We start from the raw sequence: 52,017 nt of genomic DNA, 5'->3' as shown, positions 1-52,017 counted from the left end.
ATAGAGGAAGGGACTTGGTTTTAGTAAGAAACTATTGATGGAAACTGGAGTCTCTGGCTTCCTCTTTGGTGTGATGTGTGTCACGGAGCCACACATTTCCCTTTTCAAGGTGCCGTGTCTTTTTTTCCATTTCTGTGTCTTGCCCAAAACTAAACAAAAAACAAAAAAAGGGAACTATAAAAAAGGACAGCCTACACCAAGTTTAATTTCTGCCTCGAACTTGTACGCTCAATTCCCTCATTGTCTTCTCTGTTTAATTTTCCACTTTGTTCATTTCATTCGCAATGGCATATCTGTTATTTGATTTCCAGATTCTGCAGAGAACCTAGCTGGGTGGGTGGGTGGGTTTAAAGGGGGGTTGTTGTTCTGTTTTTCTGTACATCATCGAGGGGACACGAGCCAGACTTTCAGGGCAATGCAAAGGAGACAACCTACCAGGAAGGAACAGTACAGTACGTTATGGAACTTGACTCCCCCACAGTGGCTCAATTGGAGATTTGACGCTGAAGACAGCTGCAGTCTCGAATGGTTCAATTCCCGCTTCGGAACACAATGGAGGAGCGCTGTGTTCGGTGCAGTAGTACACGACGATGCCAAACTCACACCACACGGAAGAACGATATCACATGAAACATGGCCTTGTTTTTACAGACGGATATTATTTTTTCTCCTCCCTGCGTATTTTTGCGCAGGGTCATGCTTAGCCTCTTAAACCCTATAAACTTAGTTGACGAGGGTCACCCAGGGGTCTATAATTGGGGGCCCCCCTTCCTTTTCCCCTCTACACCAAATCTCCTTGGCGAAAACAGCGGATCAAGCTCACGATGCGTCGCAAATGCGTCACATCGTGAGATTGCAGATCTGCAGTTTTCGCCGAATGTTTCGCCTATTATGACATGCCCAGAATAGGGATGCTAGGATTCGTGTGTTTAGTGGCTCATGGGTAAATAGTAATATTTGAAGGGCATCATTCCAAAAAAAACTTCATACTGTATACCCCCCCCCCCCCTCCACCCCAAAACAAGTGTTACATGATGTTCATTGCTCAATATTTCAGAACTACAATTGCTTACATCCTCCTGGGATATTACTAATACCTTCTTTTGTAAGCAAAAGACTCACGTGAGCTAATAACTATAATAACTACAATAATATAGTACGGTGAACTTTCATTTCACTTTGTAAGTACGGGACAGTGGGTGTCGTCGTATTTTTTTATGAATGGGAATCGCATTTTGGAATGAAACTCTTCTTTTCACTCGCTTTATAAATGCACACTCTAAAAACGCGAGGCGGAAGCATCAGTTCCGCGTTTGTGCCGCGTGCGGTCGTGAGGTTTCGGGGTCGGTTTACTTCAGGGTTTTGTGGTGGAACGGAACGGGGAGGTAGGATGGTAATGGGTATAGCTGCTGCCTATCTGGCCTGTGGTCGTCCAGCTTCCACTGCATCACATGGTTTGTGTCAGTTGGTGTGTGTCTGGGTGGGTGGGTGTGTGTGTGTGTATGTGTTTGTGTGTATGTACGTACAGGCATACACACACATGCATGTGCACAGATATATGCACATGCACACAAAAACACACTCCCTCTCGCTCGTTGCCTGTTGAAACGGTGTCTACCAAATACAAAATGACAGCTCGGCACTGCTGTGAAATGCAGACTGATGCCCAATCGTACGCTCCGTCGTACGACATTGCCGTGTGCCGAAAATAGTGGATCTACAAGTTCACAATGTGTCGCATCCACGACGCTACGGTAGTATGTGAGCTTGTAGATGTGCTATTTTCTGCACATGACACAGTCTTATGACTAAGTATAAACTGCAGGGCTGTGAATGCATTATTGATCAGTACCAAGAGCTTGGGGCCAGAGATTTGTTCGAAGCTTAATGCCAGTCAACAGTTTTTGGACTGGTTGAAGTGAGAGAGAGATATATTTACTGGTGTTGCATCACACATCATTTCAAACCATATATCTTGACTGCCTAGCAGTGGCTGGCTACTGTACATCTGCCTGGCCAATTTGACTTTGCATTGCGTTGCGGTGGTCAACACACATGACTGTTTTCCTTCTTATGTTTTTGTAGTTACATTTAATTTGTCAAAAAACAATCTGACAATGCCTCGTTGGCAGTGGTGGAAAAAGTACTCAAATTCTTTACTCAAGTAAAAGTACCGATGCTGCAATATAGAAATACTCTGTTGCAAGCAAAAGTCCGGAATTAAAAATGTACTTGAGTAAAAGTACAAAAGTATTGGTATCAAAATGTACTTAAAGTACCAAAAGTAAAAGTACAAAAATGTTTGAAAATAGCAGATCTGCAAGTTCACAACGCGTCGCGATGCGACGAGTCGTGAGCTTGTAGATCGACTATTTTCAAATAGCCTATGTATAAAATGGGGCTAAAGTAGTTAATGTATGTTGTATAATGTAATAATTTATATCTGCAAAGTAACTAGTAACTAAAGTTTCCAAATAATTGTAGTGGAGTAAAAGTACAATATTTGCTTCTGAGATGTAGTGGAGTAGGAGTAAAAGTACTTAAAATTGGAAATACTCCAGTAAAGTAAAAAAATACCTCAAAATTACAGTACTTACACAGTAGTTACATTCCACCACTGTCAGTAGTTTTCTGGATGTGAGTCCATCGGACACACTAGACTGCTAACTCCCCGGTCATTAACGTCCAAGTACAACTCCACGAAGACAAAGAGATAAAAAATCTTACCGTCATTCACATGCAATGTAAGCTCTACTTTTCTAATATGATACTCAGATGTACAGTTATATTCCGTTCCAGAGCATTGTGTGGTTTGGTGATCCTCCTAACAATAATGCTAATGGTAAAAGAATGGGAGGCATTTGTGCGAGAGCTGCCACATGTTTCAAAGTTTACATAAATCCTCCCGCTATGAAGTAGACAGTGCTGTTGTGGATTTACAGTGATTTAGGGGGATATTTCTCTGGTGTTTGTATGAGTATTGCCAGAGCTCTACCTGAGCCATGCCTTCCGGTTTTACATACGGTAGCTCTTAGTCTGGGATCACATCTAATCCATAAAGCCTTTATGTTGTGCAGAGTTAGATACGATCCCCTGGCTCCAGGCGTATTGAAATAGTGAGTAATTATTGATCATAATATTGGAACCTAACGTTTTTTCGTGCCACTTTGGTTTGGTTTGTTATGAACACTTTCATAGCGTATCCAAAAACAACATTACTGTTAAACCACATTCACGTTTAGTTCATGGGTGCATTATGTGGCACCTGTACAGCAACACCTCTTTAATCACTTACAGCGAGCCCTATTTTGGTGTTGCGTGAAAATAGCAGATCTACAGTACAAGCTCACAACGCGCTGCGATGCAACGTATTGTGAGCTTTATGATCTGATATTTTCGCTATATAAAAAAAATAGATCATTTTGCTAGGTACACCAGGTATGGATATTTACCGCAGGTTGAAAGTGGTTAATAACTCAATTCTTAGTAAAACAAACCTGAGTTACAACTCTACTTGGACAACTTTTTTCCGTCTCTACACCAAATCTCTTTGCCAAAAATAGCCGATCTACAAGCTCACGCGACGTGCTTGTAGATCTGCTATTTGGGTGCATGTTCCCCCCAAGAATAGGCATGCAATAGACTGCGGCCCGTTTGGTTTCAACAAGTGGTTCCAGTTTTCACAGGAAGTTGCTACATAAAGACTGTTAATTGTCCGTCTTTGCTCCAAAATAAATGTTGTTGTCTGGCTGTTAAAAAGAGATAACAGATAATCTGTCAGCCTGCTTTGGAGATTAGGACAAGGTGATGGAGAATATCGTCTCTGTCGGGTGGAAACGTCCAAAACTGTTCCTTTTCAGGATTCAAATTCAAAACTAGCAAAAGCAGCAGATCCACAAGCTCGAAACGCGGCGCGAAAGCTCGAAACGCGTCGCTTCGCGCCGCGTTTCGAGCTTGTGGATCTGCTGCTTTTGATGCTTTTGTGTGTGACGCTGTAGTATGATCAAGAAGGGCGTTCATTGACCAAAAAAACTCGATAAGTTTGAATATGGACATAAGAGGTTTCTGCCCGACGGCAACGATATAAAACACCCTACTAGCCCACAGCCTCTCCTTGGGTATTATTTATCATCACCCCTCTCCGATGGGAGGCTAGGGCGAGAGCGACCCCGTGACGGTACTTGGGAGCAGCCATATATAATGGTATATGTGGGTTAATGATTAGGCCACAGACCCCCACGGTATACTTTGGAAATGAAAAAGTTTGAAAATGACTGATGTTATCTAATCTTTAGCTGTACTGAAAAGCTCTCTGTCTGTACCTCCGTGGGCAACATGGCACACATCAAGCAAGCATGATTTGTTGGAGAGGAAAGCTGCCTCTAGACTCAAGAGAAGGCCATTTTGTTGGGGAGATTGTTCTGCATCTGTGTATTCATTCTGATGTACATACATATCTGTAATTTATTTATTTATTTAACTTAATTTGCATCGTATTTATTTAATCTATTTATTGACATGGCCATTTTTTGGTGTTTTTTTTAATTTTTTTTTGTCTAGTGGAAGCGGCCTGTATTTGACTACTTGAAAGTTGGACCAGTAAAGAACTTGTGGCATTGATGTTTCTATTTTGGGATTGGTTGTTTGGGGGAGCTTTCTACATAAAATGTTCCCAACATAAAGAACACAAAAGACTGATGAAGCCCTTTGCGTTTTCACAAAGAATCAGGTTCCTGGCATATACTGTAATTTGAAGCAATTAACCACTTAAGCCCTGTATACTTCCTTGTACAACAAATAGCGAAACTAATCTGCAATTTTCACTATTTTTGAAATTTTGGAAAAGATTTTAAATGCTTTTGCCTATAATGACATGCCCAAAAATAGGGCCGCCAGGATGAAAGTGGTTAAGTGTTGCAAGAGGAAAGTGGCTCCTGCTAAATTTGACCCTGTTTGACATGTCCAGCAGCAGCAATAGAGCCACTGTGAACACAAACATTGCAAAGACAGACCTAATAGGATCAGTATAAAACATAGCAAATAAAGGAATAGCATGGCTTAGAAGACGTAAGCAAGTTTGGCTATTGACCTCTGTGATGACCCTGTGACCCCTCGGCCCACGAATGGTTCTTTTCGACTACGAAGGCGGGTGACCCAGAACCTTCCATTATATGAAACTTTTCGTGAACCTCGTTTGTTCCTTACGTTTCTATCATAACCTGAATCACCCCTGAGGAGGGAGGTACATCATACAAAAAAAGCCCATATAAAACAGTGAAAATAGCTACTGTATTGTCACTATTTTTGCAAACTTTTGAACTGCTCTGTTATGAGTTATGGACTCCCAGAACTCTTGAGTTAGTACCACCTAGGGATGGGACGATAATTGTTATTATCGTTTATCGTGATAAAAAAACACTCACAATAATCGCATCCCAGAGATGTTTATTCATCGTGAAATTGTCCTCAGTCATACACTACGATGAATTCGCTTTTGTTGAGCTGCAAATTCAGTACCACTTAAACCCTCTATAACGGACCTGTAAAGAGCACATTTGGTACGCTCTTATTTCACTCTACACAAATCGATTCGCAAAATAGCAGCTTGCAATGCGTTGTGAGCTTGTAGATCTGCTATTTTTGGCGAACATTTCCCCCAGAATAGGGATGCTGGGGGTTCAAGTGGTTGACAAAAGTGCCATTTTAAGTTTTAAGCATATTTAACCGCAATTATTTTTGCCACAATAATCGTGACATGTCATTTTCATATCGTCCCATCCCTAGTGCCACCGCCTGAACAGTCAGAAACCCAAATTAGGTTCTGAGAACCTCATCTGAAACCGAGCCCATGGAAACAAATGTAGAACCCATGAAATACGTTGCACGGCACGGCGCGGCACGGCTCACTTTGTTCTTGTAGTCGAAAGGGGCCAAAAGATGTCCGACTTTAAGACGTTTGGTAAGGGGGAGGAGCCATTGTGTGATGTCACTGCACGAATGCCCCAGGTTAATTAGTATTGTCATGAATATTCATAACGGGTGTGTGCTCCAAAAGTTGACATTTCTTATGATGTCATTGGCTCTGCATTCAAGTCAGTTCTCAAGACTAAAACGCTGACGATCACAAATGAAGCAGAGAGGACGAAATGAGGGATATTTACAGCTAATACGTTTACATTATGTCATGGACTGGGACATGCACGGCCGTGTCCCTCTGGACTACAAATATGACAAGACTCATAATTCCTGTCAACTCTGTTCCTTTCTACCATCTTTGTCATCTTCATCTGAGGCTAATGTGATGTAAACACTCTTGTACAGCAAACTTTAAGTAAGTGGTCAAATAAATACTGAGATTTTACTGATCGCATTTGGCACAAGGAGAATTATGTGTGATGTCTTTGTTTCATTGGCGTAGAAAGTCCCAGCACTCCAAGGCATTGGTTCTCAAAGTGGGGTCCGGGGACCCCCAGGGGCCCTTAAGGGGGTTCCAGGGGATCCCTTGCTAAATTAGTTGAATATAGTATATATTTTCAAAAACATATATTTTTTAATATTTCTGAAACATTTTAACAACACAAATCTTGTAAAGGGGGTCCCTGACAGCTGGCACAAAATCTCTTCAGATGGGGGGTCTGCAGCCAAATACATGATTCATTTTGGTTAACCGTTTGAGAACCACTGATCCAAGGGCCTTTCGATGCTGATGCCCCTCAGCATGTGTAATGGTTGTGATTCCAGTTAGACACAAGGCTCCAGTGACCAGCAGCTTGTGGTGCTTTATGACCTTAGATGAGATTTCCCCATGCAGGGTTAAGGTGGTAAACACAGATTTTTGTATGAAATTGTGATGTTATGAAACATACTGTAAATATCAGTCTACATTTCCCAAAATAAAAGTTTTTAATTCAGTCTGACCAGAGGCAGGGATAAAACATATGCCCTCCGGGGCTTAAAAAAAGAGGGATCCCCCCTTAAGCTTAACCACATTCATTCATTCATTGACTCAAACTCTTTTGGTCAAGGATTGAAGTTGAAACTGAAGCCTGATTTGGGTACGGTTGTCGATCACATGCTCAGCTGAAACAACCGCGTCCCGTTCACTTCAGTGGTGGAAGAAGTAGACACTATTTATTTCTTTACTTAATTAAATGTAGCAATACCACAAATAGTTAAAATAATAGTAGTAAAAGTCCTGAATCCATTTCACAAGTTTTTTTAAGGTTTTCCAAATTTGTCAAAATCTTTTGAAAATACAGTAGCAGATCTACTAGCTCGAATAGACAAAGTGTAAAATAGGGCTTAATGTTCAAAGTAACTTGTAACTAAAGTACAATATTTGCCTCTGAGATGTAGTGAAGTATAAAGAATAGTAGAAAAATGGAAAATCAGCACTGTACTTCACTGTGTGAAGTTAATTTTGTTTCTTTAAAGTTATAGGTAATACTTGGTGGTTTAAAAGCTAAATGCTTCCTTATCTTCCAGAGAATGTAGGTTATAACTATAAGTAGTTTCCTGCAACTAACCATTACGTGTGACATTCAAGCACCATATTCTAAAGCAGGCGACTCACACTTGAATTTGTGATAATTAACATTCTTACATTAACCTATAGTTGATTATTGCAGGTATATTAGACATGATTTTAAGCCTTTCAGTACCATGTCTTATGATATTTGACATCATGATGGATATCTTCCCTTCATTAGTGAAAGTCAAGATTAATAAAAGATAAAAGAAGATCTGCACACTGTAGCTTACTTAAGTGCATTTTATTTGCACATCCAATAAACATGACATAATTATCAGACTTAACAGAACGTCTAGAGATGCCATTTTAAATTAGTCCATTCTGGTGACATGACCCATGACATATCACCTAATCTATGAGGACATTTACTAGTCTCGATGTATCAGAGTGGCTACGTTGTTTAGTTTTAGTAAAGTGGACAGCTTACTGGACTAGATGCATCATGAATATAAATGGCACTCATGCGGTCAGTGGTCCTGGTTGTAATGGCTCTCGTTTTTCTATATGCAAGGTCACAAGGACATTTCAACATCATTTTACATGATACTGTATGCATGATACTGATTGTCTTGCTTTGGTCCAGCACCTTCATAAAATGGTCTTTGGATGTGCGTGACTATTATGTTCTCTTTAAAGGTTAAGATTCACTTGAGAGCAATTAATCAATTCAGGACAATCTCACACACACTCCAGGTAGGTTTATATACATGGCCCAGGCTTCCAAATATGAGTATGCAGACTCTACATCTGTACCCCAAATTTGTTATGATTCTTAGTAACGGTTGGTACTTTGAATGTTTATCTTGGAAAGCCTGGTCCATGTACAAATATAAAACACAGCCTACTTCTAGAGTCAGGACCTCCTTGTGACTGGTGACAACAAAAACAACATCAGGTGTATTCGGGATGCTAGCAAAGACATCACAAGTATAATTAAATCATTCTGGTAACACTCTTAAATGTTTATACATTGCTGCACTGGATGGCATATGTTTTTGTGCTGCATCAGACACTATGTCAACAATACGGTCATGGCGAGCAATGTACATGTTTTTATATGCACTACATCCATTTGTGATGTGTGCAATGGATTCGAGATGTTGCTCAGAATCATGATGATTTTAAACAGAGTGGACTATGGATGTCACGTCAGGATACCAGATTGACAGATTTTACTTGGTTGGTAATACTTGCAGTCTTGCTTTGATGGTGAACTTTAAGACATCCTCCCCAATAACAGCGTTTTTGTACATACAATGTGAAACAGAATAATCAGCGGAATCAACACAGGCCAACTTTCCCTGCAGTCGAAGTCCATGCCAATGTTGTTTGGCCTCAGTCTGTTTCATATTAAGCAGAACCCTTCTAGCTGTGTCTTCCTGTAGTCTGGTGTGGGTGAGAGTAGCCTCCACTACCACACTGGGGTCTGTAATTAATCCATCAGAGATGGGCACTTATTTGTTATTTTTTGCCCATTTTAACTGGACTCCGCCCGATGGTAGAGGTCATCGAGATCTGGCCAATCTGCCAACTGCTTGAACTAAACCTCTTATGCAATGAACTAATGCTGAGATGTTTTGGGGGGTTAGACACATAGAGTTAAAAATAATAGAGAGGGCACCAGAAATCTCCTCCCATCCACTTGCATTGAGTTGCTCACCCAGCGCATGGGCCTAATTCCTGCCTAATTCACCCCTTCTTCCGGGTTGGAAATTTGGTGGGCGTGGCCTATTATGGCCCCAAACGCGTCACAGATGTGACGCGTTTTGCGTCACAGAAGCGCGCAGCCCCATGCGCAAGCCCATGCGCACGCTCGTGAGTCGAGCCCATTGGTCGAAACCGTTTTCGCTCGTTCATGTTGCAGTACTAAGCTGCAGTACCATGAATGGCCAGCATGTCCATTTGGCTTCAATGAAACCACTGGGTTCTGGGGGCTTGGTTAGACAATTCAACCGAACCAGTGTAATACATTTTGATCAACAGGACACAAGCTATTGACAATGTAATAAACAACAGACATTTGTTGCATGAAAGTGCCAGTGTATTTACAATTTGTTCAAAAGATACTTTTATAATGTGCACAAGTGACTATATTTGATAAGATTTCAATAAAAAATAAAGAAAAAATACAATACAATTAATACTATCAAAGATATAGAGCAGTATTTTAGTCTGCCAAAGGGGCAGAGGTTCAAGCCCCCCATGGGCCCTATCTCTGCACGTTTCTGCAAGGGAAAACCCGAAGTCAGGTCCATGATGTTAGGTTTCAGCTGATGAACCATGTCAGTCATTTCTAAACCCGCCTTGTTTCCCCTTTTCCGCACCATGTCAACCTGTGCTGTCGTCAACATTTCATGTATGGCGCACCCCATTTCTTCAGCATTATTTTCCATTGTCACGATTTGCTGAGTTGCAGCAGTACCTCGAGGTAGGGATTCAAGCCCCCCTATGGGCCCTATTTGAGCATGTGCCTGCCTGATGATAAAGTTATAATACCCTTCGACAGAAGTTCCCATAGAAATGTCAGATTGGTAGCCGGCCGGTGGCCCTGTAGCCACGGTTGAGTATGACCTTTTGGTCTTTCTGACCACTTTTTTTGATAAAATAGCCTTGAGCACACGTGCTTTACAATCTCGTGCCACTGCTAAGCCACTGCTCATAATGAACTCATTCCTCACAAAGTCCCACTGTGTATGTATTGTCATGTATTGTATCATTGTATTTGTCAGGTTTTGCAGAGTTGCAGGCGCATCTTGATCCGGCAGTTGTAAAGGTGTAAAGTTCACCGCCATGTCAACGGAGATCCTAAATTTAAGTGTGTCTGAACACACCTTGTCTCTGAAAATGTCCATCGCTAGCCGTGCCTTTTCTGGAGAGCGAATAAGAGTTGTGACTAACTCAAGTTCTTCATAACTTCTGCAAATATTGCTAGCTAGAAGTTGGCCCAGTATAAATTTCTGGAGATCTGGTAATTCACTTGACTCCATCTGCACAGACACCAGCTTCTCTTCTGACTCTCCTCGGGACTTGACAATTTGCTGAGTTGCAGTACCACCTTGAAGACAAAACAGGGATTCACTTTATTAGTATAATAAATAATATCAATATATCATAATATATGGTCGCTGTCGGGCGGAAAACTTGTATGTCCAAAACTGTTACTTTTCAGGAATTAGAAAATGGATCCAATGGATCCAATCATAATGTAGTTATTATTAAATAATAATAATAATGACAACATTTTTGTCAAACTCTTGTTAATACTTTTCATTGGTTAAATATTCATAAACCCCACACACACACACTTAGCCACTTTCATTTTCACTGTAAAAACGTTCAAAAATACCAAATGCACAAGCACACAACGCGTCGCAAAGCTTGTAGATCAGCTATTATTGCTAATGTAGCCTACTATGACAAAGAATGGCATTAACTTATGAAAAGAAAAACGCTGAAATATGCTGATATGTTGTTTCTGCTGGACATTTATTGTATTATCATAGCAAAAGAGTAAATATTAAATTCAGGTTGATGCTAAATTGATCATTCTTTCTAAATCACAATAAAACACATTTTATTTAATTGCATCCTTGCCTCACATATTTCATGAGCACTAATCTACTTCATTAAGTATGACTTACTCCCATAGTGTTCAAACTGCAATTGATCAAATGTATTCAACTAGAAAGATTGAAATGTTTTAAAAGGGACTGAGAAAGTCATACTTTGGATTCTGACCCTGTCACCTGGGGGAATGATAAGATATAATATGATAGGATAGGCTTATATGATATGACATGACAATTTAATGTAATTTAATTAAATGTAATTACCTTTGGCTCCTGTCCCAGCGTCTGGAAGTTTCTCCGCAAGCTCATTCTGATTGATTTTCTTCAGGATACGTTTTGTGTAGTGCACAGCTCCATCTTCTGTATATGTTTGCACCAGCAGATCTACTGTGGCCTCCCTAGTCAAACTTTTCCTAGTTTCTGAATCTTTCAGATGTTTTTTTTTTATTTTATCATTGGAATTATGGCGCATTGACCAATGGAATTGATCTAATTCGTCAGGATCAAGATCCTCAAGAATCCCTAACAGACGTTCGTGTGCCATCACTTATTAAGGAGGTGCAGTAAAGAGTCAGGATCTGAAAAAAAAAAAAAAAAACAGAAACAAATATTAGCATAGTCATACTAAAGTCTAAAACATTAGTATGACAAACCAATCACTTGAGATTATTACAAACAATGTAGAATGTACTATTTATTTCAGGATCACCACTATATCCATCATGTAAAATTATATAACATTTAGACATTTTAATGTAATCTAAATCTATTGGGAGTCCATGGCTTATATGAAATTCATTTTGGGTCTGCAATAATACTTACTGTACTTCATCTACAGCTTAGATGAAGCACTTAGCACTCATATGGATGTTTAACCCAATGTCACACTAGGCAATACATTATTGCATATAGTTCAACAAGGCTATATTCCTTGTGTACAGACTAGGCTATTTATTTTATTTTTTAACATATTGCAGCAGGCAATACGGGTTGTCATAGGCTATAGTATACCAAGAATATGGAAATACTTAAGTCTTGCACTAAACGTTCATTTTGCAGACTTAATTTGTTCCTAGACTTTAAGAGGCTTATCAATGTAGTTATTTACTGGCCTGGCTACAGTGGAGAGGGGATTTGTTAAATCTGACACTTTTCCATCCAAAATGACGCCACCATGGCCTAGCCGGGCCATGGTAGGAAAGGAAAAATCTGGTCAATAAAAAAATTCCATTAACCAGATCTGTAGAGGGCACTGTGGAGCAACCAAAAACATTTTTCCTTCCGGTGAAATATTTTCTTTTCTGGCCAAAAAGTGTATTATACAGAGAAGGTGGGGTGCTGAGAGGCTTCCCAACCCCGAGAACAGACTTTCAGCAACACAAAACAGCCTTTGTTTAGGTGTGTAGCGAAATGGTTTTGTTTATTTTCACTACAGTTGGAGCCGTCGCAGGGCAGTGGAATTCCTTGTACAAGCGCAGAGCCCAGGGTCTGGCAGGGCGTTAAGAGAACTCACTAACGCTCTGGACCAGGGCTAGAGAACTCACTAACGCTCTGGACCAGGGCTAGAGAACTCACTAAGCCCCCTTTCCATTGCAGCTTAAAGGGGAAATCCACCCATTTTCAATATTTAACTATGTCATTAATATAGCATAAAGGAGTTGTGTGGAAATAAGAAAAAATTTTAAAAAAAATTAACATTGCAAAAAAATGTAACATTGCAAAAAAATTAACATTGCAAATTACACCATGATGAGTCATCACAGTGTAATTTGCAATGTTAATTTTTTTGCAATGTTACATTTTTTTGCAATGTTAATTTTTTTTTTAATTTTTTCTTATTTCCACACAACTCCTTTATGCTATATTAATGACATAGTTAAATATTGAAAATGGGTGGATTTCCCCTTTAAGCGCCACACCACAACGCTCTGGACCAGGGCTAGGCCCGGCTATGACAATGCTCAGCTTGAAGATAGGATATAATATATAGGCTATATAGCCTTATAGGCCTCATTTGCGCACGTTAATAAAACTTTTATTACAAGTTTTGATAACGTTCAGACCAACAAATAAAAGCACAATAAATAAAATGTGTCGTCTTGTATTGCTTTGCCAACAAATAAAACATTTAGGCATAATATCTAGGTTTTATAGACAAATAGGCCTACTGCCTCGGAGAAACACGATCTGATTAAATTAGCCTATATGTAAATAAATCATCAAAGTGTTACATAGCCTATTAGCCTAGAATATGATATGATATGGTGAAATGAGACGTGGATGAGTCATGTAGAATTCTGCAAATAGTAGTTTTCCTACCTTTAGTAAAACATTATTATGTCGTCGACCGTCTCCCACGAGTCCCACCACCAAGTGAAAACGAAAGTTAGTAAAACATTATTATGTCGTCGACCGTCGGTCCGTCTCCCACCACCAAGTGAAAACGAAAGTACGGAATAACGGAAATAAATAATGCTACGCCTATGCAGTGGTGGAAAAAGTACTCACATTTTTTACTTAAGTAAAAGTATCAATACCACAATGTAGAAGTACTCTGTTACAAGTAAAAGTCCAGAATAAAATAATTACTTGAGTACAAGTACACAAGTATTGGTATCAAAATGTACTTAAAGTACCAAAAGTAGAAAGTATTTATTATGCAGAATGTCCCATTTCACAAGTTTTCAACTGTAGGCTATAACATGTATTAGCATCTTTTGAAAATTGCCTATTTTTGAATGGCTGAAAGTATATAGGGGCTGAAGTGGTTAATGCATGTTTTGTAATAATAATCAAAATCTACAAAGTAACTAGTAAGTAACTAAAGTTTTCAAATAATTGTAGTGGTGTAAAATAGTACAATATTTGTCTCTGAGATGAAGTGGAGTAGAGAAAGACATTTGGAAATACTCCAGTAAAGTAAAAAACAAATACCTCAAAATTGTACTTAAGTAGTCTACAGTACTTGAGTAAAGTACTTAGTTACTTTCCACCAGGACTAACCTTGCGTCACCAGGCTTGTCGGGCCAAGTAGCTACAACTAAAGACTGAACCATGTTTTGTATTGAACTGTGACAAGAATATGTCACGAAATATGAACCAGATGATTTCATCAAGTGCGCTGCGCACAGGACTATTAACTATACATATTTTAAAAGTCGTCCACAAAAGAGTCCACCACAACTATGAACACCACTATTAGGTTAATACTGGTAGGCGTGTGTGTGTGTGTGTGTGTGTGTGTGTGTGTGTGTGTGTGTGTGTGTGTGTGTGTGTGTGTGTGTGTGTGTGTGTGTGTGTGTGTGTGTGTGTGTGTGTGTGTGTGCGCGCGTGCGTGCGTGCGTCGCTGTTCATTCCCTGTGGTGCTGAAACATGTGCTGTTACCTTTTCCAATGTATAGGCAGGGTATTGCTTTGTTGGTAATTTTACTCAAGTAAAAGAAAAAAATCTGCAAGAGATTTTCATTTGGGTAGAGGACAATTGGCGGCTACTTTGCTTACTATTTTGTTAGACAAGAAGCAACTATCTCTACCCACCAACTTATTAGACTTAGACTATTTTATAGCCTAAGTCTAAGTATCACATTTTAATTGGTTTTATTGGTTGCTGTATGTTTTGTAATAGCCTAAATCTCTAATGTAACTTGTAACTAAAGTTGTGAAATAATTGTAGTGGAGTAAAAAGTATTTGCCTCTGAGATGTAGTGGAGTAGAAATATAAAGTATAATGAAAAAATGCAAATAACGAAAGTAAAAGTATGTACAATTAGTAGAATTCTTGAGTAAATGTACTTAGTTACTTTACACCACTGTACTTAACTGTACAGAACTTACAGGTCTGTAACTCTGAGAGTGTGCAAATGCCTAACTCTGAGAGTTAAGGGTCCATTTGGTTCCATTTGTACACTCTCAGAGTTACAGACCTGTAAGGGTCCATTTGGTTCCATTTGTTATAGACCTGTTGGTGTAGAAAGTTCTCAAAGTGGAGTGACCCCCAAGGGGTCCTTGTGAGGGTTCCAGGGGGTCCCCAGCAAAAGTAGTTAACATACTGTAGCAACTAGCAATCATTTTAACCACTTTATCCATTTATATGTTTTAGATTTTCTTTTTTTACATAAATATTCTCTCAGGGGGGTCCCTGGCACAAAACATTTTCAGATGGGGGTCCGCGGCCAAATAAATATCATTTTTGGGGTCCTTGACATGAAAAGGTTTGAGAACCACTGCTCTATGGTATTTTGTGAGATCATATTCTAAAATCTAATACAATTTTATCACCATCAGCTTACCGTTTCCTGCAGGGTCCCGTCTGGGTTATGTTGTCAATTCATCTATGTTGTTGTAGACTATTTCAAATATTTTACCAGATATTACACAGTACTTTCAACCTTTCAAGTGAACTTTGTTTCTTTAAAGTTATAGGCAGTGGCAGGCAGTAACAAGTACATTTACTTGAGTACATTATTTAAGTAAATGTTTTTAGTATCTGTAGTTTACTTTGAGTATTTGTATTTTTGGATACTTTCATTTAAAAAACAAATATTGTACAATATTGTAATATTGTACTACTACATTTCTAGAAGAAAGAAAACGTACCTTATGAATTAAACACTTATGCCCAAGAATAGTGAAAATGGCAGATCTACAAGCTTGTGAGCTTGTACTATTTTCACTATTATTGATCTTTTTTAGAACATTTCTGGAAAGTCTTTGAATTATTTCGGAAAATGTCTTATTTTTACTTTATGTACTTCTGAATAGTCAAGTATTTTTAAAAGCAAGTACTCCAGTACTTTTTACTCAAATACAAATTTGACTGAGCAACTTTCACTTGTAGTTGATCAGGAGTATCCATGCTTTGACTCAAGTAGGAGTTGAGTAATTTGTCCACCACTCTATGCATGGTTATTATGCATGGTTATTATGTTATTATGCGGGGCGGCAGTGGCTCAGGGTTGGAGTGGCCGGGTAGAGTGAACTGGAAACCACAAGGTTCCCAGTTCGATCCCGGGCTGGAGGGCTCCCCCAGAGTTAGTGTTGAAGTGTCCTTGAGCAAGAAACTGAACCCCTAATTGCTCCCGATGAGCATTGGTGCCTTGCATGGTTTCCTCCGCCATCGGTGTGTGAATTGGTGAATGTAATGCATCTATGTAAAGCGCTTTGGATAAAAGCGCTATATAAATGAACCATTTACCATTACCTATAGGGTGTGCCAACGTCTCGTCACCAGGGGGGGGGGGGGCGTGGCATAGTAGCTGCAGACATACTTGTGGGGTGCAATGTTAAGTCAACCTGTTTATACCCCCCAAAGATGTCCGCCGCTACCAAATGACACTTCAAATCAAATCAAATAACAAGCTTTATTTATATAGCACATTTACAAACAGGCAAGCTGAACCAAAGTGCTGTACAGGCAAAATCAGAAACATCAATGCAAAACAACAGAGCAAGTTCACAAAATATTTAGCAACAAAGGAAAACACTTATAAAAGACAACATAAAAGAGGGAAGGAGAAATAAGTGGAAGTTTACATTACATAAATGGAAATTAGATGCTACTAAAAGCGAGGGAAAAAAGATGGGTTTTGAGTTTGGCCTTGAAAGCCCCGATCGATTGGGGGGATCAGATGTGGAGGGGCAGGCTGTTCCAGAGTCGCGGGGCCGTGGCCATGAAAGAGCGGTCACCCCTGGTCTTTTTTAATTTTCTGGTTGAAACTTCAAGCAAATAATTTTCGGCAGACCTCAATTCCCTGGTTGGGACATATGGTTTTACAAGTGCGGAGAGGTAGGATGGAGCGAGCCCATTTAGTGATTTATAGATAAATAAAAACACCTTAAAATCAATTCTAAAATTCACGGGGAGCCAGTGTGGAGAGGCAAGGACAGGGGTAATATGCTCACGCCTTCTTGTACCTGTAAGGAGGCGGGCAGCAGCATTTTGTACTAGTTGAAGGCGTCTGAGTGATGTATGATCCAAACCGGTGTATAGAGAGTTGCAGTAATCTAATCTGGATGAAATGAAGGCATGGATAGCCATCTCCAGTTGGTGGCGAGGGAGGTAAGGCTTAATCTTGGCCAGAAGCCTTAACTGAAAGAAGCTGGTTTTAACCACGGAGCTGATGTGTTGATTAAATTTGAAAGAACTGGCAAGGGTTACACCGAGATTTTTGGCAGATGGGCGGATAAGAGGGGTGATGGTGTCCGGGATATTGCAGGGTGGTATATGGCCAAATAGTATAATTTCAGTTTTATTTTCGTTGAGAGTAAGAAAGTTATTATTCATCCAAGATTTAATGTCATGTAGACATCCGAGTAATGACTGGAAAGAGTTGGCGGAGTTAGTTTGTATAGGTAAGTAAATTTGGATATCGTTGGCGTAGGAGTGGAATGATATGTTATGTTTTTCAAATATGGATCCTAAAGGCAACATGTGTAAAAGGAACAGGAGTGGGCCTAAAATGGAGCCTTGGGGGACCCCACAGGTAAGGGGGGCGCAAGGCGAGGAGAAATCCCCCAAATGAACAGAGAAGGTTCTATTTGCGAGGTATGACTCAAACGGTTAGGGCTAAGCCAGTGATGCCGATGTGATGTTGGAGCCTATTTAAAAGAATTTGGTGGTCTATTGTGTCAAATGCAGCAGATAAGTCGAGGAGCACAAGGATGGCAGGATTGCCATTGTCAACTGTTAAAATCATTAAAAACTTTGAGGAGAGCTGTCTCCGTGCTGTGGCCTGGTTTGAAGCCTGATTGAAATTTTTGGGTGGTTATGGGTGAGTAGGAATGATTGTAATTGTGAATAAACTACTTTTTCCAGAACCTTTGATAAAAACGGTAGCTGAGAAATTGGCCTAAAATTTGACAGGATTGAGGGGTCGAGATTTTTCTTTTTAATTAACGGGTTTACAACAGCGTGCTTAAAGGCAGCTGGGACACATCCAGAGGTGAGGCAACTATTTATTAAGGTGAGGATGCTTGGACCAACAGTACCGGAGACCTCCTTTAGGAGCCGGGAAGGTATGCAGTCTGAAGGGCAGTTTGTGGGTCGAAGATGCATAATTATGTCGGTGAGGGAGGTCAAGGTTATTGGCGTGAAATTATCTAGAGTGTTAGCGGGGGGGCATGGAGAAGGCACTGGGTCAAGAGTAGGGGGGGTGTGAGCTTGTTGACGCCCCCTTCAGGGTTTTTGGCACGCACTATAGTGCTGATTCCTCTATCAGGCTTCCTCTTTATGAATTCCCTCATGGGAGGCGAGCACAGACCATGTAAGGTCTTGTATATAACACTAACCGGTTTAAAAACCTTAAAATTGGCAAAACTCAAGAAACTGTACTTCTGAAGGATGTTACAGTGGTGATATGAGTGGGGTTTCCTGTCAAACACCTTGAGCGCTGTCCAGGAAATCTGAATGGGGACTCAGTCAAATAAGACAGATAAAATAAGTTTGAGAAGAATCGGTGATATATTTTTATATCAAAAGGAGTTTCAAAACTTACAGTTTCAGCAGGACAAGAAATGTATGCAACCTATACCAGCGTAATTGTTGAACTCAGCTATGCTCTGAATGATTCATGTTTAAATACACCCAGCATCAAACACTTCTAAGTTCCCAGAGTACATAGAAATGCCTTCTGTCACATAAACACCTAGCCCCCTCTTCCTTCCTGCCACTCCCAGCCAATTTGTTTATTACCTTAACATAGTGACAAAATAAAAGCAAATGGCTAGGAGCCGAGATGTCTAGAGCAGGGTGAAAACAGATGACCAGGGGAGAGGGAAGTTAAGTTAATTCAACTCAGACATTAATTCATTTAAACAGTAGTCCTTTCCAATGTTAAAGGGATATTTCACTTTCAAAAAAACTTTGGGTAATTTTATCGTCTACTCAGGCTTTTGTGAGCCCCCAGAACGTTTTTAAGTTGCTTGATTAATTATTTAGAAATTTGCTATTCATTTTATCAGACCCCTTCCTATACAAACCCATTATAACTTCAAACTCCATTTTTAGCATGTTAGATTCATCAAAAACACCCGTCCTTGGTTCTGGTGACTCACCCTGCCCTCCTAATATGTGAGGGGGCCGTGTTTTTTCGGGGAAAAAAATCATTTATTTTAAATATTTTTTTGGGAAAATTAAAAAAATGAAATACAATAAAAAAATAAAAAATGAAAAAAGTAATCAAAAAAACACGGCCCCCTCGTGTAGGGCAGGGTGAGTCACCAGAACCAAAGACGGGTGTTTTTGATGAATCTAACATGGAGTTTGAAGTTATAATGGGTTTGTATAGGAAGGGGGCGTGTCTGATAAAATGAATATCAAATATCTAAATACTGAATCAAGCAACTTAAAAACGGTCTGGGGGGCTCACAAAAGCCTGAGTAGACGATAAAATTACTGAAAGTTTTTTTGAAAGTGAAATAACCCTTTAAAGGAGAGATCCGGTCATTTCAGACGCCAGGTTCTGTGAGAGAAACAAGCAACCAGCGTCATCTCGTTCTGCACGAACGGTAGCTCGTGCGCGACATTCAGCGCATGTTTGAGTATCATGAGACTCCACGATGAGTGGTAGTAGAAAAAAAAACTTTTCATCGGTTATAATAGACGATTTTCACTCTTACACACGGCTCTCATTATGCCAATGGAGGGGATCGCCAGACTGGACGACAGGGGCTTCTCTTGAATGCATGACCGGATCTCTCCTTTAACTTGATTACAAAATCTCTTTGACAGCGCCCTCTTGTGGAGCTGTTCTATGGGTTTGAGAATCATCACACCTGTGAAAGACCAGTTTGTGAAACAGTAATCAATGTGTGATAGGATCATACAGTGAAGGTAGGATCTGGCAGATCTAACTGTCAGGAAGGGTCTAATTTGTTTGAAATTCTGAAGGTTGAATTTGATTGTATTTGTGATGTGACTTTCTTCACATGTTTATTAAAAGTTAGGGTAGAGTCTAACATGACTCTGAGGTACTTCAACTCTGACACAAGTTCAAGTAGGCCTACTTTTGGAGACAACCAAAAACACCCACTTTCTTAAGTTGGTTCTTGGCTTGTGAAACCAGCTTTGTGGAAACAAAACAAAGACCTACAATTGCAAAAAATGCGATGGCTATAGCAATAAGGTCTTTATCATAAATGTCACACAGAAGTTTGTGCAGTAGAGAATTCCGTTTGGGCTCTGAGATTTCCTCAATCAGATTATTTTCCATTGTCACATTTTGCTGAGTTGCAGCAGCACATTGACCTGGCAGCTGTAGGTCAAAGCTAATCGTACAGTGAATGTCTGAATACTTCTTGACAACTTCCATCGATATCTGTGCATTTAGTGGCCCGTGGACGCGAGCTCTGACTGACTCAAGGTTTTCATTACCAAAAAAGTGGCCAGCCAAGAGCACGTTTGATAGATCATCCTGGATGTCTGGGAATGGACTTAATTCAGTCTGCCAAGATGCCTGGGACTTCCATGGGACTGTTCCATTTAGCTGAGTTGCAGTAGCACCTAGATAACAAGATTTGTTTTATTATTATAATAATAGTAATCATCATCATCATCATCATCATCATATATATATATATATATATATATATATATATATATATATATATACATACATATATATATATATACACACACACACACACACACACACACACACACACACACACACACACACACACACACACACACACACACACACACATATACAGTGTGTGTGTGTGTGTGTGTGTGTGTGTGTGTGTGTGTGTGTGTGTGTGTGTGTGTGTGTGTGTGTGTGTGTGTGTGTGTGTGTGTGTGTGTGTGTGTGTATTATACATTACATTACAGTCATTTAGCAGACGCTTTTATCCAAATTATTATTATATTATAATAGAAAAAGGGTAAATATTAAATTCAGGTACATATCATAAATTGATAATTCCTTCAAACAATTCAATGACAAAACATTTTATTTAATTGCATCCATCCAGATTGAAATACTATAAAATGGACAGAGAAAGTGTTGGATCTTTATCTCATGAGATATTTTCTCAGGAACTAACTTTGGATTCTGACCCCGTAACCTGGGCGGAAAGATATGATATGATGATATGATATGATGTGATATGATAGGCCTATATGATATGATATGCCAATTTAATGTAATTTATTATATATAATTACCTTTGGCTCCTGTCCCAGTGTCTGTAAGTTTCTCCACTAGATCATTCCTTCTGATCTTCTCCAGAATAATTATAGTGTTCTTCTGCACAGCTTTATCTGTATATGTTTGCACCAGCAGATCTACTGTGGCCTCCCTAGTCAAACTTTTACCAGTTTTTGAATCTGTCAGCTGGGCTTTTTTAATTTTATCTTTGGAATTATCGCACATTGACCAATGGAAATTACTTAATTCTTCATCAGCAAGATCCTTAAGAATCTCTAATAGATAATTGTGTGCCATCACTTATTTAGGAGGTGGAATAAAGAGATTGCACACACATGATCTGAAGGAGAACAAAAAGTCAGATAGAAATGTATGATTAGCAAAGTCCTCAAACCTCAATATCAAAGTCTAAAACATTAGTATGACAAACCAATCACTTGAGATTATTACAAACAATGTAGAATTTACTATTTGTTTCAGGATCACCACTATATATTCATCAAGTAGAATTATATTATAGAATTATATATAACATTTAGACATTTTAATGTAATCTAAATCTAAACATTTTCATGAAAATTGTTTATTGGGAGTCATATGATATGATTTACATAGGATGGTAAAATCTTGTCAATAGAAAAAGTCCATTGACCAGATCTGTAGAGGGCGCAGTGGAGTAACCAAAAACATGTTTTCCTTCCGGTGAATTTTTTTTTTTTCCTGGCCAAAAAGTGTATTTTAGACGTGAGGTGGGGGGCTCAGAGTGTTCCCAATCAGTAGAGTAGGCTTTCAACTCCATAAAACCGTCTTTGTTTTGGTGAGTAGCGAAAGTGTATGTTTTATTTTTTACTGCAGACGAGAGGCTTGGCAGCCTGCGCTGCCGCGGGTGTGAGGGGAAAAGATCGAAACGAAAGTCCATGGACCAGAGCTGAAGTATAACAAAACAAAATGACACTTTTCAATCCAAAATGACGCCACCAAGGGCCCTGCATGCCTTGAATGCTCATTTACGCACGTTAATAACACTTTGATTAAGATCAAGTTTTGATAACGTGCAGACCAACAAATAAAAGCACAATAAATAAATACAAAGTTCGTCTTGTTATTGCTTTGCTAACATATCGAACATTAAAGGCATATCTAGTTTTTATAGACCTAAGCTAGGCCTGTAGACATGATCTGTAAATAAACCAGCAAAGTGTTACATAGCCTATTATTTAATACGATATAATGTGGTGAAATTATAGTGGATGAGTCATGTAGCATTCTGCAAATTGTAGTTTTCCTACCTTCAGCAAAACATTGGTCGACCCGGACTCGACCGTCTCTCCCAACCGTTAAAGCGAAACACGGAAACAAATATGCTACACCTACGCAGTACGCAGTGGTGGAAAAAGTACTCAATTTTAAGTAAAAGTATCAATACTGTAGAAATACTCTGTTACAAGTAAAAGTCCGGAATTTAAAATTTACTTGAGGAAAAGTACAAAAGTATTGGTATGAAAATGTAACCTATAAAGTACCAAAAGTAGAAACCCGTTTCACACGTTTTCAAATGCATAAAATGTATAAAAATCTTTGAAAATAGCAGATCTACAAACTCACAATGCATGGCATTGCCGCATTGTGAGCTTGTAGATCGGCTATTTCCAAATGGTTGAGGTGGTTACTTTATGTTTTGTAAAAATCTACAAAGTAACTAGTAACTAACTTTTAAAATAATTGTATTGGAGTAAAAGTATAATATTTGCCTCTGAGATGTGAGTAGAAGTAAAGGTACAGAACATTGGAAATACTCCAGTAAAGTAAAAAATATCTAAAAAATATAAAAAATAAAAAAGTACAGTACAGTAAATTTGCTATAGTTACTTTTACACCACTATTGTGGGATAGGACTAACCTCTTGTCACTTGTCAGGAGAAGTAGCTACAACTAAAGACTGAACCATGTTTTGTATTGAACGAAATATGAACTAGATTAATTCATCAAGTGCACTGCATACAGTACTATAATATTAGGCTACTATACATAATTTAAAAATCGTTTTAACTCAAACGGAGTGTGTGTGTGTGTGTGTGTGTGTGTGTGTGTGTGTGTGTGCCCTGTGCATGCGTGCGTGCGTGCGTGCATGCGTGCGTGTGTGTGTGTGTGTGTGTGTCGCTGTTCATTCCATGTGGTGCTGAATTGTGCGTGGCTACTTTTTCCATAGTCATTTAGGCACTAGGCAGTGTATTACTGTTGGTAATTTTACTGCAAGTGATTTTCATTTGAGTAAAGCAATTGGTGATTACTTTGCTCAATACTTTGTTAGACAAGAAGCAACTATCTCTACCAGTGGTTACAAAAAAGAAAGAAAAAAGAATGACCAGAGAGGGGGACATCTATAAAAAGTGTGTGTGTATATTTAAGTTTTTAGGTAGGGTAAAATGTTTGTCCACTGTTCAGTAGGAGTCTCCATGTCTCTCCAGACTCCAGCTCATTAGTAAGCAGAAAATGCTGTTTCAGGGATTTTATCCAATCAGGAGAGATAACTCGTACAGGATACAGATTAAACAGATTAAAGTGAAATTGGAAGTCAGAAATGAACAGACAAAATTGGAACTGGAACACTATCAAAATAAAAAGAACATGATACTCCTAGTGGAAGACTCCTAGTGGCTGGCTGATGTTTTCAAGGCGAAGAGCTGTGAGCTTTTAATTTGATGTTGTATTTTCTGTTTCCTCTTGAGCAAAGTAATCAACTCAACCTAGATCAGGTGTTGTATATGTTGTTCTTTCCAAGAGCATCGTTGGTATGTTTGATACTTTGTGTTTGTAGAGGTATGTTTACTGATATGTTGTGATATGTTGTTGTTTGTTTAATTCAACTGCATAACATTGAGAACACTGTGTATTGTGTCTGTGTAGCTGTTGATTATTGTTATGTAGATTGTCTGTCTAGTGATTCTAGCTGTCAACATGTTTTTGTATTGTAGTTTAACCCTTTTGAGGCCATAAAACCCATTGACTACAAACAATGTCTACAGAGTCGTGGTCGAAGAAAGGCGTTTATCTGACAGTTGAATCAGACTATTCAGTGTGTGCAGTGAGAACAGTACATCTATGCAACCACTGAAAACGACTAGGCTACTATCATTTAAATTCTGGCGAACTGCAAGGCCTTGTGAGCTTGTATATCGCCTATTTTCACTATTATTTGAAATAGGGCATTTACAGTAAGTGGTTAATTCACAATATATATATGGTTGTTTTTTTTGGGGGGGGGGGGCTCCTAGACATGTAGTTTTGTAAATATTGTAACTCAGAAGTACAATATTTATATTTTAAATGTAGCGGAGTGCAAAGTCCCAAGCTTGCAAAAGAAGAATGTAGCCAACTTAAAGGTAGGGTAAGTGATATCTTTTGGTTAAAACAAAAGTTTCTTTGATAAAAGGTTGAAGCACTAGGCCTATATTGTCATAGTAATCATTGCTATAGAGTGTTTGTTAAGTAACAGGGCAGGGTATTTCCCTGCAGATTTTTAAAGGTAAACTGTGTAACTTTTAGCCTATTGTATTTATAGATACAGCGTACTACTATTTCAGCCGTCATTTCCCTCTGTCAGCCACTATATTATTGTGCTGGTGTGTTTCCCTGCCGACAGACACATGCATCCCTCTGGCTGTATTTTGGTTTTGTTCCACTGTTTATGTTGACGTTCATCCCTGTGGAGGGACGCCTCTGTCTGTCGAGCTTTAATGAACATATTACAGGTGGGAGGCCAATCTTCAGCAAATCAGCAGAGAGTACCCATTTATCAGCTTAACTTTTATAGTATACTTCCCTCCAATTGTGTCCGCTCATTTCTTTGTGTCATCACTTCCAATTTCACTTGTTTATCCTGTATCCTGTGTGAGTTCTCTCTCCTGATTGGATAAAATTTGTATCCCGACTTGAAAATGCATGTTCTGTTTAACAGAGGTGGGACTAAGTCCCTATGTTGCAAGTCCAAGTCGAGTCTCAAGTCTTTGCTCTCAAGTCCCGAGTCAAGTCCAAGTCAACACAGCCAAGTCCCAAGTCAAGTCCAAGTTCTCAGCTTTTTGTTTCGAGTCCCACACAAGTCCTTAGCATTTTGGTTCGAGTCCCACACAAGTCCTAACCTTTTGTTTCGAGTCCCAAACAAGTCCTAACCTTTTGTTTCGAGTCCCACACAAGTCCTAACCTTTTGTTTCGAGTCCCAAACAAGTCAAAATGTTAATTCAAGATATGTAAAGATTTACATAAATCATGAGCATTTTTCACAATTTGCATTTGTTTTAAAACAAGGGTCCTTCCAGACCAACAGAACGCAGATACTGTACTTTTAATTTCCTCCTTGAGGACAGGGTTTAAAAGGGCCCTTTTTAATGAATATAATGTAATTTTGTACAATCTGTATGGTAGAGTATGTTACTACAATATAACTTATACAATCAGGGTGGTTGTATTTTGTCTCCCTGCTCTTCTATTGATACATTTAGATAATGTCAAAGGCCATGTCTCACCTAGACACAGGATCTGACACACATTCAGTGTATACTCTGATCAAGCAGGCAGGCTCTATTATCACAATGGTGAAATTTCAGCACTTGCACTGGAAACCGCGTTCAAATCCGGGGTAGAAGAGGAAATGTATATAGCGCTGAAGTGGTCAATGTATGTTTTGTATTAATAACCAAAATCTACAAAGTAACTGGTACCTAAAGTTTTCAAATAATTGTAGTGGAGTAAAAGTAGGCTAATATCTGCCTCTGATATGTAGTTGAGTAGTAGTAGGTAGCTGATATATTGCACTTTTACCTTAGCGCTAGGTATACTCTTGGTTGCTTGTTTTTGCAGAAAATGCACTTAAGACTTCTGGTGATTAGTAGTTTCGTTCCCTACCTATGTTGAATGCACTTACTGTAAGTCGCTTTGGATAAAAGCGTCTGCTAAATGACTGTAATGTAGAAGTAAAAGTACTGAAAATTGCAAATACTTCAGTAAAGTAAAAAATACGTCAAAATTGTACTTGAGTAAAGTACTTGAGTGTACTTTCCACCACTGGTTATAGTTTGCTCTTAGCATGCAGTAATGTTAATGTGAAGTATAGGTCTTGCCTTGCATACTGCTTTTCTCGTCTTGTCTTCCACCTTGTGATCTTTAAAACCGAAAGCTATAACTGCTGGAGTTGACATTTTATACCACCTGGCTTCAGTTCCAGCAGCGACGGCAGGAGTGAAGCCGGTGTGTTGTTTGTTTGGTAACGTGCAACATGTGGGCCAGTGTTGCCAAGTATCGGGAGAGAAACAAGCGAACCGACTTCCAAAAACAAGCCAAAGTTTGTCCAAAAGTTAGGGTAAATAAGCAGCTTTGGCAACACTACACTAGGTGTCACTGACGGCCGGGATTTCTGACTAATAACATCATAGTTGATGCACACTTTTTAAACATTTTTGGCTTGCTTAAGTGACTTGAAAGTGACTTGAAAAGACTTGAATTTTCAAGTCAAGAGGGCTCAAGTCAAGTCAAGTCTCAAGTCTTTAGCGTTCAAGTCAAGTCAAGTCTCAAGTCTTTGGCATTCAAGTCCCAAGCAAGTCCAAGTCTATTTTTGATTTGGTCAAGCAAGTCTAAAGTCATCAAAATCGGGACTCGAGTCCAAGTCGAGTCTCGAGTCTCGAGTCCAAGTCCCCACCTCTGCTGTTTAATCAAGAGCTTGAGGGACGGGGAGACTCATGTTACTGAGCAAACACTCTATGAGTGCTAGCAGAATATAAAGCATTTTAACACTTACTTTAACAGAAAAATATCACTTACCCTACCTTTTTAAGTACAGTAGTCAAGTAAATGACTGTCCACCACAGAAGGTAAGACAATAAACAACAGCAGCCATACACTCTACCAAATTATTTTCTTAGTGATTATTCTATCGATTTGTTTGTCGATTAATCAAATAATTTAGATTTAAAAAATTGGATACAAATTTTGGTTTTTTATATATAAAAAAATCGATTAACCACTTACACATTATTTTATTTGATCGAACAATGGTGTCATGCAAAAATAGTGAAAATAGCAGATCTGCAACAAGGCTTTTTTCACTATTTCCGCTTATAATGACATGCCCAAAATAGGGATTGATTGTGAGTAGATTGTTTTATTAGTTTATCGATTATCGTAAATGTTTTATCATAGATGAAATCACTTAGTTCGATTAACTGTTGTGCCCTACATGCAATGGCAAATTCAGGACACCTGCACAAATCGTCGTTCTTAAAGGAGAATTCCGGACAAATTAAGTGTTATCTTTGATGTCTCGTTACTCACCTACCGATGTGAAAAGTAGCGTTCTTTTTTTTCATATATTCCCCTGTCGTCATTTTTTAAACACCCTCCGTTGTTATAATGGGAGCCGCTGGGTTAGTGAAGTTCGTCTATTATAACCGATGCAATGTTATTTTTTTCTCTACTACGATTCATTGTAGAGTCTCATGATAGTCAAACATGCGCTGAAAATTCCTGCGAGCCTGCCGTTAATGGCGAACGATTTAACACTGGTTGCTTGTTTCTTCCAGAACCTGGCAACTCGTGTTGCCAGAATCTGGAAACAAGCAACCAGTGTTAAATCGTTCGCCATTGACGGCAGCCTCGCAGATAGTTTCAACGCATGTTTGACTATCATGAGACTCTACTATGAATACTAGTAGTGAAAAAAACAACTTTGCGTCGGTTATAATAGACGAACTTCACTAACCCAGCGGCTCCCATTATAACAACGGAGGGTGTTTAAAAAATGACGACAGGGGAATATATGAAAAAAAAGAACGCTACTTTTCACATCGGTAGGTGAGTAACGAGACATCAAAGATAACACTTAATTTGTCCGGAATTCTCCTTTAAGCAACGGTTTGTGTTGTGGGCGACGTCATTCTAGAGCTCTGTCAGCCTATATAAAGTTCTGTAGGGTGAAGATGGTTGTAGAAACAACCTTTTTTTGGACGAATTAGAAGGAGTGAGTAGGAATTCCCGAACGAAAGATAGTTCCAAATACCTGTTTAAACAAGATCTATTGGTTAAGCGCTACTAACTAAATCACACAAACATGCGCGAATGTATCTCCATCCACATAGGGCAGGCCGGTGTCCAGATTGGCAATGCCTGCTGGGAGCTCTATTGTCTGGAGCATGGTCTCCAGCCCAATGGACAAATGCCCAGTGACAAGACCATTGGAGGAGCGGATGATTCTTTCAACACATTCTTTTACGAGACCGGCGCCGGAAAGCACGTCCCCAGAGCCGTGTTCCTTGACCTGGAGCCCACTGTCATTGACGAGGTGCGCGGCGGGACCTACAGAGAGTTGTTCCACCCGGAGCAACTGATCACCGGGAAAGAGGACGCTGCCAACAACTATGCCCGTGGACACTACACCATCGGCAAGGAGATCATTGACCAGGTGTCGGACAGAATCCGCAAACTGGCCGATCAGAGTACAGGTCTGCAGGGTTTCTTGATTTTCCGTAGCTTCGGAGGTGGAACCGGCGGCGGTTTCACCTCGCTCCTGATGGAGCGCCTGTCTGTCGACTACGGCAAGAAGTCCAAGCTGGAGTTCTCCATCTACCCATCGCCCCAGGTGTCCACTGCCGTGGTGGAGCCTTACAACTCCATTCTGACCACCCACACCACGCTAGAGCACTCCGACTGTACCTTCATGTTGGACAACGAAGCCATCTACGATATCTGCCGCAGGAACCTCGATATCGAGAATCCTACCTACACCAACCTCAACAGGCTCATTGGTCAGGTTGTGTCGTCCATCACAGCTTCCCTTCGTTTCGACGGGTCTCTTAATGTCGATCTGACAGAGTTCCAGACCAACTTGGTGCCGTATCCCCGTATCCATTTCCCCATGGTTTCCTATGCCCCTGTCATCTCTGCCGAGAAGGCTTATCACGAGCAGCTCACAGTGGCTGAAATCACGAATGCCTGCTTTGAGCCAATCAACCAGATGGTGAAGTGCGACCCTCGCCACGGCAAGTACATGGCCTGCTGCGTTCTGTACCGTGGCGATGTGGTGCCCAAAGATGTCAACGCGGCTATCAGCACCATCAAGGGGAACCGTAAAATCCTATTTGTCGACTGGTGCCCGACTGGGTTCAAAGTTGGCATCAACTACCAACCCCCCACCGTGGTGCCTGGTGGAGATCTGGCCAAGGTCCAGAGGGCTGTGTGCATGTTGAGCAACACCACTGCTATCGCTGAGGCCTGGGCTCGGCTCGACCACAAGTTTGATCTGATGTACGCCAAGCGTGCTTTCGTTCACTGGTACGTGGGTGAGGGTATGGAGGAGGGCGAGTTCTCCGAGGCCAGAGAGGACATGGCAGCCCTGGAGAAGGATTTCGAGGAGGTTGGACTTGACTCCATTGAGGCTGAGGGTGAGGGAGAGGACGAAGCTGAAGAGTACTAAGTAGCTGGAAGATTTTGGACTATGTTTTGCTTTATTCTATAGATCAATCATTTTGGGCACTCTTTATGTGTCTCTGTGGATTTTGCTAATATTTAACCACCTATTTTATACTTTCAGTAGATCGGTTATTTTCACTATTGTCTAAAAGTTTAGCTTATGACATACCCAAAAGAGGGATGCCAGGTTGTAAGTGGTTAACCATTGAGAGGTATTAGAGCTTGTGATAAGAATCTCATAACTCTCAGATAAACCTGAGCTTTTCATTTCATTAAAATTATAATAATGGGTTTGGACATGATAACTTACACCCGACAGCAATGAATATCAAGCTGTATCTTATATCCGCAATCAGTTAAATAATTACATCTTTTTTTAGAATATCCACAAAACATAGGTTAATAATAATGTTGGGCAAGTAACTGAAATTTAAAATTGAATAATTAAAATGGCTAGTTAATGCTTTCAAAAAGTAACAAAATTACTGCATTATAAAAGCTCAACTCAAATGGCATAATTGTAGCTATTATCACTGAAGAGTAGTACTACACAACTGACAGACAATTAATGAATGTCTTCAGCATATCTTAAAATCAGTTTAGTTCTGCCTGGCTTGCAGACGCCGATAGAAAACGGATGATAATAAATAATAATAATCCTCTGAAGTTGTCAGCCATTTTAAATTTCAATTTCAGTAATTTTTATTTACAGTAACACGCTAGTCATCCCAACACTGCACATAATGCACTTATATTTTTTTATATAACAATATCCACACAACATAATAATGCACCTCTTTTTTAACGGAATATCCATATTTCTTTACAAGGTGGCTCTGCATTGGGATAGCCGTGTGTGCGTCTGTGTGTGTGTGCCTGGTGCTAAACTGGTAAACCACTGGACTGATCAGCACAAGTTTATTGTGCACACTTGCCAGTAGTAGTTCATTTTTTCACGGATGTTTTATACTTTTTGTAATATTTAACTTTAATTCTGTAATTGAAGTCAACGAGGCTCAGATCGGTTTTGAAGCCTTGCCCAGATTTGGAGCCATACTGTACATCATAGATGGGTCTACATGTGTCTGTTTTTGTTTGTGCAGGCCAAGGTTGTTGTAGTTCCGAATTTGTCATTAGTTTTTATTTGTATTTTGTTTAGACTTTATATTTTCAATTTCAGTTTAGTTTTAATTTGTTTCTTAAAGTGGGTTTGCTAGATTAGCTTAGTTTTTATTTTCTGAAAAGGCTTAGCTTTGTTTTTGCTAGCTTTAGTCTGAGTTATGGGGTATTTATCACGAGTGAGATTCAGAAAGGTCAGAAAGAGAGAGGCTACTATTGAAAATGTATTGACAGTTTAAACTGGCACAGCTATAAGAAATTGGAAGATACATTTCATATCCACCCACATTGGATATGAAATACTGACAAAGACTAAAACTAGGGACATTTTCTCTATGATTTCAGTTAGTTTAAGGTAGTTTTGTAAACACAATACTAGTTGTAATTTTTGTTTCAGTTAACTAAAATGTTTTTTTCCAATTCTTATTTTCCTTATTTTGTTAGTTTTAGTTAACTATAATAACTTCGGGGCGGGGATAATCTCAAACCACTGGACCTATCAGTGGTAGGGCAAGGAGGTACGGCCACACATTGTTCCCCTGCATGTTTTGTCTTTTTTAAATATTTCACTTTACTTTTATATTGGAAGTCAATGGGGGTCAGATCGGGCTGAAACCTTGCTCAAAGTCTGAGTCATACGTACATCACTGACCACACTAACCACATGATGTCCAAGACCCCAGAGCCATAGAGAGAGAGAGTTCCGTCACGCTTTGATCTCGCCACAAAGCGGGCTGCTATGCGCTGTAGTTCCAAACATTGGAACATCCTCATTGAGATAGACAGAGCATTTCCGCATACCATTCTTACAATGGGAGTCTATGCTAGTGTCGTCACTCTCATACTAGATCACGCTGCAAGACCCATAAGGGGGGCTGCGCCATTATTAGACCCTGTTTTTTTTTCATTTAGGGCTACCAGAACACATCCGGCACTCAAAAGATCAAGAATCAATAGGGTTTTATTTGTCGTTACAGGTACAAGCAGCGAAATGCAAGTGTAGTAAGGTCCGCAATACTCTGCTAACAGCAACATAAAAACAAAAATAATATAAATATATAATAACAAGATAAAGATAATACAAAAATGAAAGCCTCACGAGGAATGTCTATAGCTTAAGAGTCTGGATTTAAAGAATGTGCAATAAAGCATTACCATGTATACAGAATCAGATACATTTGTATATATCCTGTACATTGTGAAATATCGGTTTGAGCAATCTGTACAGGAATATTTTTATTTAAATTTTATTTAAGTTATTTCCTCTTTTTTTTCCTACTGTTCATGTATTTGGTTTATGGCTCTGACAGCCGCCCGGTCGGACCTCTCTGCCTTTCTCGCAGAGAACCACGATCATCTTGGTTTTCCCCCGGCGTTCAAGAAGAGGCCGTTTTCTGCCTCCTGCCCGTTTTCTGACAGTTCTGCCTCCTCATCATCATGTGTGATCAGGCCCACCACTACTGCAACGTCAGCGAACTTGACAGTGGTGTTGCAGCTGTTTGTGGTCACGCAGTCGTAGATGTATAGGGAGTGCAGCAGAGGGCCCGGTACACGTCCCCGTGGGATTCTGGGTGAGAATGTTTAAAGGGATAGTTCACCCCCTAAATGACTTTTTTTTCCTATCGATTAGTCACCCCATGGAGACTTGAATTCATGGATTTGTCTTTGTTTTTGTCGCTTTCCTAAGCCAATCATTTGATGACCAGCAGCGGTTCCGGTAGGAGACACCGGAGTCTCCTTTTGTGTCTCCTACCGGAACCGCTGCCTACCGGTCCGCTGGTCATCACATTATTCGCTTAGGAATGTGACAAGAAAACAAAAAAAATCCACAAATTCAAGTCTCCATGGGGTGAGTAAAAGATAGAAAAAAAGTCATTTAGGGGGTGAACTATCCCTTTAAGAGGTGCGACTGATGCCCACGCTTGACTACCTGTGTGGTCTGGCAGTTAGAAGGTTATAGGACCCAAGCACACAGTGCAAGGTTCAGATCCAGGTCATCCAGTTTGTTAGCCACCCTGGTATGGGGACTATGGTACTGGTTCTCAACTTCAGGTTCGAGGACCCCCCCAGGGTACAAATGGACCCTTACGGGTCTGTTATTTCGGAGGGAGGAAAACCATGCCTCTGCTTTTGATATCCCCCCTCTGGTCATTTTTTTCTTTTTTTTATCGCCACAGGGATATGTTTTATCCTTGCTTCTGGTCAGTCTAGACGGATTGATTTTATTTTCAAAAATAGCTAAACCAGCCGATCTAAAAGCTAGTAACTTGTAGATCAGCTATTTTCACCATTTGTCATATGAGGAAGTGTATATATGGGGCTTAATTGGTTACGAAAATTCCTGTTTCTTTACAGATCAAACCCTGGACGCAAGGAATACGAAGAGGTCAAAGGTGAAGAGGGCAGCTGAAGAAGCGCAGTTGTGTGAGTTTCAGGTCCGTTCACCCTGCAGTGATGAGAGTGACCTTGGATCAGTGTTTCAGGGTTTTGAGTTGCAAGGACATTTCTTGTTTTTTAACTTTGATTTTTTTTGTTTCAAACACAAAGTTTCAGTATGTTTGTTTATTGAAAGAGAACAACATTCCCATCTATTAAACAGCATTAAAGGTAGTGTAAGTGTTATTCTTTGGTTAAAACAAGTTTTTTTGTTAAAAGAGTTAAAGCTCTATATTCTGATGGTAATCGTTGCTATAGACTTTGTTTGTTCAGTTACAGTGGTCTCCCCGTCTCTCATAACCTGACTTCGCCAAATGGAAGAAGCTTGCGACACACATTTTGTTTCACAGCCTAAAACTCAATACCGCCCTCATCTGGCTGAGTCAGGTTACGTCTCTCCAGCTCTTCAGTAAACAGAAAATACATTTTCAGGTGGGTTGCCAATTTCAACTTCAATCTTTTTATTTATCAGCTTACCTACTTACTACTTACTTCTTTGTTTCATCACTTTCAATTTCACTTTGTTATCCTGTATGAGTTCTTTCTCCTGATTGGATAAAATTGGTATCCCCACCTGAAACATGTATTTTCTGTTTTCTAAAGAGCTGGAGAGACAGACCCTGTTACTGATCAAACTTGGATCAGATCAGAGTTAACTTGCTATAGAGTCTAAAGCAATGATTACTATGGGAATCACTTACTGCACCTTTAAAACAGCCATAGCCAATAAAATCCAGCTGCAAACAAAATATGATCTAAAAAAAAGCCAGGATACATTGCCTTCTGTAGATATTGATATTATTAGAACTATTAATTTATTTTGGAACGGTGACAAAATGTGGATGACAAAGCTCTCATGCTCAGATTAAATATATTAATTAATACAATTAAAATAATAAAATGAATATAAATGAAACAGTGCTGTTCCATATGGCACTTGTATGTTACTACAAACCAATAGTTTTTTTTCCCCCCGGCCTGTATTGGATTCCGTCCATTATTTATTTGTGTCGTCGATAATGCCTCTGGCTATTATTAGAGACTCAGCTTTTAATTCAAAACAGGCCACTGTGCCAGGGGTCCCTGGCACAATACATTTCAGATGGGGGTCCGCGGCCAAATACATATCAATTTGGGGGTCCTTGACTTGGAAAAAGGTTGAGAACCACTGCTGTAGAAGACCCCGCATAGGACTTTGGACCAAACATTGGCTGAGGTGAAAGAAGCGTTGCTGTTCCTTCCTCACCATGTGCTCATCCCGCAGGAGACATCCTCGGTGATGTGCACACCAACAACTTAAAGTCACTGACCCTCTCCACTGTGATGCCATCGATGTAAATGATGCTGCTCTCTTTACGTCCTCCTGTAGTCCGCGATCAGCTCTTTGGTGTTGTTGACGATGAGAGACAGATTATTCTCCTGGCACCATTTTGTGAGGTTCTCAAACTCTCCCCTGTAGCCAGGCTGTCTCATTGTGGTCCGTGATCAGGCCTATCACTGTTGAGTGGTCAGCAAACTTGACCACAGCCGTCTCAGCTCCTCCTGTGGCTCCACCCTCGTCGCGCATAATATGGAGATCGGCAACAGAGATGGCTGTGTGAGGGGAACAATGTTTTTGTTATTATCTGTGATCTCAGATTAATTCTTCGGCCTAATTTATAAGTGAACACAAGGCGCTGAAGGCGGCCTTGAGTGGGCCGAATGGGTTTATTAGTCCAAATAAGACACTTGATTTCGGCTAAAGAAATTGAGGTTCAAATCCTCAATTACCCTGTGACCCCTGCCCTCTTCACCTTTTCATCTGGTGTAGAAACAGTTTAGATCATCTCAAAGGGAGAAGGAGGCTGCCACGCAGCTATCTCTCGCTCTGAGGTTGGATATTGTGTTTAACCCACTCCAGAGGCTGCAAGTGTCATTTGCGCTCAGTTGTGACTAAACTATACATTTTACCTTTGGTCTACAAAATCTCTACAAAATGTGAACCGTGATACCTTGAACGCCACTTTTTACGGTGTGGTTTCTCAGAGGCGAAGCTGTGTAGAAAAGGGTCTGCCTGTTTGTCTGTCTGTCTGTCTGTCTGTCTGTCTGTCTGTCCAAACCACTTAATTCTGTCTGTCCAAACCACTTAATTCACGAACACGGCAAACAAAAGAGTTGAGGAAAAGAGTGTGAATACGTCTTAGTAAGAACAAGACGTAAGGGTTAGTAAGAATGCTCATTTTCATCCGTTGTCCCTAACATATAACGATAAAACAAAAAATATTACAGAAAGAAACAGATGCTTGTCCCTGCCATGAGACATCAGACAGTCAAACAGCTTCAGACAGTCAAACAGCTTAATGTGGAGTTTGACTTTACTTCAGCTCACTGGCCTTGTGACCTCCCAGTCTGCCCTGAGACTGGGAGGCAGCGTTGCCAGATTCTGTGAGAGAAACAAGCAACCAGGTCTAGGAAAACCAGCCCAAAAGAAGCGACTATGGGCCACATGAGCACTTTGACATATACATCGGCTATTTGAAAATAGCAGATCTACAACGCGTTGTGAGCTTGTAGATCGGCTATTTTCAAATAAAATCTTGCGGGAAATTATAATAAGCAGATCTGGTAACCCTGCTGGGAGGTCACAAGGGTTCAGTCAGGGTTCAGTCAGGGTTCAGTCAGGGTTCAGTCCCTGGCCGAGTCATACCAAAGACTATAAAAATGGTGCCCAAAGCCTCCCTGTGTGGCACTCTGCATCAAAGGTTGGATTGGGAGTTAGTCCCTGTGACGTACTAGGATCATGTCTAGGGCAGTGGTTCTCAAACTTTTTTATGTCAAGGACCCCCAAAATGATATGTATTTGGCCACGGACCCCCATCACAAAATATTTTGTTCCAGGGACCCCCAGAAACAAAGATTTTAATTACAAATGTTTGCTTTAAATGTATATATTCAAATATTTGCGAACATTTTTACGGACTTTTCATAAATGGCAGATCTACAAGCCCATAGCGCGGTGCCGCACTATGAGCTTTTATATCTGCTATTTATGATTAGCCAAAGTATACAATAATGGTTAAAGTGGTTCAGATGATTGGGATGACGCTATATATTGACTTATTTAGCTGGGGACCCCCTGGTACCCCGCCAAGGACCCCACTTTGAGAACCAATGGCCTTCTAGGGGGTGTACTTGCATCATGCATACAGACACAGGAGCCCTTTGGGCCACATGGCTTGAGAACTAGTTGAGGACCATGCTACTTAGGCCTACTCATACTTTTTTTGTTGTTGGAAATATCTCTATCAGTAATGTGATTATTAGAGATGATTGTGCTTTCTGAAAATATAGCTTAATAAGTTGTTAAATAAATGATATCTTCAGGCTTTCAGTTTAAGGTTTTAGCCATGAGACCATTCTCTTAACATTATGTGACAGACAGTTTCACTGTGTTAAAACTTGTTCAATATTGCAGGAAGCTAAATGTACCACTAGAGGGAGCAATAAGTTAAATGTTTAAATGGTGTTGTTGTCCCAACAGATAAGGGACCACTTCTGATATTTAAATAAGTCCACATCTAAAGAAAGGCAGAAAGAGCACTGCACCGTGATGACATTACGATTGGAGGAAGTTGCTAGATGTATTGCCAGTACTTCAAGTACAATATTGGCCTATAATTGAACGTTGTAAATGTCTAGCATTCAAAACCATGTGAAATGCCCTGGAAGCCTGTAAAAGAAGTATCCTTGCATTTGTTTATAGGTGGTTACTCCTCAGGAGAAATCATACATACTTAAAACAACACACATGCTCATAACAACAGTCAGCTTCATAAGTGCATTAATTAAACCCTATATATTTATACTTCCCCTAAATTAAAATGCTGTTCCCATAGTGGAGAAACAGGCTGGCATAATAGGACCAACTTTATCCCACTGCAGCCAAAGTTGCCATATAAGGTAATATATAAATGATTTAATTATAAGTATTTATTTATTTATAAACACAACTACCGGTATCATTTATGAACACAGACAGATACAGAGATGTGCAGATTTAATAGATATAGATATTTCTGTTCTGACCCACTTGGCACTTCCCACTCGGTACTGAACTCCCTTGGATCCAAGTATGAATTTGATTGGTCGGACGGTTCTCGAGATATGTTGGGGACAGAGATTTTGTGGATTTATACAAAAATGATTATCATCATAATTATTATTATCATTGTTAGTAGTAGTAGTACGCTAGAAGTATATGAAATGTTTTATGTTGAAGCTTTTTTTGTAGCATTAATATGCTACATTCATCAGAATCACTTTCATTGTCACATCCAGGCCTGGAATTTCGTCATTTTAGGGGCAAGGCCACTTGGCCTTTGGTATTGTCCATTTTTTAGGCCACAAAGGCCAAATGCCAGGGCAGTAAGGCCATTAAAAAAAACTAGATTTTAGTCCAATGAAAGAATAATTGAATTTAAAAGTTAAGGATGATATTAAATGTAGACTATCTGCAGTGAAATAAATAAAGTATGTTATTTACAATCTGATTCATGCTCAGCTCTGCACCAATCAAAGTTGCTGGATTGCAGATCTGCTACTTTTGATACGTTTGTGTGACGCTGTAGTATGATCAAGTAGGACGTTAATTTACGAAAAAAACACAAAAAGCATAACTATGGTTTCTGCCCGACAGCAACGACATGTGCTATTGCTTCAATAGCACATACTGAAGCAATATTCTCACGTTACTACGCCGAGGTGTCAGATTTGAACTTGACCTACACTAACCTGACCTGTGTTCAGCACAACAGCCATTCCCTGCAGAATAGAGACACACTGTTGAAGCTGGCAGCAAGCCACATGTATCTATGTTAAGGTCAGGGGAGATTGACTGACAGATACGAGCTGGTGAAACAGGGACCACCTTCACAGGTGAAATAGGGGCCACCGTGCTTGAGACAGTATTTCCTGGAGGTAAAAAAAAGGATTGCATAACTGTACAGTAAATTTTCACTGCGTGTTATTCATTAGATGCCACATGTGGCCCGAAAAAATACCTGAGGTTAATCAAGGCATCACTCAAAGTATAGTTACTTCAAGTTCAAAGACCTCCAGCGGCTAGGAAAAAATAATGAACCAGGGGAATGACATGCGTGATATTCCAGTCGACCGTCACAGATGACGGCCTAAAATGTCTTACGGAGTTTGATGGAACTATGAGAGAAACTAGGCTGGCTAAAGAAGCCATCTGTCAGAAGGTGGATCGACTTTTCTGACCTAAAGCCCCAATCTGTATCCCACACAATAGCTAAGCTCTGGTAAGGGCTTACTCACAAATTGGGCTCAAATCATCGCTCGAGTTAGTGAAAGCGTTTACCTTTTAGGGTTTAAGCTGGTACTGTCATTCAGAGGAGCTCTGGAAGACAGTCAGGCCCAGTGCTACCCGACAACGGTGGGGGAGGGGGAGGGGTGCGGGTGCTTAAGTATTTTTTACATTATTTATTTTTACTGACAGCAGTTGAAGTCCTTGTCATGTCTGTCTGTCTATCAGTCCCTCCTGGTACACACAACACCACTGACCACTTTCTTAACACGCTGACGAAGTCTTGACACCGAAATGCTATTAATTAAAAAGTACTGGAAGGTTTGTTTTTTTAACTGGCAGTCTTGACGGAGGGGGGGAGATGGTCCGGTGGAGGGGGCGACGCCGGGCCTGAAGACAGTATCAGGCAGCAGTACTCAAAGCAGAGGTACGTACAGTGAGCGAGCAGGTCGTTTTAATGTTTTGAGGATTAGTGTTTCACAAAATAACACTGCTTATGTTTTGCTTGATTGCTTGATCATTGACCTGATAACATGAACACATTTCTACTATCTTGGTGTTGAACAGTCTTAATCCATTAAGACCTGAGGCCGATTCTACAATTGACTCCTAAATCAGTAGTTCTCACACTTTCAAGATTTTTCAAAAATGTTCAAAAATAGCAGATGTACAAGCACGCAGCGCGGCACGAAGTGACGCTCTGTGAGCTTGTATACATGATATTTTTGAATAGCCAACGCAAAAAATCTAAAACAACAACAATCCAAATACCATCGCTACACTATTCGTATCCTTTCTTTTTTAACCAGTGTAAATCACACTGAGATCGGTAAGCTCAAAACGCGCCGCAATGCGAGTCGTTGTGAGCTTGTATATCTGTAATTTCCACAATGCAACACTGGCGCACAACGAAGTAAACAAACAGCTGGTACTACGTACAACGCTGCCCTGGCTACCTACTGCAACATTCCACTTTGGCAACGGGACAAGCATTGCGAATTCTCCTTGATTGCGACCGGTGCTTGACTGATGGCGAGATAACAGGATTTGCACATGGGTTCTGAGTGCCCAGCATTTTTCTGCAGATTATTGGGACAGCTTGGGCCCTCTGGCTTTGCACATTTCTCAGTGACAGCCGCCTCCACCTCGTGTTAGTTCTACCTGAGTGGTCCTTGGACATGTTATAAGGGGAGGAAAACTAGGGCTCAACCTTATCGCTTGTCTTAACCACTTGAACCCGCATTTCATAATAGACGAACATGTGGGCGAATAAAGGCGAACGTTTAGTGAAAATAGCAGATTTACAAGCAATGCGACGCGTGGTCAGTGAAGACATTTGGTGTAGAGGGGAAAAAAGGCCATGGATAGACCCCTTGCGGAACCTTTGTCAACACTAGGGTTTATGTGGTATAGTAGCGCTGATATGAATGTGGTTTGTATTGCATGATAGAACCCCTGGGTGTATTAGGCTCCCTCGTTGATTAAAATGCCCCCACTTTGTCACTTGAATTAAATCGCTTTTAGGCGATGGACTAGATAAGCCACTAAAGCCATTGTGTATTCAGCTCACATGGTCAGTTGGTGAGTGGAGTGGAGAGTAAGTAAGTAAGCCGAACTATGTGGCCCATAGGGCAGGAGCCTATCTCCTGTTTCTGTAGCGTGAGGCCGCTTGATGTTCTGTACAAGTACATCCCCCTAACTTAATGTACAAGCAGTACATCCCCCAGCCATGATGTACAAGTACACCCCCCGGACTTGACGCCCCAATCCAACCCTTGATGTGGAGTGCCAAGCATGGAGGCATTGGGTCCCATTTTTATAGTCTTTGGTATGACCCGGCTGGGGATCGAACCCCACCTCCCAATCAGGGCGGACACTCTAACCACAAGGCCACTGGCCTGTTCTAGAGCAGAGGAGAGCACAACTCTCCAATTTTCAAAACTTCCTCCGCCTAACTGTCTCGCTTCCCTCTCTTAGACACATGCGTGCACGCGTGCACACACGCACTTACCCCATTCATTGTTTTAATTGCACATTTCCACTCATATAATTTAGTAATATAGTCATTTTGTGCAGTGTTGTGCCATCAGCATTGGAGGAGACCACCATCGCACCAGAAAAGCTATGCAAACCACAGCTATTCATTACCTGCCTCAGCACATCCGTCTGGTCCGACCACTGTTTCTCAACTTAGGGCCCGGGGACCATCAGGGGTCGGCACGCACGCCTAATTTATGCTCCCGTCGTACAAAGTATAGCAGATCTACAAGCTCACAACGCGTTGCGTCCGTGACGCATTGTGAGCTCGTAGATCTGCTCATTTCAGCGTGCGACACCTACGTACGATGAATGCTATTAGTATAGAAACATCCATCCTAGCTATTAATCGCACGTCATCTGTCATCTCTGCTCTACTATCAAGCGATTTTGGGCTAGAGACCCAATAGACTCCCCCTGGGACCCAAAGTTCCCAAACTAGAGAAAATAGCAGATCTACAAGCTCACAACACGTCGCATTGCGACGTGTTGTGAGCTTTTAGATCTGCTATTTTCACTACTTATTAAAAGTATTTTTCCCCTCTAATTAATGGACTTTTTTATTTTAATGGAATTCTTTTGAAAAACGTTTCAATTTGTTTTTAACATATGGAACATTGTGTTTTTTTTTAAGGAATTTAAAATAAATAATTAATAATAATAATTAAAAACAAAATCTAGGAACCATTTTTTTAATAATAGGCCTAATTTGATTCACTGAGCAGCACAGAGCATCTAAGGACAAGAGTGATTTCTGAGTGGTTTCTCTGTACAGGTGGAGGTGAAATGGACACCCAGCCTTCCAAACAGAAGGGCCACAATGGCCAGAGGTGGGCTTTTGTTCAAAATGAAAACCAACCCTCTGTTATCACTGTACCATCATTAGTGAAGATAAGAATGCACATAAGTAGGTCGGAGTGGCTTATTATTGGTATCAGCCAAGCAACAAGGGTCTCTGTACCCTTTACAATGTAGATCTAGACCCCTGGGAGATGGATTGCTGAGGTGGAGTTCGACACCTACCATCAGCTCCCAGTACTTAGTTAACGCACAACTTGGTTACCCAAGCTCTAGTTTTAGATCAGTGGGCAGAGAGTTCCAGTGGTAGAAAGTAGCATTTACTCTACTGTACTTTAATTAATTAATTCATTAATAATTTTGAGGTATTTTTGCTTTGCTGGAGAACTTCCAATTTGCAATACTTTTACTTCTACTCCACTACATCTCAAAGGCAAATATTGTACTTTTACTCCACTATAAAACCTTAGTTACTAGTTACTTTGTAGATTTGGATTATTATTACAAAACCACTTCAGACCTATAGGTAATATAGGCCTACTTTGGCAATTTGAAAATAGATGATCTACAAGCTCACAGCGCGTCGCAAAGCGACGTGTTATGAGCTTGTAGATCGGCTGTTTTCAAAGGATTTTAATACATTTTATACATTTGAAAACTGAAATGGGAACTTCAGCATAATGAGTAGTTTCACGTACATTTTTCATGTACATTTTGATGCCAATGCTTTTGTACTTTTACTCAAGCAGATTTCGAATACCGAACTTGTACTTGTAACAGACCATTTATACAATAGGGTATTGATACTTTTACTTAACTAAAAGATGTTAGTAGGTACTTCTTCCATCACTGGAGAGTTCCCAGAGTGTTGCCCCCTTTACCCAGAAGGCAGATGTCCAAATGAGTTCTTGCACACTAGAACAAGACACTCACCAGTAGTGGAAGCTTGTGTAGTTGCTCTACTAGAGCTCTGACGTCTAACAACCAGTCCAAAAAACAGAGTCGAAACGTGGTTGTATAAAAAAATTAATTAAAAAAAATCTCAATCTTCAAAAGTAAAAAGGCTACATATGGTTTCTTAGAATACCACAGTGGTGGTGCTAGCTCATCGGCTTCCGGTCCATGATTTGTCTGTTTGTATATTGATATAGGTTTTTAGCAGAATACAGAATACAAAAATCTCCCTATTAACCCATCAATGCATCCATGGTAACGGTAACCAACAACCTCCTCTCTGGAAACACCAACTTTCTCCGCATCCCCATGACCAAGCTCTGTACCATGGGGGAGGCGACCAGGCCTTCTCCTCGGCCACTCCTCCATGCCCTCCCTGACCCCCTGAGAGCACCGCGATCTGCTGAGGCTTTTAAAAGAGGACTAAGGACCGACCTTTTTAATAAAGCATTTTTTTTTTGCTACACGTTATGCCCTCACGTGATTTTAATGTTTATTAAATTATTTTTCAGATTTGTCATGTTTTTTTTACAAATATTTTACCCTGATTGTAGCACTTGAGATTTGTTTCAAATGTAAAGTGCATTATAAATAAAAAAATATTATTATTATAATATTATTATTAATGCGGTTTGAGAGGCTTGCGACCATGATGTAATGCAGTAGGATAAGTGTGAATGTTGATACGTGTGTGCGGGCATGACCGTGTGTGTGTGGGTGGGTGTGGGCACTCAAGTACTGTACTTAAGTAAAATGTTGAGGTATTTGTACTTTACTTGAGTATTTCCAATTTCCAATACTTATACTTCTTCTCCACTACATCTCAGAGGCAAATATTGTACTTTTACTCCACTACATTTATTTGAAAACTTTAGTTACTAGTTACTTTTCAGATATAAATTATGATATAATGAAACGCACATTAACCACTTTAGCCCTATTTTATACCTAGGCTATTTGAAAATAGACGATGTACATGCTCACAACGCGTCGCGATGAGCTTGTAGATCTGCTATTTTCAAATATTTAGTACTTTTACTTTTGATACTTTAAGTAAATTTTGATGCCAATACTTTTGTACTTATACTCAAGTACATTTTGAATTCTGGACTTTTACTTGTAACATAGTATTTTTATATTGCAGTATTGGTACTTTTACTTAAGTAAAGAAGTTGAGTACTTTTTCCACCACTGGGTGTGGGTGTGTGTTCGACTATGTTTTGCTGTCCACATCATGCTCTGTGTATGGCTGGCTCTCAGGTGCCTGGACTTTGTCTCCAGGCAGTGAGGGAGGGACACATACCTGTCCCACAGAGGCTCTCTGGACTGACGCCACCCCGCTGATAGGCAGGTGAGGCCAAAGGTCAGGGGTCATCCATTGTCCAGCTAGCCTGGGGTAACCTGGTCATGGACCTAATTATTATTACCCCCTGGGAAAGGAGTCCTCGAAAAGGGAGGGATCACCTGTGTGTGTGTGTGTGTGTGTGTGTGTGTGTGTGTGTGTGTGTGTGTGTGTGTGTGTGTGTGTGTGTGTGTGTGTGTGTGTGTGTGTGTGTGTGTGTGTGTGTGTGTGTGTGTGTGTGTGTGTGTGTGTGTGTGTGTCTCAGGCCTGTCACAATTATTACATAATCGCCTAATCGCAATTATGTAAGAAACGCAATTATTTTTGCAATTATTCTTGGCATAATCGTTGTTAAAAAGAGTGGAAGTAGCATATCTACAAGGTCGTTGTTTTGTTTTTCTAAGTATAAAGTAATTAAATGTGTTATTTGTCATATCTGCCCTGTGCCCTTTTGTTTAAGAAGCCTAAAAGCCGAAATGTAATTTTTATTCATAATGTTCCAATAATGTTCAACGACAGAAACACAATTAAATCGTTAATCACAATTATTTGAGTGACAATTCATCGTCAAGTAAAATTTCATAATCGTGACGTAAGTGTGAGAGAGAGATTGAGACAGAGAGAGGGCGAGAGAGAGAGAATGTGTCCCGAGAGGCGGGATGCTATCAACTCCCACGTTGGCCAGTAAACGTGAACAGGCATTAACAGCACATTTTTTCCTGAGAGAATCCATTCACATAAACAGAATATGACAAATTTTATAGACTGCCGTTATTGATTGATTTGTAACATTGTTAAAGAGCAGGCCCTGTGGGCCCTATGGGCCCTCCTAGCCTCAGGGCCCAATAAAAACAGGAGCCTCCCTCCCTTGTTGAGCTGCTCCCAAAACGTTGCCTCGCCTTTCAGCTCTATACTGAACAACATAGGGTTCCTCCTGCACCCTCAACTGTGCACAGTACAGTGTGTGGGGCATGTGCACACTCATGCATACCTGAGTGCACATGCACATGCACATACAGTACACATGCACAATGTAATGTTTGCATGAATGTACTGTACTTTGTCATCTGTTTGTCAGGCTCATTGATAAGGGAGACAATTCTGTGTGTGTGTGCGTGTGTGCGTGCGTGCGTGCATACCTGTGTGCGCGCGTGTGTGTGTGTGTGCGCGTGTGCAGGTGAATCTTCTTTGATAAGAGCTGAAACATCCATCACTGCAGACAGGTCAGTGTTTCCTGATTGTGAGATGAGATTGGACATACTACTGTCTGCACAGGGTCTGTATGTAGAATCAGAATCAACTTTATTGTCACATCTCAGGTTTACAGGTGTAAACAGTGGGTGAAATTACTTTTTGTGCAAGCTCCATCGTTTTTGTTATTTCCATAAGAGAAAGGGAAGAAGAATAAGGGGGGGCAAGGGGGGAAGAGATCAATAAAAAACAAACTTTTATCTACATATTTACACATAGTACCTGAGGTAAGACATAAGGTACATTGTGCATAGCAGCAGATGTACACTGTACATGATATGCTATGGACCCAGTACTACTGTCTGCACAGTGTCTAATATGTATCCAGCTCTAAACATCTCATCCTAGAAGGATCTAACATCTGGAATGGTCTGGACACTGCTGGACTTCAATAGAGGGCCATGCTTTAGTCTTTTTTGTTTTTAAATGAATTTAGCAGTAAGATCATGACATGCGCATCAGTATCCCGTTAATCCTCGGTTACACTTGAACATTTTCAATGTGATTTTTCATTCGACTCATTGAAGCCCAATAGTAAAAAAAAAGAAAGAACAGGGTTTTGCTTACACTGCAAGTGGATCTTCAAAAAACAGATTCAGCTCTTGTTAGGCTGGTATTGTGATGGGAATTCTGCAGTCTGGACAGTGGTGGACACGGGTCGGGCACATGTGAGCAAAAATCTAAACAAGATGAAAAAAAGGAAGACTCTGGAAAAGCAATGTACTGTTACATGAGTCAACGATATACCGCCACAGAGATAAATGACATCTTCACTCCCTGTTTTCTCTCTCTCTCTCCCTTGGACGAGGCCAGTGGTGTCTCCAGTCATCTCGATCCTCCATATATCTGGCCAGCTCGCCAGTATACTTTCCGCCCACACGTCTTTCGTCTTTAGTACGTCCACGTATACGGTAGGTGTGGGACGTCCTTGTGATCGATGTCCGTGTGTTGGCTCCCATAGCACAGGCTTGCTGGCTGCTGGGAGCTCCCGGTGTCTGTGAGAGACTGGCCAGCCTCATTCTCATGGCTGCTATCTTCTCACTCACTCTTGGTAGCCCCACGTACAGATGCTTGTTGGTAACTAGGTAATCTTTTGAAAATAGCCGATCTACAAGCTCACAATGCGTCGCATCGCGACGCATTGTGAGCTTGTAGATCTTCTATTTTCAAATGGTCGAAATATATAGGGCTGAAGTGGCTAGTGTGTGTTGTAATAATAATCTAAATCTACAAAGTAGATTCATATAATTAGTTTTCATATAATTGTAGTGGAGTAAAAGTACAATATTTTCCTCTGAGATGTAGTGGAGTAGAAGTAAAAGTATTGAAAATTCATAATACTCCAGTAAAGTAAAAAATCCTCAAAGGTGTACTTAAGTACAGTACTTGAGTAAATGTACTTAGTTACTTTCCACCACTGGTTTCAATCCTTTTTTGGTATGAACACACAGTGGCATGATGCTGTGATCATAATAACCATCGCCTCTGCGACAACTTTCCTCTTACATGTACTGCCCTTACTACCATAACCATTTAAACCCGATATACAGTGTGTCATTGACCAGAGCCTCCCTCCTTTTTTCCCTGCCCTGCGCCAAATATTTTCTGCAAAATTTGCCGATCTGCAAGCTCACATGTCGCAACACCACGGCGGCATTGTGAATGTGAGCTTGCAGATCAGCTATTTTGGCTGGATGTTTGCCCCAGAATATGGACTAACTCCAGGATTCATGTATTTAAAGCCAACCTTAACCAAGGCTATACCACTTTGGCACATACTGTATAGCCTACGTAACATGCATGACATTTTTACATTGTAAACACTATTAAGATTTTAGATAACACTAATAAATGTGCTTTCAGCAGCATTACTGCTGGTAAATGGCTATAAATGTAAGAGTTAAACATTTGGACACTCTACACGAAGAAGTAAATAACTGTTTCTGGTTGATATAGCACATTGAGTACATTGAATTCACACCATGTGGAAACACACACACACACGCACACACACACACACACACACACACACACACACACACACACACAAACACACAACCTCTAAATCAGCCACTGGCATCACTGTTCAAGTGTAAACAAGCAAATTATATAAGTTTCATGTACGCATAATGTACCGTTGTTGGGGCACGCATGCACGCACGCACGCACGCACGCACGCACACACTCAATCTGAGAAAGCATCTGATGCATCAGTTTAGATTTTAGTATTGACTATTAAAAAATAACAGATATACAAGCTCACAGCGCATTACTATGTGCTGCGCTGCAAGCTTGTTCATCTGCTTTTTTATTTATTTTTTTTCAAATGTTTTTACAATGTTGAATACGTTTATTAGGGTCCCTGGCACAAAACATTTTCAGATGGGGGGGGTCTGCGGCCAAATACATACCATTTTGGGGGGTCTTTGGCACAAAAAAACTACTGATTTAGACGACATTTGTAGAATCGGCCTTAATGGGTTAAGTGAGTGAAAGTAATGAAGCGTTTCATCATTTACGAGGGGGATAAGTTTTGTTTTCCTTTAGTGAACACACACAGAGACGTGCTCTGAGTGGCCACTTCACTATGACCTCCATCTACCCTGAACCTCCATCTACCCTGAACCTCCATCTACCCTGAACCTCCATCTACCCTGAACCAAGCAGTCAAGGCGGACTTGTGGTCTGAGAGTCTCTAGTAATTTTTTACAAAATGTATCACTCTGTTAAAAAAACAGAGTATTAAAAGTCCTGTATTCAAAGTTTTTACTTGAGTTAAAAGCACAAAAGTACAGTACCAAAGTACTATTTTTATTTTATTTTTGTCAAACTTCTTAAAAAATAGCAGATCTACCAGCTTACAACTCGTGGTAATGTGGCACATTTTGAGCATGTAGATCTGCTATTTTCATATAGCCAAAGCTTAATCGTAATGTGTTGCAATAACAATCTAAATATACAAAGTAACTTGTAGTTTTCAAGTAATTGCAGTGGAGTGAGGAGTACAATATTTGCCTCTGAGATGTAGTGGAGTATGAGGAAGACTCTAGGCCTGATAGCTATTGTTTTGGTACAGCCTGTCTTGTTTTGGTTCAGCCTGTCCTTGTAACAGCTAGTATCACTATGGTGGGATCCCTGTGCTCGTTGGCAGGGTTATTGTACTTCTCCCCATTATATAATTTATATTAAAGTATAACCACCACCACCTAGAATGTTGTTTCCGACTCCTATTGTCTCATCAATCACTGATTGATCCAGACTTTCCACGACAAGTAGAAGTACAGAAAGTATTGAAAAATGGACATACTCTCAAGTAAAATAGAAGTACCTCAAAATGTGCCTGGAAACCGGACGAATCTGCCAGAGCGAAGTCATAGTGATTAGTCTGGCAATGCCAGGCTACCTCAAAATTATACTCAAGTACACAGTACTTGAGTAAAAGTACTTAGTTAGTTTCCACCAGTGACTAGGGATTTGTAGGCGTGTGGTCGGAGAGAGAGTTTACTGGAGGATTACTGGTGTGGGAAGTGAAGTCAGCCGTGTACAGTCTCATACTGTACTGTGGTTGTTTGGAGAACTCTCTCAGCCAGCGGAAAGTTCACAATGATATCATTAAAGTGCTATTAGCCCTTAATGCACGCTGCGCGGCCCAGGGGTCAATTGCAGTTTGATCATATGAGATATACACTCGCCTGCACAGGATGTCCTTAAATCAAATTAAAGATCTTCCCTTGTTGGAGCTCCTTTAGGGGCTTCCCTGGGAGCAAAGCTGTTGGCAGAGCCCAGCCGATGACCCCCCAGGATCACATTAGCCACTTAAACTAGCGGTTCTCAAAGTGGGGTCCGGGGATACGGCCAGGGGTCCTTGAAGTGGTTCCAAGGGGTCCCCAGTTAACCACTGTTCTTAGTAAAACCTGAGTTGCAAGTGCAACTGTAGGCTACTTGGCTTTTTTCCCCTCATCTACATCAAATCGCGTAGCCAAAAATAGGCGATCTACAAGCTCACAACAATGTGTCGCGTTGCGACACGTTGTGAGATTGTAGATCTATGTTCGTCCCAAAATAGGGCCGCTAGGGTTGATATGTGGTTAAAGTTGTTATTTGAAAAGCTCATGTATTCTCTCCTGTTTATTACATGCCAATAGGTTCCAAATGACATTTATGGCTTCTTTACAGTAAATGTTTATATTGTATGTGAGCAATAGCCAAATACAATGATCGCAGTAGACACTTTAAAATGTTGTAATGGCCTAGATGGTGTGCATGCATGCTTCTGATAAGTAGCAATGTAATCCATTTAGACTGAGAGATTCTCTTGAACCTGTTCTGTTCAACAGCTTTATTGTTTTTCTTAGAAATCACTTTTTTTTGGGAACAGTGTTGAATTTCTAAGAAATACCTACGACAACAAATTAGACAACAAATGGAAACCTCATATGTCCAAAACTGTTACTTTTCAGGATTCAAATTCAAAAACAGCTAAAGTAGAAGATCTACAAGCTCAAAACATGCCGCGTTTTGAGCCTGTAGATCTGCTACTTTTGATGCTTTTGTGTGACGCTGTATTATGATCAAGTGGGGCATTAATTTACAACAAATAATTTGGAGATAAGAGGTTTCTGCCCGACAGTGACGATATCATAACTACTTTTTTGGAACAACCAGCAAACTGTTGCTGTTTATCGATATAGGACAAATAAATGGTTAGCTGTGTATAGAAATCACTGATGTATATGCATTCTACACAGTTAATGTACACACAGTTACAGTACATTTACGCTATGTTGACAGAGGTGGTGTTGGTCTCGATGGACTGGTATTGGGTTTATGGAGATGGTGGTTTTCTGGGTGTCTGGCTGGATCAGTGCTAATCCTTGTTTTCCATCCTTTTTCTCTTTATACCCCTTGTTTCATGGTTCTTGAGAGCAAGGTTCTTGAGAGCAACTGACAATCGGTGACCATACAAAGCCATACTGCACACCAGTGGTGTAAAGTAACTAAGTACATGAATTCAAGTACTGTACTTAAGTACAATTTTGAGGTATTTTTACTTTACTGGAGTATTTCCAATTTTCTGTACTTTTACTTACTCCACTACATCTCAGAGGTGAATATTGTAGTTTTACTCCACTACAATTATTTGAAAACTTTAGTTAGAAGTTACTTTGTAGATTTTGATTATTATTACAAAACATGCATTAACCACTTTAGCCCTACTATATACATTTCGGCCATTTGAAAATAGCAGATCTACAAGCTCACAATGCGTCGCGATGCAACGCATTGTGAGCTTGTAGAGCTGCTTGTAGAGCTTATAGATCTGCTATAAAAAAAAGTTAAATAAAATGAAATGCCATAATTGAACCCCTATATACTATATGTCTGAGGTCCCCTAGGGCTCTACACTTAGTCCCCTGCTTTTTTCCCTAAAAAAAATCTATAATACCTTATGAGTGTCTATCTCTTTGCCAACAATTGCTGATCCGCAAGCTTGTAGATTTGCTGTATTTGCCGAATGTTCACCAATTTTCGCTGAATGTTCGCCTATTATGACATGCACAGAACAGGTACTCTTAGGGTTATGTGGGTAAAATAGAAAATAAATAGAAAATAAACCATTTTGGCCTAAGGGTGGAGCTAGAGGAAGGGCCATGGCGTGCATGCGTGCGTGCGTGCATGTGTGCGTGCGTAAAATTCCATGACAATCCAGCCAGTAGGCCTACTTCTAGAGATGTTTAGGACCACAGTGTTGGAACTGACAACAGATAAGAGTGACGTGCTAGTGCAAGAGCTATAAGACAAGAGGCAATTTATGAACGTTTTTAGATAGGTGTTGACACTTACCTCATATGAATGAACTTAAAAGGCTCCTGAAAGGCCTGCTCAGTGCTTGGAATCACAAGAAGTTACAAAAGAAGAAAAGGACCCGTTTCAGTTCTGATGCGGTTGAAAGTGCAGCATGTTGACAGATTAATAATAATGTAATTATCTTAGCAGGGCCAGCTTAGTTGGCTAATGGCTTCTTATTGTATCATGCAAGGAGTTGGCTTGGCTGTGGAAAGTATTAAACCAGCGTTGCCAGATTTTGCGAGAGAAATAAGCAGCCAGTTCTATTAAAACAAGCCCAAAAGAAGCGACTATAGGCCACATGAGCACTTAAAACCTACAGTATATACGTTGGCCTTTTGAAAATAGCCGATCTACAAGCACACAACGCGTCGCATCGTCTTTATGAACACCACAAATCTTGTATGGGGGTTCCTGCTACAAACATATTTTCAGATGGGGGTCCATGGCCAAACACATATTAATTTGGGGGTCCTTGACATGGAAATGTTTGAGAACCACTTGTTTAAACAACATTAGGAAACAAGCCCACATAAGCAACTACACTTCAGAAACGAGCCCTAAAAAACGCAACCCGCAAATACCAATATTTACAAGCGACTTTACAGAAAAACAAGCCCAAAGTCGCTTATAATAAGCCGACATGGCAACACTGCATTAAACCCGTTTGTCCACTGAGCCAATATCATTTGGTACATTGCATGGAAAAACCACTTAGTGTGAACTCATATCCCTTCACCACTTCAATTGGATCCTTTTCCAATTTTGGGACAAGAAGAAGCTGTGTGTGCAGGGCCGAGCACAGTGCCCTGTGGGATCCCCACCCAAGGAAGGCACTGAGATGAAACTGCAGAGGTTGTGGTGGTTGTTGGTTAAAAATATTTTGCAGCTTAAAAAATGTGACGCACCCATTAAAACCGGGAAAGCATCTGTGTCATTTTAGATTTTAGCTATGTATGTATAGCAACATCAGTTTTTCAGAAAACTGATTTAGAACAGTGGTTTAGAACAGTGGTTCTCAAAAATAGCAGATCTACAAGCTCACAACGCATCACTTTGTGCCACGCTGTGAGCTGGTACATCTAAATAATATATATATTTTTTTTTTGGGTTTTTGGCCCGGACCGCTATGCCAGCAGTCCGGGCCTAATCATTTTAGATTTTTTTTCCAACTTCTCTTCTGGGGGTCCCTGGCACAAAACATTTTCAGATCGGGGACCGCGTCCA

General features: G+C 40.3%; 1 protein-coding gene and 2 long non-coding RNA genes across 3 annotated transcripts; 1 reads left to right on the top strand and 2 right to left on the bottom strand.

Moving 5' to 3' along the window:
* Positions 1 to 9,407: 9,407 nt before the first annotated feature.
* Positions 9,408 to 13,543, bottom strand: LOC308098096. Its single transcript, XR_013934259.1, has 3 exons — positions 13,420 to 13,543; positions 11,365 to 11,678; positions 9,408 to 10,586 (listed from the first exon to the last, which is right to left on the bottom strand). It is a non-coding gene; the product is annotated as an uncharacterized lncRNA (long non-coding RNA).
* Positions 13,544 to 19,294: 5,751 nt separating this feature from the next.
* Positions 19,295 to 22,592, bottom strand: LOC308098858. The gene is made up of 3 exons (XR_013934323.1): positions 22,534 to 22,592; positions 21,262 to 21,584; positions 19,295 to 20,598 (listed from the first exon to the last, which is right to left on the bottom strand). It is a non-coding gene; the product is annotated as an uncharacterized lncRNA (long non-coding RNA).
* A 5,751-nt stretch (positions 22,593 to 28,343) lies between these two features.
* Positions 28,344 to 29,705, top strand: LOC308097989 (tubulin alpha-1A chain-like; the record flags this gene model as incomplete). The annotated part of the gene is made up of 1 exon (XM_080446191.1): positions 28,344 to 29,705. The coding sequence occupies one exon, from the start codon at positions 28,344 to 28,346 to the stop codon at positions 29,703 to 29,705; it is 1,362 nt and encodes a 453-aa protein (XP_080302317.1).
* Between the last annotated feature and the right edge of the window lie 22,312 nt (positions 29,706 to 52,017).

This window comes from Gymnoscopelus braueri, assembly GCF_963280865.1.
Source record: "Gymnoscopelus braueri genome assembly, chromosome: 13".
Lineage (NCBI taxonomy): Eukaryota > Metazoa > Chordata > Actinopteri > Myctophiformes > Myctophidae > Gymnoscopelus > Gymnoscopelus braueri.
This window is presented reverse-complemented; position numbering and strand designations above follow the sequence as displayed.